Here is a 72,089-nt window from a genome sequence, read left to right as displayed (position 1 = left end):
TCCACACTCTCTGTAGCATATCAGGCATAACAGTTTGGATAGCTGCTGTTATTTCTCGTTTCAAATCATCAATGGTGGCTGGGAGAGGTGGCCGAAACACCATATCCTTAACATGCCCCCATAAGAAAAAATCGCAGGGGGTAAGATCAGGGCTTCTTGGAGGCCTGTGATCAAGTGCTCTGTCACGGGCTGCCTGGCGGCCGATCCATCGCCTCGGGTAGTAGACGTTCAGGTAGTTACGGACAGATAAGTGCCAATGTGGTGGCGCTCCATCCTGCTGAAATATGAATTGTTGTGCTTCTTGTTCGAGCTGAGGGAACAGCCAATTCTCTAACATCTCCAGATACTGTAGTCCAGTTACAGTAGCACCATCGAAGAAAAAGGGACCAAAAACTTTATGGGCTGAAATGGCACAGAAAACGTTCACCTTAGGCGAGTCACGTTCATACTGAGTTGTTTCCCGCGGATTCTCAGTGCCCCATATAAAGACATTTTGACGGTTGACTTTCCCGTTAGTGTGGAAAGTTGCTTCATCACTGAACACAATCTTTGAAACGAAAGATTCATCTGTTTCCATTTGAGCAAGGATAAAATCACAGAAATCGATTCTTTTAATCTTATCAGCTGCAGACAGTGCTTGAACCAATTTCAGACGATAAGGTCTCATAACTAACCTTTTTCGTAGGACTCTCCATACAGTTGATTGTGGAATTTGCAGCTCTCTGCTAGCTCTGCAAGTCGATTTTCCTGGGCTGCGAACAAATGCTTGCAGGATGCGTGCTACACTTTCATCACTCGTTCTCGGCCGTCCAGAACTTTTCCCTTTGCACAAACACCCATTCTCTGTAAACTATTTATACCAACGTTTAATACACCACCTATCAGGAGGTTTAACACCATACTTCGATCGAAATGCACGCTGAACGACTGTCGTCGATTCACTTCTGCCGTACTCAATAACACAAAAAGCTTTCTGTTGAGCGGTCGCCATCTTAGCATCAACTGACGCTGACGCCTAGTCAACAGCGCCTCAAGCGAACAAATGTACAATTAAATGAAATTTTATAGCTCCCTTAATTCGCCGACAGATAGTGCTTAGCTCTGCCTTTTGTCGTTGCAGAGTTTTAAATTCCTAAAGTTGTGGTATTCTTTTTGAATCACTCTGTTTTTCCTGTAAGTATTCCCTCATCAAATAAAGACAATTACGTCCTGCATTACAGGACCAGAAAATAAATTCATTGTCGGCTCATGACGGAGTCTAAGATCCACCTCTGTCACTGGAAACCTCCTCACTTACGAACTCTCTTAAAATAACCAAATGATTCGCCACATACGAAGCTTTTACGGTAACAGCACACAGAAGCTGTAAATATTGGGTTTATGCTACGTATCGCTTTATAAATCCGGTGATACATCTGATTTTATTACGATGGTAATCTGTCCCTGTGCAGGTGGGAAATTGAAATTGCGTTAAAAGTTATACGCCCGATTACTGCTTTGACTCTGGAATAAATCCATGTTGTCCTATCCCTCGCTACCACTCACCAGGCGGCATGTGACTGATATCCAGTTGATAGACTATTACTTACATTTATCAAGAGAGTCACTTTGAATGGCGAGTACTTTTCTTTTTTTCAGCCGTCCGATTAGACTCATCAGATAGCTCAAATGGGAAACTCTGGAGAGAAGACAATATTCTTTATGAGGAATACTATGTAGAACAGACATTAGGACCGTAAAGACAAAATAATGGAATTAGCGCTCATAAGAAAGCACAGAGGCTGACTTTTCCAGTCGCTCTACTTGCGAGCCGAATAGGCGAGGTAATGACTAATAGTGGTACAGGGTACTTCCAGCGACACACCATTTGATGGATCGCGAAATAAGCATATACACTCCTGGAAATTGAAATAAGAACACCGTGAATTCATTGTCCCAGGAAGGGTAAACTTTATTGACACATTCCTGGGGTCAGATAAATCACATGATCACACTGACAGAACCACAGGCACATAGACACAGGCAACAGAGCATGCACAATGTCGGCACTAGTACAGTGTATATCCACCTTTCGCAGCAATGCAGGCTGCTATTCTCCCATGGAGACGATCGTAGAGATGCTGGATGTAGTCCTGTGGAACGGCTTGCCATGCCATTTCCACGTGGCGCCTCAGTTGGACCAGCGTTCGTGCTGGACGTGCAGACCGCGTGAGACGACGCATCATCCAGTCCCAAACATGCTCAATGGGGGACAGATCCGGAGATCTTGCTCGCCAGGGTAGTTGACTTACACCTTCTAGAGCACGTTGGGTGGCACGGGATACATGCGGACGTGCATTGTCCTGTTGGAACAGCAAGTTCCCTTGCCGGTCTAGGAATGGTAGAACGATGGGTTCGATGACGGTTTGGATGTACCGTGCACTATTCAGTGTCCCCTCGACGATCACCAGTGGTGTACGGCCAGTGTAGGAGATCGCTCCCCACACCATGATGCCGGGTGTTGGCCCTGTGTGCCTCGGTCGTATGCAGTCCTGATTGTGGCGCTCACCTGCACGACGCCAAACACGCATACGACCATCATTGGCACCAAGGCAGAAACGACTCTCATCGCTGAAGACGACACGTCTCCATTCGTCCCTCCATTCACGCCTGTCGCGACACCACTGGAGGCGGGCTGCACAATGTTGGGGCGTGAGCGGAAGACGGCCTAACGGTGTGCGGGACCGTAGTCCAGCTTCATGGAGACGGTTGCGAATGGTCCTCGCCGATACCCCAGGAGCAACAGTGTCCCTAATTTGCTGGGAAGTGGCGGTGCGGTCCCCTACGGCACTGCGTAGGATCCTACGGTCTTGGCGTGCATCCGTGCGTCGCTGCGGTCCGGTCCCAGGTCGACGGGCACGTGCACCATCCGCCGACCACTGGCGACAACATCGATGTACTGTGGAGACCTCACGCCCCTCGTGTTGAGCAATTCGGCGGTACGTCCACCCGGCCTCCCGCATGCCCACTATACGCCCTCGCTCAAAGTCCGTCAACTGCACATACGGTTCACGTCCACGCTGTCGCGGCATGCTACCAGTGTTAAAGACTGCGATGGAGCTCCGTATGCCACGGCAAACTGGCTGACACTGACGGCGGCGGTGCACAAATGCTGCGCAGCTAGCGCCATTCGACGGCCAACACCGCGGTTCCTGGTGTGTCCGCTGTGCCGTGCGTGTGATCATTGCTTGTACAGCCCTCTCGCAGTCTCCGGAGCAAGTATGGTGGGTCTGACACACCGGTGTCAATGTGTTCTTTTTTCCATTTCCAGGAGTGTAGATGTAAATGGAAATTTAGTCTACCTATTAAGACGCCACGTCATTCATTATAGGCACACAAAACTCGCAGAAGAATGTTGTCTTTTATTTGCCGAGAAAAAAAAATGGAACTCACAATGCTTGACTGTCTCTGGGTAAAAATGTTCATAATAGCCCCTAATTTTCTCATTACAATCATTGCACGAGAAGAATGTGAGAGGTCGTAATACGAGGTGTAACAATAAAGTAATGAGAATGAGGTGAAAAAAATGTTGCTTACCGTTTCAGTCAAGTTTAGTGTTGTCTCCTTCAAAGTAGTTTCCTTCTGATTGCACACACATCTTCCAGCGCTTCTGCGATTGATCGTAACATTTCTGGAACTCATTTTCTGTAATATCCTCCAAGACCCTCAATACAGCATTTTGGACATCTTGTGTTGTTTGAAAATGGTGTCCCTTGGACGCCGTTTTGACTCTTGGAAATAGAAAAATGTCGCACAGCGCGCGATATTTGGTGAATAATGTGGCTGTGGTAGCACTGAAATTTGTTTTGAGGTTAAAAATTGCTGTACTGACAGAGCAGTAGGGGCACGACGAACTCTTTTGCGAAGTCTTTCTAAAATTTCTTTGTAGTAATATTGGTTAACTGTTTGTCCAGGAGGCACCCACACTTCATGAACAATCAAAGAAGCATACAAGCATGCACTTCACTTTTGACTTTGACATGTGAGCTTTTTTTGGTCTGGGTGATCCCTTTGAGTACCCTTGCGAACTTTGGCGTTTCGTCTCTGGATCGTACTGAAAAAACCAACTTTCATCACAAGTGATAAGACGGCTCAACAATTCTCGATTTATTTCCGTTTGCTCTAACAGATAGGTTGCCACATTCTTCTGTGTCTCTCGCTGTTTTTGTGTGAGATTTTTGGGTACCATTTTTGCATAAATCTTCCTCACACCAAGATCTTCAGTTATTATTAGACGAACCTTTTCTCGATTGATGTTCAGTTCTTCTGCAATTATTTTCACGCATAATCGTCTATCAGATCGTACGAGTTTACGCACCATGTGGTCAAGTTGACATACGCCCGTGAAGTTGATGGTCGTCCATTGCGGTCTTCATCTTCAACATTCGTTCTGCATTCACTCAACATTTAATGGCAATGAAAAACTTGAGCTCTTGACATAGTCTCCTCTCGAAAAGCCTTCTGAAGCTTGCCGTAAGTTGTAGTCGCGTTTTCACCCAATTTAACGCAAAAAGAAATAGCATACCATTGCGCAATATGATGCTGTTCCATTTGCGTGACGAGAGACACAAACACTTATTACAGCACAACTCATGACTGAGCAGTTGCATCGATGTGCCGCTTGGACTAGAAGCAGCTTATAGACAAAGCTCAAAGACATTGTGCCAACGCAAGCCTGCAAGGTTGCCACACCTTGCAAATAAAATCAGTCTCATTACTTTATTGTCGCAACTCGTATGTTTACCCACAACACGTAAAAGAAGCAGTATAGAATTTACCTCTCAACTCCCCTTACCTAAGAGTATTGCTTGCCTACCATATTCTCACAAATCTTCCAGTCATCGACGTATAACATTTAAATCTACATGATTTCCTCGAGTAAGAAACGTATTCACCAAGACCCCTGCTAATTCTCTTGAATTCCCAATATGCTCCAACACTACTGCCAGATTAGATGGAAAGATATCTAGCTTTCCACCCATCACTGACAAGGTACAGCGCTATCACAACGAGAAAAATAGCTAACGGAGGAAATTCACAACCATGCAGGGTATACACAGATTGCAAAAAGAAATTCAGAGGCATAACATGTATAAATCATTGATGTCAAAATGATGTCTATAGATCTCACTCTTTACATATACTGATCTCCTTTATCATGTTCCTATCATTACTACATTAAAAATACAAATAGACTTCTTTGACACAACAGTGTCTCTCACTTTCCTCATTATATTTGTAACCACCAATGGTGTAAATGTATGAAATGTAATAACAGTGTCTCTCTCCTCCGATATATCTTGAAACAAATATTCTCTGTGTGTTGACATTGCCAGTCCATATCGACTATCAGCCACAAGGAGAGGATTCCTGTGTTGTTGTTTCACATGCAGTTCGATAAATTGTTTTTTGCTGTAACACACCCAAGCGGTATGTGACTACAGCGGTTTACACAGCCACACATTTTGCGTTTCCATCATGACTTAGAAGTCTGTGTCAGGTGCCCAAGCTACATTATCACCTTTTGATACAGTTTCTCTCACAGAAAGCTGGACATTACATAGTGCAAACGATCCTGCTCCAACAAATCACGGAATGGTTATACTAAAAGACAGTTTATTATTGACAAAACTGTGGAACATACCACAACATATGGAAACTGTAGCTGTTTGCAGCATTGTGCAGTGTTTCTGAACAGGTGTACACAAGAGAGGATTTCTACACTTCATCTTATCTTCCAAAGTAACGGGTTAGTAGGTGTCTGATTTCGAAGATGGCAAGAGGATTGATTTCTCATATTGCAGCCATATACGCGATCTTTGTTTCAGTGATGTGCATCCCCAGAAGGTGTTGCTCCCTTCAAGACTCTCACCATCTCAAACACGTGGTTACAGTCAATCATTATGTGTTAGTGGACTGATGGGATGCAAAAGACAACCTCGATATGGGGTGATGTATAATAAACACCGCAGTTGAGGGTGTGATCAATCTTAGAAGTCTTACCAGTTTCTCTGTAGTTTCTACTCCAACCAGTTATATGGCAGTATGCTTCCCAATTTCTGTATCATTGCTGCACCACATCTCCACTACTTTGCTGTATCATATACTAGATTTCGAAGGGCCACACGTTTCTGTGCTTAATAACTACGCATTACGTTTATTCAGGGTTAATTCTCGGACATACATACCAAAGTATACCAGACATCTTCGTATATTGATGCCGGTAGGTTATCTACATATTTCTAGCACTTCGATCATAACAGAGATTTTACAGTTAGAGTTCCCCGTCTTTCCCCATGTAGATGAGATTCACATAGCATAATTAGGATAAACCTGGAGGATGAAAGAGCTCATCGTATAGTTTTCGGTCAACCCTCCCTACAACACTGTCAACGATTTAATTTTCAACTGTGCAGAAGTAGGAGGGAACGATATCTGCCGCATTCCATGTCTTGTGAAGGAACAGGGCGAACTGAATCAATAACTGCTATTCAGCGAAAGCTTGTTCCACACTAACCTTAATCACAGTACCTGTCGTAGTGTACTCAGTATCTCCGGATACCTGCATGTTGAGGAGATTAGCACACGTTATTGTTGTACAGTTGATATGAGAGTGTTGTGGTGATAACAGATGCTTAAGGAAAATGTGTGGTTTTAGCGCGTTAGAGCTCCAGATGGAACGTGTTCGAAGCATTTTATGTAAATCAACTGTGCCACCAAAAGTGAAGAATGTTGTAGTGTCTGGAATGAGGAACAACAAGGTAAAGCTAGAGAGAAATGATTGTAGAATGTAAAACATACAGTGCTGACGCTACACAGCTCTGCCCTTAAACATGCTCTAATTTAAAGCCATGAGCTTCCGGAAATATATGTCATGTGGAGTACAACGATCTTAATGACGATGTGTGATTTGTGGGGCGCTAAACTGCTCTTGTTATCAGCGCCCGTACAAATTACCAGCATTTGCTCAGGCTAATCTCACCACTTTCATGAATGATGATGAAATGATGAGGACAACATGAACGCCAAGTCATCTCGAGGCAGATGAAAATCCCTGACCTCGCCGGGAATCGAATCCAGGACCCCGTGCTCGGGAGGCAACAACGCGACCGCGAGACCACGAGCTGCCGACACCACACTCTTACTACTCCAATGCGGGACATATACTGTATTTCTGACATGTGATATACGTTTACTCTGCAAGATTCCTGTCTCACTCACTACGGTGTCAATGTCAAAGACAATAAAACTAGTTCTCTTTAGGCCAAATAAAAACCTAGACTTATTGCGATGCATGTAAAATATAGCTTTCTGAGGTGTATAGCACTCAGATCATAAACCCGATTACAGTTCAGAAATTATGATAGGCTCGCAGCAGCTCTATAGAATGATCGCCAGCAATGGAAAATACATTTAATGAGGAAACTGACAAATAAATGGCAGCGATGTTTGACGTGTGAAATTACACACCTGTCAAACGTAAAAAGGACAGTGGTCAACAAAGCAGTGTTTGCAGCACCTCGAAAACGTCTGTCAGTGACATTGGAGGGGAATTTGAAATATTTTATGTAAATCATTTGCGCTAACAATTCTGATATAATGTTGTAGTGTTTGGCGTCCATAACACGTTGTTGTTGTTGTGGTCTTCAGTCCTGAGACTGGTTTTATGCAGCTCTCCATGCTACTCTATCCTGTGCAAGCTTCTTCATCTCCCAGTACCTACTGCAACCTACATCCTTCTGAATCTGCTTAATGTATTCATCTCTTGGTCTCCCCCTACGATTTTTACCCTCCACGCTGCCCTCCAATACTAAATTGGTGATCCCTTGATGCCTCAGAACATGTCCTACCAATCGATCCCTTCTTCTGGTCAAGTTGTGCCACAAACTCCTCTTCTCCCCAATCCTATTCAGTACCTCCTCATTAGATTTGCGATGTACCCATCTAATCTTCAGCATTCTTCTGTAGCACCCCATTTCGAAAGCTTCTATTCTCTTCTTGTCCAAACTATTTATCGTCCATGTTTCTCTTCCATACATGGCTACACTCCATACAAATACTTTCAGAAATGACTTCCTGACACTTAAATCTATACTCGATGTTAACAAATTTCTCTTCTTCAGAAACGCTTTCCTTGCCATTGCCAGTCTACATTTTATATCCTCTCTACTTCGACCATCATCAGTTATTTTGCTCCCCAAATAGCAAAACTCCTTTACTACTTTAAATGTCTCATTTCCTAATCTAATACCCTCAACATCACCCGACTTAATTCGACTACATTCCATTATCCTCGTTTTGCTTTTGTTGATGTTCATCTTATATCCTCCCTTCAAGACACCATCCATTCCGTTCAACGGCTCTTCCAAGTCCTTTGCTGTCTCTGAGAGAATTACAATGTCATCGGCGAACCTCAAAGTTTTTATTTCTTCTCCATGGATTTTAATACCTACTCCGAATTTTTCTTTTGTTTCCTTTACTGCTTGCTCAATATACAGATTGAATAACATCGGGGAGAGGCTACAATCCTGTCTTACTCCCTTCCCAACCACTGCTTCCCTTTCATGTCCCTCGACTCTTATAACTGCCATCTGGTTTCTATACAAATTGTAAATAGCCATTCGCTCCCTGTATTTTACCCCTGCCACCTTTATAATTTGAAAGAGAGTATTCCAGTCAACATTGTCAAAAGCTTTCTCTAAGTCTACAAATGCTAGAAACGTAGGTTTGCCTTTCCTTAATCTTTCTTCTAAGATAAGTCGTAAGGTCAGTATTGCCTCACGTGTTCCAGTATTTCTACGGAATCCAAACTGATCTTCCCCGAGGTCGGCTTCTACTAGATTTTCCATTCGTCTGTAAAGAATTCGTGTTAGTATTTTGCAGCTGTGGCTTATTAAGCTGATTGTTCGGTAATCTCACATCTGTCAACACCTACTTTCTTTGGGATTGGAATTATTATATTCTTCTTGAAGTCTGAGGGTATTTCGCCTGTTTCATACATCTTGCTCACCAGATGGTAGAGTTTTGTCAGGACTGGCTCTCCCAAGGCCGCCAATGGAATGTTGTCTACTCCGGGGGCCTTGTTTCGACTCAGGTCTTTCAGTGCTCTGTCAAACTCTTCACGCAGTATCGTATCTCCCATTTCATCTTCATCTACATCCTCTTCCATTTCCATAATATTGTCCTCAAGAACATCGCCCTTGTATAGACCCTCTATATACTCCTTCCACCTTTCTGCTTTCCCTTCTTTGCTTAGAACTGGGTTTCCATCTGAGCTCTTGATGTTCATACAAGTGGTTCTCTTATCTCCAAAGGTCTCTTTAATTTTCCTGTAGGCAGTATCGATCTTACCCCTAGTGAGATAAGCCTCTACATCCTTACATTTGTCCTCTATCCATTCCTGCTTAGCCATTTTGCACTTCCTGTCGATCTCATTTTTGAGACGTTTGTATTCCTTTTTGCCTGCTTCATTTACTGCATTTTTATATTTTCTCCTTTCATCAATTAAATTCAATATTTCTTCTGTTACCCAAGGATTTCTACTAGCCCTCGTCTTTTTACCTACTTGATCCTCTGCTGCCTTCACTACTTCATCCCTCAAAGCTACCCACTCTTCTTCTACTGTATTTCTTTCCCCCATTCCTGTCAATTGTTCCCTTATGCTCTCCCTGAAACTCTGTACAACCTCTGGTTCTTTCAGTTTATCCAGGTCCCATCTCCTTAAATTCCCACCTTTTTGAAGTTTCTTCAGTTTTAATCTACAGGTCATAACCAATAGATTGTGGTCAGAGTCCACATCTGACCCTGGAAATGTCTTACAATTTAAAACCTGGTTCCTAAATCTCTGTCTTACCATTATATAATCTATCTGATACCTTTTAGTATCTCCAAGGTTCTTCCCTGTATACAACCTTCTATCATGATTCTTAAACCAAGTGTTAGCTATGATTAAGTTGTGCTCTGTGCAAAATTCTACCAGGCGGCTTCCTCTTTCATTTCTTAGTCCCAATCCATATTCACCTACTACGTTTCCTTCTTTCCCTTTTCCTACACTCGAATTCCAGTCACCCATGACTATCAAATTTTCGTCTCCCTTCACTATCTGAATAATTTCTTTTATTTCATCATGCATTTCTTCAATTTCTTCGTCATCTGCAGAGCTAGTTGGCATATAAACTTGTACTACTGTAGTAGGTGTGGGCTTCGTATCTATCTTGGCCACAATAATGCGTTCACTATGCAGTTTATAGTAGCTTACCCGCGTTCCTATTTTCCTATTCATTATTAAACTTATTCCTGCAATACCCCTATTTGACTTTGTGTTTATAACCCTGTAGTCACCTGACCAGAAGTCTTGTTCCTCCTGCCACCGAACTTCACTAATTCCCACTATATCTAACTTTAACCTATCAATTTCCCTTTTCAAATTTTCTAACCTACCTGCCCGATTAAGGGATCTGACATTCCACGCTCCGATCAGTAGAACGCCAGTTTTCTTTCTCCTGATAATGACATCCTCTTGAGTAGTCCCCGCCCGGAGATCCGAATGGGGGACTATTTTACCTCCGGAATATTTTACCCAAGAGGACGCCATCATCATTTAATCATACAGTAAAGCTGCATGCCCTCGGGAAAAATTACGGCCGTAGTTTCCCCTTGCTTTCAGCCGTTCGCAGTACCAGCACAGCAAGGCCGTTTTGGTTATTGTTACAAGGCCAGATCAATCAATCATCCAGACTGTTGCCCTTGCAACTACTGAAAAGGCTGCTGCCCCTCTTCAGGAACCACACGTTTGTCTGGCCTCTCAACAGATACCCCTCCGTTGTGGTTGTACCTACGGTACAGCTATCTGTATCGCTGAGGCACGCAAGCCTCCCCACCAACGGCAAGGTCCATGGTTCATGGGGGAGGGGGGGGTCCATACCACGAAGGTATCGGAAAGAGAAAGAAATAACCGTGGAACATAAACAGATACAAAGGATTACACAGTTTTGTAATTACAACTCGTTGTAACGCTAGAGGTGAGCTTTTCTCGACCTATTAGCCGTGTCGAATGTAACCGTGTTAATATTCCGATGTAAGAAATATTTTTGCAGTGCATGACATACATCCTCCCTGCAAATTTCTCTCTCATAGACTATGGTGACAAACTGTAAGGTTATAGTACAACTACCTTACACACCAAAGAAAACTTCGACTCTCTGAAACATCAAACACTACATAGCTTTGTTAAGCTGTATGACGCATGGTATTTACGAAGTTCAAATCCAGTAATAGTTCGCAAATTGTGATATGTTCACAACATACCTATAAATTGTTCATCAGCTGGAAATGCATACAAAGAAACAGCTACCTCGCGTGAAGAAATAAACACCACGACCAGTAGCCTGAAGAGATGTAACAGTCTTATCCGAGTTTGCCACAGCTGCTGGTAAGCTTCCTCTTGCACACTGAAGTCATGGTCCAATGTTAGTACGACTGTTTCTCTTTGCTATCACCTCTCCAGAATGCCTTCTTTTTCCACCACTAAAGTGTGTATAGGTACCATCAGTCCACTCTCCTCCAGAACAAGCAGTTTTATTGAATTTAGTCAGAGCTCATTACTTGGTGTTTTTTCTCTAATTTTATGTACTCTCAGTCAGTTCTGGTAATTTTGCTAGATTTTAGCGAATTTAGATATTTCATCGTATTTCCCCCAATTTTATGTACTTCACATCATTTGTCGTTATTATACAATGTTTCCCTTACATTTTACTGGCTATATGCCGTGTTTTATATTTTCCGACAGTTTTCCATGTGTCTATGATCATATTGATGACTTACTCATGTGTTGTTTGATTTCATACGAGAATCTATACAACAACCTACTTATAACTCCTAAGACTTCCGCTCTTCCAGATGATCCACATGCATGAAATCTGAACGGGACATCCTCTGGAAAGCACAGTAACACTCGCTTTGCACCCATACAAGGCTTAACGACTGGTGCACATGATGGGTGTATTTGAATCTCCAAGTCTGGAAACAATTCCGTGTACTGCTCTGACCCATCAGAAAATATGTCTGCGGAGTCATGTAGTACTGCACTTGTTGGAAACTCAAAGTGTGGAAATTGTTCTAGACGTTCATTTAACTTCCAATCCATTGTATAGGGATCTGCAACAGGGAGCTGCATGGGTACAGAGTTGGTCTCTGTTTCTGCTGAGATTGGTTTTCCATATGTATTGTTTACGAGATGTGCTTCATTATTTCTGTTTATACCTTCCAACTTTGATAAACGCCCACAAACCCCGTCACTACATCTACGAACTGCAGCTTTTGGGTATTTACTTTCATTACCCCAGTAATGAGTTACTCTTAGTTTATAGTGTATCAACTGCAGGTCTCATGTTGGGCCATAAGAGTTTCCCTTCTCTCTCTCTCTGACTAGAGAGTGTGTATCCCTCGCAGCGTCAGTTATAGGGAAATATTCTAGCATTAAATCAAACATATGAGTAAGTCAAAAATATGGCCATATACACATACAAATCTGTCAAAAATATAAAAAGAAACTAAAACTCTCCCTCTCTGCCCATAGGGTGGGGTTTAAGAGAGTGGAATAAGGGTAAACAAATGTTAACCAAAATACTAATCTTTAGCGCAGATTTGGATAAGTTTTGTTTGTTTCGTGGGTCAACATTTGTGAAATTAAGTTTTGTTAAATGAAAAAAAAAAACAAACAAACAAACACTGGAGCCGTTGTGCCGTCTGAAGGCTGTCTGAATCGTTGCTCTCAACGCAGACGAAGCCGTTGACGGTTATCTGTACAGAACTTGTGAGATGAATCTGACAAAGTTCCACAGGCTTTCCTTGAATAGGCCTCCTTTAATGATTACAACCGTACTGTAAATACGAGTGGTGTCCCTTATCAATGACGACTGTGACCACTGCTGCTAAAGCATGACAACCCTCACAAATCACGTACGCACGCTCCTATGTACTCGCGAGACTCAACATTCTCTGGACTGTACTCCTCAGGCACTACGGGATGAATTATCTTAGAATAGACAGACTGTGTCCACGGATTGTTCTCATTGGTGCTTGAAATTACGATACTACCAACATCTGCAATACTAGGGTTAAGCATCAAATCTGAATTAGCTCCACTAGAAGAAAACGAAACTGGTTCTGGTTTTGGTCTATCGCTACACATTAGCATTTATGTAAGGGACATTCTACTGAAAAATAGAGATTTTTTAATACGTAATACAAATTTGGTTCTTAGGAAGCCATTTCTAATATTATTTCTGTGGAGTATGATTTTAAGTGGAAGGGAAAAGTGGATCGTGAACAGTACGGTCAAAAAAATCTGTTTCTGAAATGTGGAACTGCAGAAAATCGCCGAAGGTTAGAGGGCCTGATCGAGTAACTCGTGAACAGGTTATTAATCTACTTCATCATCATCATCATCATCATTTAAGACTGATTATGCCTTTCAGCGTTCAGTCTGGAGCATAGCCCCCCTTATACAGTTCCTCCATGATCCCCTATTCAGTGCTAACATTGGTGCCTCTTCTGATGTTAAACCTATTACTTCAAAATCATTCTTAACTGAATCCAGGTACCTTCTCCTCGGTCTGCCCCGATTCCTCCTACCCTCTACTGCTGAATCCATGAGTCTCTTGGGTAACCTTGCTTCTCCCATGCGTGTAACATGACCCCACCATCTAAGCCTGTTCGCCCTGACTGCTACATCTATAGAGTTCATTCCCAGTTTTTCTTTGATTTCCTCATTGTGGACACCCTCCTGCCATTGTTCCCATTTACTAGTACCTGCAATCATCCTAGCTACTTTCATATCCGTAACCTCAACCTTGTTGATAAGGTAACCTGAATCCACCCAGCTTTCGCTCCCATACAACAAAGTTGGTCGAAAGATTGAACGGTGCACAGATAACTTAGTCTTGGTACTGACTTCCTTCTTGCAGAACAGAGTAGATCGTAGCTGAGCGCTCACTGCATTAGCTTTGCTACACCTCGCTTCCAGTTCTTTCGCTATGTTGGCATCCTTTGAGAATATGCATCCTAAGTACTTGAAACCGTCCACCTGTTCTAACTTTGTTCCTCCTATTTGGCACTCAATCCGTTTATATTTCTTTCCCACTGACATTACTTTCGTTTTGGAGATGCTAATCTTCATACCATAGTCCTTACATTTCTGATCTAGCTCTGAAATATTACTTTGCAAACTTTCAATCGAATCTGCCATCACAACTAAGCCATCCGCATATGCAAGACTGCTTATTTTGTGTTCACATATGTTAATCTCACCCAGACAGTCTATTGTTTTCAACATATGATCCATAAATAATATGAACAACAGTGGAGACAGGTTGCAGCCTTGTCTTACCCCTGAAACTACTCTGAACCATGAACTCAATTTACTGTCAACTCTAACTGCTGCCTGACTATCCATGTAAAGACCTTTAATTGCTTGCAAAAGTTTGCCTCCTATTCCATAATCTTGTAGAACAGGCAATAACATCCTCCTAGGAACCCGGTCATATGCCTTTTCTGGATCTATAAAGCATAGATACAATTCCCTGTTCCACTCATAGCACTTCTCCATCATTTGCCGTAAGCTAAAGATCTGGTCTTGACATCCTCTCAGAGGCCTACACCCACACTGATTTTCATCCAATTGGTCCTCAACTAATACTCGCACTTTCCTTTAAACAATACCTGAGAAGATTTTACCCACAACGCTGATTAAAGAGATACCTCTGTAGTTGTTACAATCTTTTCTGTTTCCATGTTTAAATATTGGTGTGATTTCTGCTTTTGTAAAGTCTGATGGAACCTGTCCCGACTCCCAGGCCATTTCAATTACCCTTTGTAGCCATTTAAGACCTGACATTCCACTGTATTTGATGAGTTCCGACTTAATTTCATCCACCCCAGCCGCTTTATTGCACTGCAATCTATTGACCATTTTTTTCCACTTCCTCAAATGTGATCCTATTTCCATCATCATTCCTATCCCATTCTACCTCGAAATCTGAAACATTACTGATAGCATTTTCACCTGCATTGAGCCACTCTTCAAAATATTCCCTCCATCTGCCCAATGCATCCACAGGATTCACCAGCAGTTTTCCTGATCTGTTCAAAATACTTGTCATTTCCTTCTTACCTCCCTTTCGAAGACTGCTAATTACACTCCAGAATGGTTTTTCCAGCAGCTTGACCCATAGTCTCCAACCTGTTTCCAAAGTCTTCCCACGATTTCTTCTTGGATGCTGCAACTATCTGTTTGGCTTTGTTTCTTTCTTCAACATAACTTTCTCTGTCTGCCTGGGTTCTGGTATGTAGCCATTTTTGATACGCCTTCTTTTTCCTTTTACAGGCTGCCTTGACTGTATCATTCCACCAAGCTGTTTGCTTCATCCTACTTTTACACACTACTGTTCCAAGACATTCTTTAGCCACTTGTAGCACTGTGTCCCTGTACCTTGTCCATTCCTTTTCCAATGACTGTAATTGACTACCTTCAACTAACTGGTACCTTTCTGAGATCACTGTTATGTACTTGTGCCTGATTTCCTTATCCTGAAGTTTCTCCACTCTTATCCTCCTACATATGGACCTGACCTCCTGCACTTTCGGCCTCACAATCCCAATTTCACTGCAGATTAAATAATGATCAGTGTCATCAAAGAATCCCCTGAATACACGTGTGTCCCTCATAGCTTTCCTGAATTCCTGATCTGTTATTATATAGTCAATGACAGATCTGGTTCCCCTGCCTTCTCAAGCATACCAGTGAATGATCTTATGTTTAAAAAAGGAGTTTGTGATTACTAAGCCCATACTGGCACAAAAATCCAAGAGTTGTTTCCCGTTCCTGTTGGTCTCCATATCCTCTCCAAACTTACCCATAACCTTTTCATACCCTTCTGTTCGATTTCCAATCCTGGCGTTAAAATCACCCATGAGCAGAACACTGTCCTTGTCCTTTACTCTAACAACTACATCACTGAGTGCCTCATAAAAACTATGCATCTTATCTTGATCTGTCCCTTCACAATGTGAATATACTGACACAATCGTAATTTTCTTGCTAGAGACTGTCAAATCTATCCACATCAGTCGTTTGTTTACATACCTTATTGCAACTACGCTGGGTTCCATTTCTTTCCTGATGTAAAGCCCTACACCCCATTGTGCTATTCCTGCTTTGACTCCTGACAGGTAGACCTTGTACTCTCCCACTTCCTCTTCTTTCTCACCCCTTACCCGAATGTCACTAACAGCTAAAACGTCCAGCTCCATCTTACCTGCAGCCTCTGCCAGCTCTACCTTCTTCCTAGAGTAGCCCCCATTGACATTAATAGCTCTCCATCTCATTACCATTTGTTTGCCAAGTCGTATCTTAGGAGTCCCTGGTTTGTCAGTTAGAGGTGGGACTCCGTCACCTCCAAAGGTCCGAGGCATTTTGCTCTGATTGTTGCCAGCATCATATTTAAAGTACCAGGGAAGCAGGTTGCTAGCCTTACTTGCCCCGAGTCCCATTGGGTTTTACCTCTAACGGCTGACGGACTAACCGGTGGATTTGGTAGTCTTTTCCGTATGAGCACAAAGGTGACCACGACTCAGAATATGTCCGAGATGCCCAGCCTTATTCCAAAGTAACTGGTATCCCGACTGTCAGGACCACTTACTTGGCCACTCTTACGTTGCCCGTGGTTCATGAACTAGGACATGACTGCAGGAACCCACACCATGAACCACCATTAAACTATTTCGGGAGAAAATTGTTTTATGGCACAATTTGAATAAAAAGTAGTAGTTTGAGGGGAAATATCTAAATTCATCAAGGAAATATCCTCATAAATCAAGCAATAGCCAATTTTGTAACAGAGGCATGTATGTAGGAGGAGCTGTAGTAAAAACTGTAAATGCAGATCATAGATTCACTACAGTAAGCAGGTTCATTTGGTTATTCCATGCTGTACTCATACAAAGGTGAAAACCTCATGTGGAAAGCTGCACTGAAGCTGCCTTCGTGCTAAATATCGCAACAACGACAACTCATATAGTGCGAAACACATATTCTAAAAAGTTATTTTTATTTTATGTTAATGACACAGCTACATCATAATTACAAAACATACAAGTATTGAGAAGCGATGATAAGGATTAATAACTGCGATCCAATTTACTTTCTCATAATAGCTGTTCTAATATTTTAACGCTAACCACCCCAAATACCGGGGTACAACCATGTTCGTTGGGTGGTTGACTTGGGAGAGGGGACCAAACAGCGAGGTCATCAGTCCCAAGTGATTAGGAAGGAAATCGGCCGTCCCTTTTCAAAGGAACCATCCAAGTATTTTCCTGAAGCGATTAAGGGAAATTATCGAAACCCTTTGTCAGGATGACCGGTCGCGGCTTTGAACCGTCGTCCTCCCGAATGCGAGTCCAATGTACTAACCAATGCTCGCTAACCTCCCTCGGTGGTACTACCAACCCGGAATTACTGTGTGGTTATTACGTACAGTCTAGTTTGAAAGCCCGCTTAGCAGCTCGAATTCAAGCAACCTCTACAGATTCGTATTTGGGAAGGCAAGAAGCGAAGTATATGTGGGAGCATTGTAGTTGGACTGAGCATACGAAGTGCAAAAGTTGACCTGCCGAATTTTAACTGCACGGTTGGAGAAACAATTTCAAACCGCATCTCAGTCCGTTTGTAAGAGATTCGCCTGTAATCAGTATTAGTTCTTGCAACCATTTATTAATACTTATGTGAATGGCAAATGTGTCCATCTATACATCAAGTTGAAACACTCGATTTGTCGAACAACCTTTATACGAGCGAGTACAGAGATCAGTTGTCACGTAAACTTTTAAGGAGATTGCGTAGTTAATAATATTCCTATTTCCTTTAATTACATGATTTATGAAATTCATCCTTAAAAAAATCCTCCGGTAATCCTCGATTAACATTCGGAATGACTTCTTTGCAAAATCAAATTATCCTGAATATAACTGCCACGTAGAATATCTCCATGTTTCTGAAGTGTACATGACTGTTGGAACTTAAATCCTGTATCTGCGGAAAGGTGCAACTGATCTGATGGCATGAATTAGACGCCACTGATTAGCGGAATTCAGATGGCTTACCTTTTGACTGCTGTGGCTGCTCCACGCTGTTACTGCATTTCATGGTTTTCGTAATTAGATTATCCAGCCTGGGGCGCATATATAGATGTTGCACGCCAGCCGCCTCATATCAGACTGTTGCTACGCAACGGCCTAGCCTCCAGCAGAGGCCCCTCTATTGTTGACACTAACGTCACGTCGCCTAACACGGAGAGATCTCCAGCTGTGCAATCAACTTTTTGAAACTATCTGCACGGTAATGTATGCTAAGATCCGAGGTATCCATCACTGCAGCGATTCTCCGCAGTGACAATCGTTTGCCAGTAATTGACGAAAAAAAGTCGGAATTTTTTGTGACTCTTAATACCATTACAAAATGTTTCTTTGTTTAGTCTGGTTGCGTTGTCTAATGGATAGGATGACAACTTCAATTGCAAGAGGTTACGGGTTAGAATCTCGTCAAGTGGAGTGAGTTTGGTTTATTTTTAAGTCATTAACGAAGTGACTTTGATCATTATTTTTATTGAATCAATTCCTTTAAATGAAATTCATTTATTCCATTCTGCCTTCACCTCGTTTTAACAAACCACATAAACTTACTTCATTTGTTTCATTTTTCCTTCATATCATTTTTCCCAATCGGAAATTTTGTGAATATATATTTAATTTCATGTATCTATCATAATACTCAGGTATATGAATATTCCTATCCATCAGTTAAAAAACACAAGCCGTTATTCAATCCATTGCATCATAGAGCCAAACAACATACTGGACCTTTTGTATCGCTCTTGAGTATCACACAAAATTCCGTATTTCATTTTTCGTCCGTTACTCTGAAACTAGAGCCCACAAGGGTGATTGGTTGCAGTGTGTGATACCTGGGATCTTAACGTACATCAGCGTATGGATCAAAATAAACCTCTTAAGCGATCACTTCCGTGGATTGAACGTTGCTGCCAGAGATCATCCTTACTTGCACGGATCTCGCTCCATCTCTGCACCAGAAGCTATAATACGTATAACACGGTACATTTGCATTATTGTATCTTGTATTTTAGACGTTCTTTAGCCTTATTTTCATCCGTGTATACTGAATATGTACTATTACTGTGCGTGCAGCGGGGAAAAGCTTAAAGATGGTTGGAGGAAAGGGGCGAAACCGGTAGCTAAGGAATAAAAATCTGACAACATGATCGAGACTGGTTTTATTCGACTTTTAGAATTTAATAGGATGATGGACAGTTAGAAGGCAACACAGCTGGTAGCTTCCGAGGAGAGCAGCCGGCGGGGAGTAACGAAGCAGGAAGCTTGGAGCAAACCAACGTGGTAGCATGACGGTGGACAGTTAAGGCTGGTGGTGGTTTGTTGTCCACAGGTGCAGCGTTCTGGTCTGGAACAGTAGATGTTGGTTCGCTTCGTGGATACAGGGAAGGCAGAACGGCTACGAGACCTTTGGCTATGGTGTTTTTTCGGCTGTGGCAGTTAAAGGAAAATCACTGCATACGTATAGAGCAGACCATTGCGTCTGAGTTGCCCAAATTAAGTACCAAAAAATAATTTCCAAGTATGATGAGGCAGCTTTAGTGGCCCATTGTGCATAAGTTGGCAACTGCACTGTCGTTGATTTTTGTGAAATTTTCATTTCTTACTGTTGCTGGTTTATTTTGTTAGTCTCATTCACTGTGACCAGCAGAAAGAGTCTTGGGCTGCTGTATTCGACTGTTCATTTTTGCTCTCCTGTTGACTACATCTGTAGTGTTAGTTAGAGTGCTAGCTTCTTGTTGGCCACGTTTTAGGCTTTTGTCTTCTAGGAAGGAAGGAAGGAGGATTGGATTTGGCGTCCCATCAACATCGAGGTCATTAGGAACGGAGCACAAGGTCGGATTGTGTCAAGGATGGGGCAGGAAATCGGCCGTGCCCATTCAAAGGAACCATCACGGCATCTGCTGCTAGTGGTTTAGGGAAACCATGGAAAACCTACATCTGTTTATCCGGACACGGTTTCGAATCGTAGTAGGCGCGCGAAGTAGCCGCGCGGTTTGAGGCGCCATGTCATGGATTGCGTGGACCCTCCCACCGGAGGTTCGAGTCCTCCCTCGAGCACGGGTGTGTGTGTGTGTGTGTTGTTCTTAGCATAAGTTACTTTAAGTGGCCCATTGTGCATAAGCTGGCAACTGTACTGTTGTTGATTTTTGTGAAATCGAGGTCATTAGGAACGGAGCACAAGCTCGGATTGTGTCAAGGATTGGGCAGGAAATCGGCCGTGCCCTTTTAAAGGAACAATCACGGCATCTGCTGCTAGTGGTTTAGGGAAACCATGGAAAACCTACATCTGTTTATCCAGATGCGGATTTCGAATCGTAGTAGCCGCGTGAAGTAGCCGCACGGTTTGAGACGCCATGTCATGGATTGCGTGGCCCCTCCCACCAGAGGTTCGAGTCCTCCCTCGAGCACGGGTGTGTGTGTGTGTGTGTGTTGTTCTTAGCATAAGATACTTTAAGTGGCCCATTGTGCATAAATGGGCAACTGTACTGTCCTTGATTTTTGTGAAATCGAGGTCATTAGGAACGGAGCACAAGCTCGGATTGTGCCAAGGATGGGGCAGGAAATCGGCCGTGCCCTTTCAAAGGAACCATCACGGCATCTGCTGCTAGTGGTTTAGGGAAACCATGGAAAACATAAATCTGTATATCCAGACGCGGATTTCGAATCGTAGTAGGGACGCGAAGTAGCCGCACGGTTTGAGGCGCCATGTCATGGATTGCGTAGCCCCTCCGACCGGAGGTTCGAGTCCTCCCTTGGGCATAGGTGTGTGTGTGTGTGTGTTGTTCTTAGCATAAGTTACTTTATGTGGCCCATTGTGCATAAGTTGGCAACTGTACTGTCGTTGATTTTTGTGAAATCGAGGTCATTAGGAACGGAGCACAAACTCGGATTGTGTCAAGGATGGGGCAGGAAATCGGCCGTGCCCTTTCAAAGGAACCATCACGGCATCTGCTGCTAGTGGTTTAGGGAATTCATGGAAAACCTAAATCTGTTTATCCGGACGCGGATATCGAATCGTAGTAGGCGCGCGAAGTAGCCACGCGGTTTGAGGCGCAATGTCATGGATTGCGTGGCCCTCCCGCCGGAGGTTCGAGTATTCCCTCGGGCATGGGTGTGTGTGTGTGGGTGTGTTGTTCTTAGCATAAGTTACTTTAAGTGGCCCATTGTGCATAAGTTGGCAACTGTACTGTCGTTGATTTTTGTGAAATCGAGGTCATTAGGAACGGAGCACAAGCTCAGATTGTGTCAAGAATGGGGCAGGAAATCGGCCGTGCCCTTTCAAAGGAACCATCACGGCATCTGCTGCTAGTGGTTTAGGGAAACCATGGAAAACCTAAATCTGTTTATCCGGACGCGGATTTCGGATTGTAGTAGCCGCGTGAAGTAGCCGCGCAGTTTGAGGCACCATATCATGGATCGCGTGGCCCCTCCCACCGGAGGTTCGAGTCCTCCCTCGGGCATGGGTGTGTGTGTGTGTGTGTTGTTCTTAGCATAAGTTACTTTAAGTGGCCCATTGTGCATAAGTTGGCAACTGTACTGTCGTTGATTTTTGTGAAATCGGGGTCATTGGGAATGGAGCACAAACTAGCATTGTGTCAAGGATGGGGCAGGAAATCGGCCGTGCCCTTTCAACGGAACCATCACGGCATCTGCTTCTAGTGGTTTAGGGAATTCATGGATAACCTAAATCTGTTTATCCGGACGCGGATTTCGAATCGTAGTAGCCGCGCGATGCAGCCGCGCGGTTTGAGGCGCCATGCCATGGATTGCGTGGCCCCTCCCACCGGAGGTTCGAGTCCTCCCTCGGGCATGGGTGTGTGTGTGTTTGAGTGTTGTTCTTAGCATAAGTTACTTTAAGTGGCCCAATGTGCATAAGTTGGCAACTGTACTGTCGTTAATTTTTGTGAAATCGAGGTCCTTAGGGACGGAGCACAAGCTCGGATTGTGTCAAGGATGGGGCAGGAAATCGGCCGTGCCCTTTCAAAGGAACCATCACGGTATCTGCTGCTAGTGGATTAGGGAATTCATGGAAAACCTAAATCTGTTTATCCGGACGCGGATTTCGAATCCTGGCAGGCGCACGAAGTAGCCGCGCAGTTTGAGGCGCCATGTCATGGATTGCGTGGCCCCTCCCGCCGGAGGTTCGAGTCCTCCCTCGGGCATGGGAGTGTGTGTGTGTTATTCTTAGCATAAGTTACTCTAAGTAGTGTGTTTGTGTAGAGTCCGATGTCCTTAACAGTTTGGTCTCTTAGGAAATCACACACATTTGAACAGTTGTGAATCGTCGTCCTCCTGAATATCTGGTGGCCAGAAAAAATATGTAATGAGGAGCTCTGGCGAATAACAAACTAGATACCTATAGAAGACCAGATACGAGAGAGAAAGTGGTGATGATTGGGGCACACCTTGAGAAAACCAGATTGAGCCATCGAGAAAAAAGCATTGGAATCCCCAGGGCACAAGGAAGAGAGGAAGACCAAGAGGCACATGGAAGAGGACAGTGGAAGGGGAAGCAAAAAGAGTTGGTAAGACCTGGGCAGAATTGAGGCAAATGGTCAAAGACAGAGACGGATGGCGAGTTCTCCTGGATGCCCTATGCCCTCATAGGGGCCAAAGGAATTAAGTCAAGTCAGTCCTCCTGAATGCGAGTCCAGCGCCACCTCGTTCGGTGCATTCTGGGCTAACATTTGCTACATCTGTGTTGTCTTAATTTCCTTTAACAGTAGTATTACTTCCTTTCCTTTACACTTTCTTAGTCTATTTATTGTGAATTACATGAAATTCTAAGGGGAAGATTATTCTGGGAGAAGGAAAAACTCCTCTATAAAAATGAACATGGATTCCGCAAACAGAGGTCCTGCGAAACTTAGCTCTCTCTGTTCCTCCATGGGACCCACAGTGCCGTAGACAATTGCGCACAGGTTGATGCTGTGTTGCTTGACTTCAGGAAGACATTTGACGCCGTCCCGTATTGCCGATTGTTAAAAAAAATGAGCTTATCGACTATCGGAGCAGATTTGCGACTGGATTCAAGACTTCCTTGCAGGCAAAACTCAACACGTCAGCCTGAACGGAACAAAATCGACAGATCTAAAGGTAATTTCCGGTGTACCCCAACGAAGTGTAAGGGACCGTTATTGTTTACAACATATATAAATGATCTAGTAGAGAGAGTGGCATGATCTCTAAAGGCTGTTCGGAGGAAATACAATTGTCTATAACAAAGTAGCAACACCAGAAGATAGTAACGATTTGCAGAATGACCTCAAGAGAATTGATGAATGATGCAGGCTCTGGCAGTTGAATCTGGGCGTAAATAAATGTAACACATTGCGCATACATAGGAAAAAACACACACTAGTGTATAGCTACACTACTGGAGGCAAACCGCTCTAAACAGTATCAGCAGAAAAATATCTGGGAGTAGCTATCCGGAGCCACCGTAAGTGAAATGATCACATAAAACAAATAGTGAGAAAAGCAAATGAAAGGAATAATCTTAAAGAATTGTAACTCATCTTCGAAGGATGTGGCTTATAAGGTGCCTGTTCGACCCATTCTTGAGTAATGTACATATAGGACTGCCAAAAGAGTTAGAGATCCCACGAAGAGAGACACGTTTCGTCAAGGGATCGTTTAGTCGGAACGAGAGCGTTACGGATATGCTCAACAATCTCCATTGGCAGACGTTACAAGAGGGGCGTTGTGCATCACGGAGAGATTTACTATTGAAAGTTAGAGAGAGTACTTTCCGGGAAGAGGTGGACAACATTTTACGTCCCCATACCTACGTGTCGCATTATGACTACGGGGAGCAAATTCCAGAAATTGGAGCCAGTAGAAAGACGTATGGACAATCATTCTTCCCACGCGCTATTCGCGAGTGGAATAGGTTTAGAGGGCTCAGTTAGTTATACCTGTTATCATGTATTTCCACCATTTCCGTTTTCTGACGCTATTTGAGTCCTATGAAAAACAGCTGTATAACTGCTGCGTGCAAGTAAAACACCCCAAACAGAAATAACCTCTGTGGTAGAGGTTCCCCTTCGTGCCACATTCATACATTTGACACGAAGTGCATTTGGCGAATAACACAACTTATTCTCTAGTTTTGTCTACATATTATGTGGTAGTTCGTTCACTATGGTTGCATGTCCATTACCCCTTTGTGTATTTGACGCCATCTCAGCCTGTTACCAGAGAAAAATTATGATTAAGTTTGTTTGTTATTGTTCTCCACAAAATAGGTCAAATGTACTTGGCAGTTTAATTTGTCTCTTCTTTGGTGTTACAGCCTTCACAAATAGGTAAAAGGAACGTAGCGCCATTTTGAAAACGTACGTTGCTGTCTATGCGTCTACTTGCTGCACTGTTGTACAGCGTGCGAAGACTCTCCCTACATCTGCAACCACTGCCCTAGTTCCCACGTTCAGCTCAGGCTGCTGATTTTACTCTAGTTGCTCTTGTAGCCATTTCCATGGCGGCAACAAAATTTACGTCACGGTTGCGACGTGTATCATGAATTAAATTACGTTCATTTAAATTTAAGTTATGTTCACAGCCAGTTAACAGATAACTCAGTCCGTCGAAATGACGCTAAGACTCCCTCAAAAATTTGCCAGCTCTGCTCACACGCAAATCGTGTTTACAAGATATTGTTTTTATCGGACTGAAATGGGGTAGACGAGCTAAAAAATACAAAAAACCTGAACTCACTAGAACAATGACAAACAATGAAGCACCGTGGCAGAGAAACAGACCGCACTTTAATGTCAAATCCAGCCTCCCCACAGGAGTGTGTTTGAGGGTTCGCACATGTGGCAGACGATATATAAACCCAATTATAAGGATTATTTCGTATCATAAGACACGTGGTTCGTGAGACAGAACATCAGATAGTGGATTGAATGATATATTATTTCGTTTCACTCGCTTGGCTATCAGTGAGTACATCTGTGTGTGACAAGGAGAAAACTTAAATATATCCCTGTTAAATATGAACGCTATCTCCGCATTACAAACCGAAAAACATATAAAATACGTAACATGTAGAGGATCTATACAAGGGAGATGTACTTGAGGACAATACTTCGAAATTGGAAGATGATGTAGATTAAGATGAAATGGGAGGCATGATACAGCGTGAAGAGTTTGATAGAGCACTGAAAAAACTAAGACGAAACAAGGCCCCAGGAGTAGGCAACATTCCACTAGAACTGGTGACAGCCTTGGGAGGGCCAGCCCTGACAAACCTCTACCATCTGGTGAGCAAGATGAACGAGACAGGTGAAATACCCTCAGACTTCAAGAAGAATATAATAGTTCTAATTCCAAAGTAAGCAGGTGTTGACAGATGTGAAAATTACCGAACTATCAGTTGAAAAGTCGCGGCTGCAAAATACCAACGCGAATTCTTTACAGGCGAATGGAAAAACTGGTAGAAGCCGACCTCGGGGAAGATCAGTTTGGATTCCGTAGAAATCTTGGAACACGTGAGGCAATATTGACCCTACCACTACTGATCTTAGAAAATAGATTAAGGAAACGTTTCTAGCATTTGTAGACTTAGAGAAAGCTTTTGACAATGTGGACTGGAATACTCTCTTTCACATTCTGAAGGTGCAGGGGTAAAATACAGAAACAATTTACAATTGGTGCAGAAACCAGATGGGAGTTATATGAGTTGAGGGGCATGAAAGATAAGCAGTGGTAGGGAAGGGAGTGAGCCAGAGATGTCGCCTATCCCCGATGTTATTCATTCTGTATATTGAACAAGAAGTAAATGAAACAAAAGAAAAATTCTTTGTAGGAACAAAAATCCATGGAGAAGAAATAAGAACTTTGAGGTTTGGCGATGACATTGTAATTCTATCAAAGACAGCAAACGCCATGGAAGAGCAGTTGAAAGGAATGGACAGTGTCTTGAAAGGAGGACATAAGATGAACATCAACAAAAGCAAAACGAGGATAATGGACTGTAGTTCAATAAGTCGGGTTATGCCGAGGGAATTAGATTAGGAAATGAGACAATTAAAGTAGTAGATGAATTTTGCTATTTGGGGAGAAGAATAACATGATGGTCGAAGTAGAGAGGGTATAAAACATTGACTGGCAATGGAGAGGAAAGTGTTTCTGAAGAAGAGAAATTTGTTAATATCGAGCATAGATTTAAGTGTCAGGAAGTGGTTTCTGAAAGTATTTTTACGCAGTGTAGCCATCTATGGAAGTGAAACATGGACGATAAATAGTTTGGACAAGAAGAGAATGGAAGCTTTCGTAATGTGGTGCTACAGAAGAATGCTGAAGATTAGATGGGTAGATCACTTAACTAATGAGCAGGTATTGAATAGAATTGGGGAGAAGAGAAATTTGTGGCGTTACTTGACTATAAGGAGGGACCTGTTGGTAGGACATGTTCTGAGGCATCAAGGGATCACCAGTTTAGTACTGGAGGGCAGCGTGGAGGGTAAAAATCTTAGAGGGAGACCAAGAGATGAATACAAGCAGATTCAGAAGGATATAGGTTGCAGTAGTTACCTGGAGATGAAGAAGCATGCACAGGACTGAGCCGTATGGAGAGCTACATCAAACCAGTCTCTGGACTGAAGACCACAACAACAAGAACGTATACCGAATGCTTTTTCTTAGGCATGAGTCTTCTAGCTGGCTCAATATCGCCCACCACGGAATCCTCTGCTGTCTTCAATTACTTGCTGGTTTTATTTCAGTCTGTCTTCTCCACAGTGTCTGCACTCTAACGCCCGCTTTAGTACCACTGAAACTATTCCACGATGTAATAATACAAGGCCTATCAATCCATCCTTCCTTTTTGGCAGTGTGTTCCATTCATTAATTTCTTCGCTCACCCTGCGAATACCATTCTCACCCCATATCATACCAGTCCCACTGATTTCCAACATTCCTCTGTAGCACCACATTTCAAATGCCTCTGTTCTCCTCTTTACAGTTTTCTCACATCTACACTCCTGGAAATGGAAAAAAGAACACATTGAGACCGGTGTGTCAGACCCACCATACTTGCTCCGGACACTGCGAGAGGGCGGTACAAGCAATGATCACACGCACGGCACAGTGGACACACCAGGAACCGCGGTGTTGGCCGTCGAATGGCGCTAGCTGCGCAGCATTTGTGCACCGCCGCCGTCAGTGTCAGCCAGTTTGCCGTGGCATACGGAGCTCCATCGCAGTCTTTAACACTGGTAGCATGCCGCGACAGCGCGGACGTGAACCGTATGTGCAGTTGACGGACTTTGAGCGAGGGCGTATAGTGGGCATGCGGGAGGCCGGGTGGACGTACCGCCGAATTGCTCAACACGTGGGGCGTGCGGTCTCCACAGTACATCGATGTTGTCGCCAGTGGTCGGCGGAAGGTGCACGTGCCCGTCGACCTGGGACCGGACCGCAGCGACGCACGGATGCACGCCAAGACCGTAGGATCCTACGCAGTGCCGTAGGGGACCGCACCGCCACTTCCCAGCAAATTAGGGACACTGTTGCTCCTGGGGTATCGGCGAGGACCATTCGCAACCGTCTCCATGAAGCTGGGCTACGGTCCCGCACACCATTAGGCCGTCTTCCGTTCACGCCCCAACATCGTGCAGCCCGCCTCCAGTGGTGTCGCGACAGGCGTGAATGGAGGGACGAATGGAGACGTGTCGTCTTCAGCGATGAGAGTCGCTTCTGCCTTGGTGCCAATGATGGTCGTATGCGTGTTTGGCGCCGTGCAGGTGAGCGCCACAATCAGGACTGCATACGACCGAGGCACACAGGGCCAACACCCGGCATCATGGTGTGGGGAGCGATCTTCTACACTGGCCGTACACCACTGGTGATCGTCGAGGGGCACTGAATAGTGCACGGTACATCCAAACCGTCATCGAACCCATCGTTCTACCATTCCTAGACCGGCAAGGGAACTTGCTGTTCCAACAGGACAATGCACGTCCGCATGTATCCCGTGCCACGCAACGTGCTCTAGAAGGTGTAAGTCAACTACCCTGGCCAGCAAGATCTCCGGATCTGTCCCCCATTGAGCATGTTTGGGACTGGATGAAGCATCGTCTCACGCGGTCTGCACGTCCAGCACGAACGCTGGTCCAACTGAGGCGCCAGGTGGAAATGGCATGGCAAGCCGTTCCACAGGACTACATCCAGCATCTCTACGATCGTCTCCATGGGAGAATAGCAGCCTGCATTGCTGCGAAAGGTGGATATACACTGTACTAGTGCCGACATTGTGCATGCTCTGTTGCCTGTGTCTATGTGCCTGTGGTTCTGTCAGTGTGATCATGTGATGTATCTCACCCCAGGAATGTGTCAATAAAGTTTCCCCTTCCTGCGACAATGAATTCACGGTGTTCTTATTTCAATTTCCAGTAGTGTATATTCACTGCCATACAATGCTGTGCTTTAGAGGTACATTTTCAGAAATTTCTTCCGCAAACAAAGACGTATGGGTTTGTTCCTAATAGACTTCTGTTGGGCGCGATAGCCCTCTTTTCCTGTTTTAGTCTACTTTTTATGTCCTCCTTGCTTTGTCTGTTATGTGATACTTTGTCTCCAAGGAAGAAGTATTCATTTACTTTGTTTACTATCTAGCATAATTTTTGATGTTAAGTTTGTTCTCACTTCTGCTACTTCTCATTACTTTAATCTATCCTCAATTTACTCTCAGTCCATAGCGTGTGCTCATTACACTGTTCATTTTATTCAAAACGTCCTGTTATTCTTCTTCTCTTTACTGAGGATAGCAATGTCATCAGCGAATTTTCTGATTGATTCTCTTTCATCCTAAATTTTTACCCCACACTTGAACTTTTGTATCGTTCCTGTCATTCCTTCTTCGAAGTACAGATGGAACACTGGGGGCGGAAGACTGCGACCCTATCTTACATTCTCTTTAATCGAAGCAATTCGTCCTTGGTCTTCTGATCTGATTGTTCACTCTTGGACCTGGTTCATATGGTATATTAGCTGCCTTTTCCTCTAACTCACTCCTGTCTGTCTCACAAATTGCACCGTTGCTCATCGTCCGTCGCAGTTTTTAGGTCGACATATGAAAGTGTTTTGTTTTTCTTCAAGTTTTGCTTCCATTACGAAGTCCAAAAACCAACGAAATAACATGGAATTAAAAAATGACTGGTTGCAGTGATTCTAAGATAAATGTTACACTATATGGAACAATGGCCAAACGTCTGTAATAATTACTTGACTAGGCTAATCAAGCACACTAAGCTGTACACAGTAGGAACGAACCGAATATACAGATAAGATTCAAAATAATAACTGAACAAATTACTATGTTTCGGGAAACATAATTATTCACCGTTTTTTACCTCTAATGATGATATCGATGCTTTACTCATATTCCTTAGGTGTGTAGTCCTATGAAGATAACGAATTACAGCTACCAGTTGAAAAGCAATTGCTGTTTGGCTGATTTTCACACTTCGTGTACAACTAGTATTACAGTGTGAAGAGCGGATATTCCTAACGAGGACGTTAAGTGTCGTAGTGCATGAGCTAACCATCTGAGGGGAAATAAGTATTATTACACTTATTACTACAGTTTTATTTTCTAATGGTCTACAGTAGTGCCAACTGTAAATTAATTACAGATTCTGATATTTCGGATAATTTCAGCTGGGGCCATCAAATTAAAAGCAAAAAGAAGCGTGTTTCTATTTTTCCAGTTTTGTGTCACCCAGATGGTATCAAAACAGATTTCGGTTTCATAGGGGAACAAGAAGATGCTAGTAAGTCAGCCCACATTCAGGAAATGATCGTTGGACATAGGAGGCACTGCCATTCTGGGCTAAGTCTTGTCTTCCTCCCACTTCTCAAAAATCAAATCGCTCTAAGCACTATGGGACTTAATATCTGGCGTCGTCAGTCCCCTAGACTTAGAACTACTTAATCCTAACTATCCTAAGGACATCACACACGTCCATGCCTGGGGCACGATTTGAACCTTTGACCGTAGCAGCCGCGTGGTTCCGGACAAAAGCGCCTAGAACCACTCGGTCACCGCGGCCGGCCATCCTACTTCTCGTGCGGGGTTAGACGGGCATCTGTGTCGTGTGGATGAGGAAGACGAGCTCTTGTAGAGGGCAGTGTTGTGTTTCTGTTCCCGTGCACTCCTCCTGAATAGCACCAAGGAGGCATGAGGGCTCAACTCTCCACCAGATAAGCGGATCGCAATTAACTGGGCCACACGCGTGCACGCCACATGGGACACTGCAGTGGCTTTTTCTGGAATTTAATCCAGGACATCAAGACACCAACTCCTCTCCTCCCCTTGTTGATCAAATGCTAATGACGAAAATTTCTGCTATCACCAGGATTGAAAGTGCCTGCCTCCAAGTCCGGGATCACTGTACAGACGTCACTACACGACGTCGGCTACGGAGGCTTGTTAGTGAAGTATCAGCAAACCAAATTAGAAACGCTGACGAGCTACACGCACTTCAAAACGTCACACGACATCACGTCACAGCGCTGCATATAGGCATCGCAGTATAAACTGACCACCGTTCAAAAGGCAATGTTTAAGTGGGTTACAGTATAAACCTCGTATTTCGTTCATCGAAAATATGGAATTTAAAGTATTCACAATAAGAAATGTATTTTAAAATGTTCACTCCTCAAAATAGAAAGCGGTAGATATTACAGTCCTGTTCGTGAAAAATGCAGTACTCAGAAGAAATACTATCTAAGAATCAGTCCAAAACTGGAGGACGCATAGAAAAGTGGAACCAAAATTACTGGTTAAGATTGCGGAGAGATGGTATGCGTGTAGATCCAGCAGTGCGCCGTTTTCCTGTTTTCTGCGACCAGGTTGGCCAGTGTTACACCACGCTCATTCGGTTTAGATGCCTCAAACTAAGTGGGTGTTGCTCGATGACTTCAAGGGGCGCAATATCATCATGTGGCTCAGTTCGAATGGAGTGATTGCTCTCCGATAAATGGATTTATCGTATGGCGACTTGGCGGCTCCTGCCATGACAAAGATGTGTGTATCGAATCGGTGGATAGAAGACGCTCGTTCACAGCGATGAACAGACCACACAATGCGACCACAGAGGAGGATGGGCACCATCTTCTCCGCACGGACAGAACATTCTTGGTTCGATGTTTGACCACTGCGTTGGGTATGGACATGTCTGCATCGACAGTCTGATAAAATGTGCCGAGGGCTGCACAAGTGCTGCGCATGCCATTTCGTCGGTTTTCGTTGGCCAGAAACCGCGAATGGCTTCAGGCTGCAGTAGACGTGTGAACAGTCAGTGATATTGCGCTTGAACTTGTCATACACTGATGATCACTTACATACTGCATACTACAATTGTGAAAGCAGTAGTTTAGCGACATAGGTGTCAGACACGAATTGCGAGGGTTTGCGTTGCTATTGACTATAACACGCGATCTCGCCTCCTATGTATTGTCTAAACACTAACCGAAACATCTTGGATATTTCAGAGACCGAGGCACAGATCTCTGCAGGATGCTCTACATAACATATTTCAGAAGAACCGTGCCCAGACACGTGCGCTGAGAAATGTGCAAGCATTCGTTGGTGGAATTATGGGTAACACTGCTTCTTCACCTGCACATACACCAGACATGTTGCCCAAAGAAAATGTCTCAGAAATGGTCGGTAGGCAGCTGGTTCATTCTAGTCCTCCTGCACCTATGGTCAATGCCTTGGGAGTAAGCTTCGCTCAGGAGGTTTTGGAATAGGCCAAATGGGAGAATTTTCATAATTTGATAATTATAATTCCACAAGCACAATTTCAAATTCATGCGAAATTGTAAGAACTTTGCCCCATATCTCAGCTTGCAATCGGAATTATAAAATTTCCTCTTGAGACAACGTTTATTAGGTTTAGAAAAATATGTGTACAAAATTTCATAATTCTAGCATTCATAGAATCTAAGTAAAAGGTAGATAAACCTTAAAAAACAAACTTTTCATGAAACGCAATTTAAAGTCCATCCTAACTTTTTTCCATATTTCACTTCTTCAGAAGGCACCACATTTGTACTCTGGGTCGCCTTTCCCTCCAAGGCTTCTCTTCTGGTTTCTTGTTGCCTGTCTTCTTTCCTTTACCCTAACTGACTCTTCAGCTGCAGAGACTCGCTGTAAATCTATTTTTCTCAGGATGTCTTGAGTAAAATCTATCTTGAAGCCCATTGTTTCTAATATCTTCATCCTCCCGAGGTTCCCATGATTAAATACAATAACAGCATCATAGTTGCAATTCTGACAACTGTAGCAGATGCAAATGTGTTTTTAGGGCATCGTTTCCACATGAGTGAATTTAGTGACTCATTTGGATTTTTCCACATGAGTGAATTTAGTGACTCATTTGGATTTTGGGTTTTGCCATGAAAATGCTCTTTGGGAAGTGCAAGATCGACCAAAGATGATCTATAAATCCAGAGAGTATGTATCACGGCCTTCTTTGGAACTTATTGTTCATGAGTTGTACTAAGAAATAACAAATCAATCGAAAATTGACATATTTGGTCAATTTCATCTACATCCCCCCTTAACTGTTATTCTATGTAAGGTAATACTATTGCATCAACTCAAAGATTAAGAAAGTTACCTGCTCATAACAAATCAGTAAGAGACAAGGAGCCTTTGAATGGCCAGCGATAATGTCAAGTATTGTGTATTTAAAATGCAGCAAGATACTGTTATATGCGTCCTAAGGGCGAAAATAAAATCTTAAATGACATACAATGGCACTGAAGATTTGTTTTCTGCACAGGTTATGAGTGTTATAATGAATGTAGATGTGAATTTGTGTAAACTGTACCATATATGTACTCGACGTGTCAGCAACATGTAGGTACAGATTTACGTATTTTTAGGCTAAATCAAATGATGTTGAACTGTAATGTTTATTTTGTGTACGTTACGTGAAACTAGAAATGTACTGATACAACAGACGTCGCGAGGAACCATTTAAAGCGAAACCTTTTATGGAATTTACTGAAATTTGGTGAGATGGCGACGTAATGCTGAATGTACGTGCTGGCCTTTGAAATATGTGACGCACGACGTGGGTCCAGTACCACTAGTCGAAAATGACGGGCATTTCCGTTGTAGCATCGGAAATGTAATCGCCTCTGCACGATATCGTAGGGAGAAACTCTATGGACATTTTGACGACATGAAATCCGTCGTTATCTGAAAACTGTGAAGACAAACTGTACGCACAGCCATGTTGCAGGCGCAACAAACATTGCTTAACGTGTGTGAGCGTAGTCCTTTCAAGAGGCGTGAAGCGGTTACTCTGCAATAATGGAGCCGCGGACTCTATCTTCGAAGATGCCCTAAATCGCGGCATGGGCCTGGAAAAGTGGAGTTTCAGAATAAGTAAATAAAACATGTACGATATACGGGGTGAGTATAACTAACTCTAAACTTTCAAACCGCTGTACAATTAACACCACTGGTCAGAATAACGTCAAATTGCAAAGGAATATTATCGGAGAATGGGGAGGACGTACGTCAGAAGAAAAATAAATAATTAGAAAATGTAGCAGTAGGTGGCGCTGTAAACATCATAATTTAATACTGTTGGAGCACAAATGACAAATGAATCATACGACAACGCCTAAGGTGTATGTTTGACGTAAACAAAGTCTACTACTCAGCGTGCATGGGTATACAGATGTGACACTGTTAGTGTCTACCACGGCAAGGTCATACGCATCTAATGGGAAAAATCGGTTTTTAACTGTCCTGAGGCCAAAACCGCATAAAAAGCATCAATCTCATCAGTTTTTAATTGTCCTAAGGCCAAAAGATACATAAAAAGCATCAATCAAAATCCAACCGGATTATTAATTTCCGTCTTACTGGCGCAAAACATGTTCAATGTGCTGTCAACCGTTTTCTGCAACAAGTTGAAGTCGAGAAACAGCATGTCCCAGAACTGACTGAAGTGTTTTCGGGGTCACGTTCAGAATGTGTTGCGCAATGCGTGCCTTCAACGCAGCTATGTTTGCAATCGGAACACTGAACTCAACAACATTCAGATAGCCCCGTAGCCAGAAGTCACACGGATTAAGATCAGATGGTAGCGACGGGCAGGCTGTAAGGCGATGGCGGCTGATAATTCTATCATTTCCGGAATGACGCTTCAGCAACTGCTTAATTGGATTTGCAATGTGCGGAGGTGCACCATTTTGCATAAAAATGATCCCATCCACTCATCTACGCTGTTGGAGAGCTGGAATGACGTGGTTGAACAAAAGACACTCATACTGATTACCAGTGACGATGCAAGTAACATGACCGGAAGCAGCGATCTCTTCGAAAAAATATGGCTCTATGATAAATGATGCCATAAATCCGCAGCAAACAGTGACATTCACAGGATGAAGAGGTACTGGTTGATTTGCGTGTCGATTTTCCGTTGCCCATATTCGACAGTTCTGTGTATTGACGTGTCCTGTCAGGTGGAAGTGGTCTTCGTCTGTCCACAAAATCTTCCACGGCCAATCATTGTCCACTTCCAAGCGAGCCAGAAATTCTAAAGCAAGGGTTTCTCTTCCTAGTAGGTCAACAGGAAGCAACTCATGCACATGGATAATTTTGAATGGATAGAAAGAAGGATGTTTCGTAGGATATTACGCACCGTATGTCCAAAGTTGGGGCAATTCTCTGTGCGCTACACGTTTGCACACCACCACTCGTCTGCTCCTGCATTGCTGTGGCCACTGCTTCCGCTGACGTCAGATCCATTCTTTTCCTCCCCCTACCGGGTTGCATACCAAAAGAACCTTTCTTTTCGAATTTGGGAGTCATTTTCTCCAGACCCACGGCAGTCTTCGGACCGCCTCCTTTTTTCTAAACCCTTCAGTGTCCGGAACTGCTGTAGAGCGACGTGTGCACAGTCATTATTCTAGCAATAGAGATTAAGAACAGAGCGCGATCCTGCATTGAGACAGTCATGGCGAAGTCGCAGACGCGAAAGGAGGAAAATCCGCGTACCCAGCGTGTTTGTATCAACTTCAATGGGTCGTGACCACTACGGGACTTAACTTCTAAGGTCATCAGTCCCCTAGAACGTAGAACGACTTAAACGTAACCAACCCAAGGACATCACACACATCCACGCCCGAGGCAGGATTCGAACCTGCGACCGTAGCGGTCGCGCGGTTCCAGACTGTAGCGCCTAGAGCCGCTCGGCCACTCCCGCCAGCCCGGTCGTGAGCATGACAGGTGTTCTCATTAACGTATTCTGACACATACAGCGCCACCTATTGATCAATTTTCACTTTATTCTTTTTCTTCTGCGATACGTTTTCCTTCTTCTCCGATGACATTCAGTTGCCGTTTGATGTCATTCTGACCGGTGGTGTTATTTCTACAGATATTGGAAGTTTAACGTTAATTACAATCACCCTGTACATTAGAATAAGATTGGCCATCAATAAAGTATTTTAAACGCCGATCATGTCAAAGATAGATTGTAACTTCTAACTGAAAAGAAATTTTAATATGTTATGATTGTACGTAGAAAAGGGCATCCCTGTTGTACACTATAGTCCAGTAATCGTTGACCACGGCAGTATGCGGTAGGGCGGCAGTTGTGTTGGAAATTATGTAGGGTGATAAAGAACTATGTTAAATTTTCTCCTGTCAATTTTCGTTCATTCATTCTCCTAAGCAGTTTACGGCAAAAATTAATATGCAGTATGCCCACAACGATCAAGCCTGTGAAACTATCGAAAGAAGATGAAAAACATTAATTTTCTTAAGTTTGTAAGCACTACATTGATTGATATCCTGCTGCCTCTCTTTTCCCGTGCATAATACAGATGGGACGCAGATTTCTGTTCAGTTATCTAAGAATGTGAAATACGTTGTTTCTTATGGTACGAAGTCAATTTCACTTAGGAATTTCTTATTGCAGCTAACCTGTCCAACTTCATTGCCAGTACCTGTAATACTTCGGAAAAGCTATAAAATTATGCAGAGCAAGTTGGACGTCGTAACGTTGTCTTCAAAGGCAAAGAGGAGGTAAATAACATCAAGGCTCAAAGAACTGTCACATAATTATCCAGTACTATACGTTATAGATTTTTCGTGTATACGAAAAATCATAAGCATGACTGTCTGGAGCGTGCGTCGCTGTGCGTAAATTAGCTGAGACACACGCTCAAGAGGGCGAACTTGCTATTGTTGCACATCTTGTGTGGCTTCGGCCAATTTCCATTGCACAAAGTGCGTCCAATAAGTTTTGCACAGTCGTCTGTAATTTTTTACATTTTTTGCAGGAGGAGAATGAAATTTTTTGTGGACATACTTGGTACATTTAGCTATACATTGAGCGTACTCAATGTAGCCTCCATCAGCTGTGACGCATCTAGCCCAAAGTTCTTTCCATGACGTAAATGTACTTTGGTAAAATTCTGGGTATTGACTTTTGCACCATCGCTTGACACAGGTGTTTTACTGCGCAGGTGGGCCTTCAGACGACCAAAGATTTAAAAATCAGACGCAGCAAGGTCTGGACTGTAGGGAGGATAAACAATTTTCCAACCCATTTTACTGATTTTCACCAGGTTCATAAGGGCTGTATTGGGTTTGGCATTGTCATGGTGCAGCCTGATGAGCTGCCCTGAAGCTGTGGTCTGTGGTTCGTGACGGCACGTTGCAGCATGTCTAGTGACAAACAGTAACGGTCCCGGTTAATTGGGGTGCCAGGTTCCAGAAAGTGAATGAAAATGACACTATACTGATTCCAGAAGAAGGAGGCCATCACTTTTCGGCTTGCTGTTCGTGAAAGTTTTGATTTCTTCTTCCGAGGGGAACTTGGATGACGCCACTCCATGGACTGGGTTTTGCTCTCAGGTTCACTGTTTCCACTCTTCAGTACTGGTCCCCATGAGACCCTAGAACAGATTCTTCCCCATCGTTTTCATTTCTCTTGTCGATAATCTAGGCACCAAACCTGCATGGATTTTTCTGTACCCTAGTAACTGTACCAGTGATACCATACCACCTAATGACAAACGAGTCATTTCAGCAAGCTTTGGTGTGCATTTTGGATGATTTGATGAATGATATCCTTATTCACATCAGTCACTGCCGTCGATGATCTACCGCGTAACCTGTGTAACCACCGGTGGATACCGCTGCGATCCACTGTGTCCTCCCCGGAAGCAGGGAGCAACTACCTGTGAATCAATGTGGCAGAGTCATCGCCGGTCTTGAAGAGGAGCTCCATCACCGACCGTTGTCGCAACCTGACCTCTGCTTCTCGGTCCATTATGGTTGACCTGTAAATAAAAGGAAGCTAAATATTTCAAATATGTTCACAAAAAAATGTCATTTTCCTCCTGCAAAAAAATAAAAAATATTAGAGACGACTGTGCAAAAGTTTGTAATTCCATTTGTAATTTTTATTCTTAAAATTACTAGTTAATCAGTAGCACATATACCAAAAATGAAATTCCAATGAAGTCCGTATCTTTAGCTGCATACATGCGTTGATAAATACCAACAGGAACAGTTAAAAATGTGTGCCCCGACCGGGACTGGAACCCGGGATCTCCTGTTTGCAAGGCAGACTTTTTTTTCGATATTGTTCGTTGCGTTTTGGTCTGGGCTGACGTTGCAAGACATCCGTTCAAGTTGATCGTTGATTCCTTTACTCAGATTTTTAATACAGAAAGCAAGCAGCCCTCTGACCAAACACACTGAGCTACCCTGCCGGCAATGATGATGAAGGACACACGACACCCAGTCCCCTGCCAGGAATGTAACCCGGATACTGAAGAAGGTCATTGGCCGTTACGGCTTATCTGTATGAAGATGATATCTGTTCTTTAGAACACGTCCGAAAGAACACATGCCATTGGTAATCTTGTAGCTCTCAGCTGTCAGCTGCAAGATTATCTGTTCTTTCGGACATGTCCGAAAGAACAGATAACATCTTCATGTATTCATATACAAAAAATAGTTGTAGTACGTGTTAGAACATTTCACATTGTTATCACTAACAAGAACAATTGCAGCAGAAGAAAAGCAAAGTAGTTCTCGAAAGAGTTAATACAACAACACAAGGAAAAAAAGACTTCAAGTGTGTAAGGACTCAAACGCTATAAAGCTACGGTGACCCTTCATTAAACAAGATTTCAACAAGTCATGGTAGTTGTGTTCACCAATTTGAACAAGAGTACAAAAGGGCATTGGAGGTTAAAGAATTTGTGGGAAAGTAGCTTAAACAACAAGAACAAGAATTCTTTGGCTCAGGTGCAAAAAATAGTTCTTCATTGGTACTAATATTGTTGGTGATTATATTGGTGATTATGTTACAGGTATTTCTTCTACATCAATTTGTGTCGACTTGTCTGTCGTATTAACAAATATGTTGTAGTGTCTCTTACAATCAGATTCACTTTATGTTGTTTTTATGTACAGTATCTTGATTATCTTTTGTATGACCTATATGTACATAGTACAGGCTTCTTCCAATTGACAAATCACATTTGTACATTTAACTGTGCATAACCTGTTCTGCAGTACACTGCACATGTTCTTGCTCACTAGGTTAGACTGAGTGATCATCAGAGACATACAGGATGATGGTAGAATAGGAGTGTGGATGGAGGGAGGATGGTTGTGGGGCACTGTCTGTGTGTGTGTGTGTGTGTGTGTGTGTGTGTGTGTGTGTGTGTGTGTGTGTGTGTGCGTGTGTGAGCGTATTCCCTTCTTCATGCAATGTTCTTGCCATAGAGTCGTTATGGCATAAGATACCCATGTTTGTTTTGATCCCAGTTTGGTGCTGATTTTCTTTTATTAGATGTTCTTCACATGTGTGATGCATGCATTCACCCTTTAGCGCTTTTGTATGTTCTTTGTACTTGACATTAAAATTTCTTTCAGCTATCCCAATATATTTAGAGCTGTAGTTATTGCAGGTTAATTCATATATTCCTTAAGTGTTGCATATATCTTTTCATTTTGAAACGGTTTATAATTTTTTTAAATTTTGATATTTCTCTTGTAGAACATATTATATTCAGAAGAATTTAAGAAAAATTAATATGAGGATTTATTAATTTAATTTTTGTGTGGGTTGCTTGTGGCATGTTACACAATGCTTTTTTGTGTTTGTATTGAGGGATAAATTTTCTCACATGAGTGAGTATTCTGTGCTGTTGGATCGTTTTTAATTTTGCAATCTTCTGTCTCTATTTTGCTTTTAATAGTGTGTAGTTTATGTACTGTCTTCCTGATGTACCCACTGTTTTCAACCACAGTTATTATGAAGTTTAGTTCTACATGTTAGTTCTTTTTGCTTAGAGCTGTTCTGCACAGTCAGTATATCTTCCATCTGATAGCTATTGAACTGTATGTTGTGGTGCGTGTTATTTACCTGCATGTGTAAACTGTTTACATGTTATTTAGATTTGTCTGTGAGGCATATGATATCGACAACATATCTGTACCATTGGAATACATTACTTTTCGATACTTCTTTCTTTTCGAAAAAGTTTTGTTTTCAGTCTGATTCACAAGTGTATCTCCTAGTGTGGATGACATTCATATTCCAATTCGGAGGCATTCTTTTTATAAATAGAATAAACCGTTAAACTGCAAGTAGTATTTTACAGTGATTACGTTTAGGATTTATATCATTTGTTCTGTGGTGATGTTTGGAATTTGTGGCTTCCTATCACAAAATGTATTAGCAGACACAACTTCTACATTTTCAGAAAGAAATCAAAGCACCACGTTCTCAAAAATGGCAGCCATCAGAAATATAGTGCAGAACACCCCTAAGCTAGAGACACTGTCATGACGAACTAAACATGATAAGACATATGGCACAAAACAATGAATACAACCAGAAATGAACCACCCATCAGCAAAAGGAAATATAAAAAGAAAGCAGTATATTAAAAACGATCCATACATAGCAACACATATTAGTAACACACAATGCACACTCACACCGGAAAACTCAACTGTCAACAGAAACACAAAATGATACAGTAACATCTGCAGCCCTGCAGCACTCTTGGTGTCAGTTCTCTCCAGCACTATTTTATACATTAGTCGAGTCCTTGCCACGTCGTGCTGCTGCACTTCTGCGTGCTCGCAGAGCCCACATACGATACTAGGCAGGTGTACCAGTTTCTTTGGCTTTTCAGTGTGTAAATCTATTGGAATGATTGTAAGAAATATAAATGTCACATACAAATTATATCTAAAGGCACTTAAGAGTGAACGTACCCACTCAACATAGGCAGACCATCTAATAAAAGAAAATAGCCACCACACGTGGATAAAAAGGAACACTGAAATTTTATGACTTAGTAACATAAGAAGGAGAATCGTCACTCTACAGAAGGAATATTTCGTACTGAAAGCCATAAAAAAATTGAAGGACAGTAACAGAAGAACAACAGCCAAAGCAGTCCACATAAATAAATAGAATTAAATAGATATATATCTCACACACACCCACACACAAAAAACACACGCCGTGCAACATCGTCAATACTCCCTCTATCCCCATCTTAATACCGTGCTCCGATCTTACCCTCTGCAATTCTAATCAGACTTAAAGCAAATGGGCAAGGACACTTGCAGCATGCTACAGTATAAGTTATGTCCAGCGAAATGCTGAAATGTGTTCAATTAATTGGAAGATGCTTGTAAGACGTCCGTATATTATGTACAAGTTTAAAATACACAATCGTAAACTGTAAATACTCTCATGTTGAAAGAAAACAGAACACCTTTGAACGATTAGAAATAGGACGTTCATATTCACATGACATGTACACTAGGATGTTCTGCGAAAAGATTAATATTTGATCTTTGTCGGCCCACATGTTGGAGAGAAAAGGTAAAACATGGCTGGCAAACACAAATGAAACATTCAGATGCAAAAGACAGAATTGCTTTTTAAATACATGATGAAACTTAAATGAAGTAAGAAGTGAGTAGAAATGAGTGCAAATATTAACAATAATTTCTTAATTTGAGTTTCACGTTTAGGCTCTGCAGTTCTTAATAAATTGTTATGCAATATAACGATGTCTTAGCTTCGTAATCGATATTCGCATCTACTTGTCTTAATAGGTAATGTTCGTTATTCACGTAGTGTTGGTCGTCCAATGCGTATATCATGGACGTGATATATACAAACTTATTCTGTGGGGGATGCACTTACTTCTGATGAATGATTACATCTAGATAAATCGGTTCATTGTAGACAGAATACCCAGCCATAAACAGGTGGGATTCCACGTTACTAAAAAACGTTTGTCATGGAAGTCAGATTGAGATAAAGTGTTCTTCAATGACGAGAAGAAATTTAAATTAGAAGGGCCAGATGGACTCCAATATAATTACCATGATCTGAAAACAGAGTTGCAGGTAAGAATGAGCAGAAATTTTGCTGGTGAAGAGCTATGATTTGTACAAACTTCTATGATAAAAGTAAATCACACGTTGCTTGGTTGAACACTAGAATGAAATCTAACATGTACACTGAGATGTTAGAGACAGAATTGATTAAAGTGAATGAGGTCCTAGGGAAAGAAAGTCACATGTTTCAACAAGATAAGATATTCTTGCTTTTTCCTGCTACAATGAAATGTGGTTTGTAGATAAAGATATCGATGTCCGGCCTTATCTATTGGCAGACTAGATGTGAGTCCCGTGGAAAACCTCTGAGAAATATCTGCACGGCGGTTTACCGCAATGGAAGGCCATTTGAGGCAGTATGAGACCTGAAACGTGCGATACGTAGAGACAGGACGACAGTTCCACTGCAAGAACAACAAACCCCAACAAAATCAACGCTGACACGAATTTTTGAGGTAATTAGGAAGTACTGAGGTTCGAAAAAGTAATAAGAATGCAATAACACAACAGGACAGCGAGTTCATTTATACGAACGTCTTGTTTTGCTACTGGTGTTATGGAAGAAAATATGTAATTCTGTCATGATTGATTATGTATTATATGTATCTACTGCTTTCATAAAAGTTTGATACAGTATGTTACAGACTTTGTACTACTTCACTCGAATGAATCTTGCCTTTAGACTGAATTTGAGTCTCATTAGCAGCATTCAAACATCTTCAAGACGTAGACGTACACGTCCTGCCATTCACTGTTGCCTGCAGGTGACGTCACGTACAACGGATTCTGGGAAGCGCACGTAGAATGATCGCCATTCCAGACACGTCCAGCAGTCTCCCAGAGGGCGTGACGCAGGCAGCCGCCGCTGTTGTGCCTCCAGGGAAACCTGTGCTGGAGAGCCGCCAGTTAGACGTAGAGGCCCGGAGCATCAGCCTCACGTGCATTTTTTTTCTGAGAAATAGCTGGAGAGCCGTAAACAAGACGGCACCACACTGATGGAAGGAAAACTCACTGTTCACGTCAAGTATTACATCCACTTAACTTCCATGTGATCGCCGCCAAGGCAAATCATTACAGGAATGCAAAAAGTCTTTCCCTGCTAACAACATTCTGTATATTATCTTGAGCAGGCCCTGAATTCTAAGTGCAACCAAAAATTAGGTTAAATTACACTGTATGATTTTACAATCAACACGCAAATGAATTAATTTGCTAAAATAGGTGATACTGTTTTCATCCGCCTCAATATTACACTTAAATTTCTCACCGAAAGTGACCCGCATTGCACTAATTTATGATTCGTCTTCGTTTACTGCATCGCCTGTGTGCTCATTATAACATTAGAACATTAAAGAAGCTTCTCGCTGCTTATGTTAGAATCTGATCTTACAGACATGTTAAAATCAACAATTACCATGTAAAATCGAGGAAGTATGTCTCTATTTCATCGAGTACTTATTGAGCGTCCATCGCATTACATTGTATCAGATAACAAGAACCTATCACCTCTTTATAACACGAGGCACCATATATCTAATAGCTGTGTTTCTCTATTAAATAAAAACTTAAATTCCTTCACTGCAGCTTCTACCATCTCTCTAACAAACCACCTTTCTCTCTGCGCAGAGTTCGATTCCGCTCTGTTGCATTTCAGGAAAAGGTAAATTTCTTTCTTCTGTTAACATCGTAACATTTCCTCGACGCTCCACTTTCTTTTCCTTTGTCTTCTGCATTTGCGTTTTATCAAATTGTCCTTTACCTCCAGCTACTTCAGATCCTCAAGTGTCCACTGCAAATGTACGCATCGAGTCAACTGCCTGATATGGAAACTATGGTTTGAATTCACTATGGAACGTTGATTTCAGCTAAAATAGCTCATAACTCTTTATTGGGAGACAAAGTAAAAATAATTATTAATTATCAGAGATTACTACATGGTAGATCCCCCTTTTTGTTTACGTTACATCTCTGTTTTTTACACGACCTAGTGTTTAGATTACGAGTAAAGATCTCATAACTCTTACTCAGGTCAGGTAAAATTATATCACAACCAACGGACAAACCCGGAATTGCCCTGGCATTCATTTCACCAGTTTTCTATTTCATACTAAAACTAAAAATGAAATGTTTTTTCAGTGTAATATCCTGCACAGTCCCTGTACGGTCGGCGCAGTTGCTTCTCGTGTATACAACGAGACGCAATTTTGTAAAAGTCTCCATGGCAACGTCTCTTGATACTTCTATAGAAGGCGATTGTTTTCTCCTACTGCCATTTGTGTTTTGCAGTTGGAAGCAGTGAAAAACTTTGCTAGTTGTCAGGGATTTCCTTAAGTTGAGTCGATTGTAGGAGTGTCCTAGTAGAAACGAATAAATGTATTAGAATTTCCTTCAGGATGCGACATCTCACTGCTTATGATGGCATACCTCATGTGTCGTGCTGTGATTTATTTCGTTAGGTACATTTAGTGGCAGATGTGGGTACTGTTTGGGAAATATATTGCGAATAGAAGTGTTAGCAAAGAAGTAACAAATTTAAACGTAATACATGATGTTGTGATTTTTCACGCATTTTACGTTTGCGACGTTATATCTCCTGAATTACGAGTGGTACCATGAAATAATCTAGCAGGCGTAATTAGCGCCGTATGTAGATACTGTGTGCGAAGTTTATTTGGAGTAGAGTAAGTAGCACAGATATAATAAGTTGAAATGTCATGCACGACATATCAGATTCCCACGTATATAATTGTTTATGAGTCATATTCTAGCACTATGACAGGTACGGGGTTCTTATCCCGACAGTGATTGTAGTCAGACAGGAAGGGACGTATGTATTAAGTTTGTTTCAGATCGATCCAGTGGTTTAAGAGTAGATGTTGAACACACACACGTACACCCAGTTTATAGTATCTATCGATACTACCTAATCTAATTTATCAGACAAATCCCAGCCGTGAATGAGGAGATGAGTAACATCGGTATTATTTACTCTTGTGTGCAGTGAATGACTCAAGGAAATCCTTTTGTTGATGTATGGTGTGTGGAGATTCACCATGGATCACGTTTCAGTTCCTGATTGCTCCAACAGATAGATAATACTAGTAATATTACTCATTTATTTTCATATATTTCTGATAGGAAACTTCAGTTTTTATATATTAGAAAACACACAAATGACGATGGGTTAAGAAAATAGTGAATTTGGTACATGTTCATATAGAAATACGTTCATCCCGTCTTTGTCGCCATTACTTCATGTCCCTTTTACTTAAAAACTTTCTAGCGCTCTCTAGCAGTATTTTCCTGTTGCGACACAATGCATATCTTCGTTTCGCACATCTACATACAGTGTTATTACCAACCACGCAACCTTTAATATGCATGGGGAAACGGACTGTGCAAGCGTCCACTGTGTATAATTAAACGCAAAGCACGTCTGCTGTTCAAGCTTATCGCACTGAAATTTCTGCCCTCCTCTGATTATTTCCTGCCGTTGTCCTCTCTCAATTTTTCGTTCTTTGTTCTCCGTTCGTGATATTACTTTGTTTGGCACTGACAGACCGGCACACAAACTCTGCCGATGATATTTCTACTATTTGTGCTTCAAACGTTCGTGTTTCTTTCAGAATACTGCTGAATAGAGCAACCGGGCAAGAGACATGGCGATTCAGCTCTGGAAATAGTGACACATTTCGCGGGTAAGGCCCTGCGAGCTGCTTTCACTACGAAGTTATGGTAGCTGGCTGCAAACAATACAGTGCGACTCTTGTGACCTCCACTGACTTTGTCTTTTCCACGTTCTCATGCATCTCCGCAGGCACAGTCTCATTTGGCAGCACGATAGTGCTAATGCGGTAGCAGCCATTTCGAATTTTGGTACTGCGCGAAAGATTCATCACCAGTACTTGGTAAGCAGGTTTGCAGCAGTTAGTGTAGCGTTTACCGATCAAAGGACCGTGACGTATTTACAGATCTTAGAGATACATTCCGCATACACTCTACTCCCGAAATTACGCTGCAGAATTTCGTTGCCCATTCCACAATCAGCACCATTGGTGAATATCTGTAGACTGCCCTCTACCCAACTTCAGACTTACGTGGAGCGCTTCACATTCCCGCTCCTGATGTTTAACCAGATTGGGTAGGGAGGAGAGAGGAAAAGTAGTTCTGTAGCAGTGGAACTTAAGAATGGCGGTATAATCAAAACGGCAGTGCAGTACTCTATCCACAAAAGTTTTCTGTGTAAATGTTCTGAGAAATGCATTTCACAGACGGAAAAAAAATTCTTTGTCCACTGGCTGAAGTAGATATCTTCGTACCATATGGAAATATCTCTACATATTTGTCAGTGTTGGTTCGATATGCTGCTGACAATTATATATTACTTAAATGTATAACACTAGAATCGAACAAGAGAAGGGATGGAAAAAAGGTGACGCATGAAAACTGTAAGGTTCTCTTTCCCCATCTCTCTATATTTTAATGTGTCTGCCACTAGACTTACCGTGCGGAACGTTACTCTTTTCAGGAGCAGTGCAAATTTTCTGACCTATCCTTGAAGGAAGATAAGACAGTTAGCAGTAATCCATCCAGTCCGGTCATTGGCATTATTGTGTGTGAATGTATACGTGCACACATGTACTCCGTAGGCATCTTTGTATATTTTTCACGTTTGAATGAAAGTATATTTTTACCCTGCATTTCATTTTTAAACTTAGGCTGATTTGCAAGAATCCTGGAATTGTAACAACCACCTTAGTTCGTCCAATACCCTAGAGCTTTATCCTTGGCTAAGACAGTCGTTTTATTACCCGTGTTTTGTTTAGGAGGTGATGGATGCATAAATTTGGTAACCTCACTCAAAAATTCCATATCTCTACATTATTTAAAGTTCAACCACCATCTCGGACACAGCATAATCTGCACCCCCTCTCTGATGATGGTCTCATTTGAAATTCGTAGTATATGTCGTTTATCGCCCCAGCAAATACAAAAACATTCGAACGTTTTCCATTACCTACGTGTGGAGTGTAGCCATGTATGGAAGTGAAACATGGACGATAAATAGTTTGGACAAGAAGACAATAGAAGCTTTCGAAATGTGGTGCTACAGAAGAATGCTGAAGATTAGATGGGTAGATCACATAACTAATGAGGAGGTATTGAATAGAATTGGGGAGAAGAGGAGTTTGTGGCACAACTTGACAAAAAGAAGGGACCGGTTAGTGGGACATGTTCTGAGGCATCAAGGGATCACAAATTTAGCATTGGAGGGCAGCGTGGAGGGTAAAAGTCGTAGAGGGAGACCAAGAGATGAAAACACTAAGCAGATTCAGAAGGATGTGGGTTGCAATAAGTACTGGGAGATGAAGCAGCTTGCACAGGATAGGGTAGCATGAAGAGCTGCATCAAACCAGTCTCAGGACTGAAGACCACAACAACAACAACAACAACAACACGGCGAGACTGATCATGCATCACATCTTTAGGAGTTTAAAGTATGGTTATAAGGATATGATTCCAAATACTTACCAAAAATGAATGTAAATTTTGTAAGGATCCTGCTAGATTACCTCTGAAAGTAAGTCCGGATGTACCCTGAATTAAAGAAGATGCCCTCTCATATACAATATTTAGACGCATAAATAAAAGTAGTAATATGATTCGACTGCAAAAATTTGTACATTGTTACCTATATAGGGGACGCTTAGCTTATGGAACGACTTACGATGACCGTAATAAAAGGAAACTGAATTTACGTGATCCTGAGTAATCGTAACAAACATCTCACCTTGCACGAAATTAATTTTATAGACCCCAGTAATATAATGGGAATGCGGACAATGTCTGTTACGACAGCTAACAAATTACAGTCTTCAAATATTCGATCATAATTCAGTCGGCATCCATAGGTCAGTGGCCAGCGTGTCTGTCTTTTACGCTGAAGACTTGCGTTAGGTTCCGTATATTGCCTGTATTTTTCCCTTGATAGTAGAAAAGGAACAGGGTGCACTCAGTTTAGTGATATCCGCTGAGCAGCTTGAGTGAATAGTAGCGGCTTCAAGGTCTAAAAGTAGGCGACGGCCAGAACATCGGAGCACTGTACCCACGTCCCTCCATAGCGCATCCAAATGACGCCATTGTGGGAGTGGCGAGGGGGGTGGGGGGGGGGCACGGTGGTCTGCCAGTCTCTATAGCGACATCAGCCAGAACGTGGAGCTCTGCACGAATAAAAATCCAAAGGTAGTTAAACCACTATAGAACTTGCAACATTAACGCTTAAAGAAAACGAGGTACACAGAATTCCAACTGCAGTGAAAAACAAAAATGGCAAAAGTTATAAAAATTGCAATATATTGACAAAGATTCGTCGCGAGGGATTGTGAAGAATTTAAATGTTATTCCGTCCATATAGATTAGTAAGAAACAGATTCTATAAGGAGTATCGAAACGAAATATGCTTGTGAAGTCAGGAAGACAAGATACCCACATACAAGACTCGTATCCAAGTCTTCAAAGTTTTCGTGAAACCAACTACCTTAATCTTCACAATGCTAATCAAGAATGTAACAGTGCATAAACTACATACTTGCTGGGAATGAATAAGAAAATCGTTTCGCAAATGTAATGGTTCTGCACACATTCGTGCCGCAAACAGCTAACCGCGCCCTTAGACTACAAGCAAAACCTTTTTCTAAGCTAGCCAAAACATGAGTGTCTCCTCAAACACGTGACCCAGTATTCGCTACGATGCGGGCTGTGACCTAACGGGACAGTTCATCCGGAACTCTTCCTGTATACCTCACAGATTGTCCCAAAAATCAACTACGTTGTTCACAATCAATCACTAGGTACAAAACTATGTCTTTGTAGTAAACCTGCATTAACTAATGCGTGAAATACTTAAGGTTGAAGATTAAGTAATCAAAGTTGTAGAAGTAACAGCCAACTTTCGGTTTACCAGAAAGTACTGCTAAGAGAACGAATAAAGCATGGCTGGATATATCTGACAACCATCAGTAATTCGATGCTTTAAGCTGTTAAGGACTACATTATACAAATGAATAAAGTTAAAAATTCAATCAACGAACATCAGAGACTTCGGAGAAAGAGAGGTACAACGGAAACAATTCTGACCTGGAACTTGTGTCTTAATGATGAAAAAAGAAAACAAAATCAAGAAACTTACACAGCGTTCGTGGAATCTCTGTTCCCCACGTCAAATCGGTACCTCCCTTACGACTGGATAACCAGAATAACTTTAACCCCAGCACGTACTTTATAAGTCTACTGATAACAGCTAATCTGTTAAACATCCCCTAGTAAGTATAATAATGCGCCAATAACTAAAAATAACTATAAAAATAATAGTAAGCGAAAATCCGCGATTGATCGACATGCTCCATTTGTTTTTCTTGCGAGTGGTACCAGTGTGTCTTAGGAAGAGAGACACAGTCACCCTGCATAAAAAGCGGCTCTACAGCATCGCTTTATAGATTATTTATAAATCGCAGTTTGGTATTGCTTCCCAATGTAGTGGTCTTCCACACAAGCAGTGAGACGTTGAGTATAGAGGGTGATCACTAGGGCGTATATTAACAGACTGAAAGTGTGGGTGCACGTCGCCGGTATTGTAAGAGCGTATTAAAATCACCTTCCCATCCGAATTCAGAATGTGATTCGGCTAGGGAAAGTGTTATTAAGCCGACATTTGAAAATTCTCCTTGCTGCTGCTAGATATTTACTACAGTAAAAAACATTATTTGTAATGCATTCCATATCGATACCATGTACACATTGTAGAAGAGATTCTGCAATATGTCGACTCGGTCATGTACGAAGGAGGATGATGGTTAACTGAGAATGATCACATACAGCAGATGGTGTGCTATGTGTCGAATGACTTAAAGAACGCAATGCTACATTGAAGTCAAAAGAAATGTACAAAACACCATGACCAATACACTGGCTTTTCAGATCTATAGTGTTACGCTTTGTAGTAGAAATGCTGTCTGCGATTTCATATCAAATCTCTTCATTGAACCACATACTTGCCTTTGGTCCTATGAATATGTCTTTTAATGATTACAGACACTGCTGAATGATATTCGTGGCACACTCATATTTAGAAACGAGACACCTTTCTCGAGGCTATTAGCTAAGTACCTCACACAGCAAAACCCCAGTATGGTTTTTGTCTGACCCTCTGCCTCTTGTAGCTGTTTCTCAGTCTTTGCCACAGCCCACCCATCATTATCACGAGAGTATTTGTGACCAGAAGGATTAAACTAACGATACATGACCCCTGGTCTTGGGCACTGTGTGTGGCCATTGGGATATTAGTACGTGGGATGTATGAGTGTTCCTGTGATCCCTGACTTCAAACCATGACAGCTACTTCTACTGAATGAAATGTGGCTTAATGTGTGGTGTCTACTGGATCTAAATAGAGCCCAGTGGACTCTCCCTTGCAATGATATTAGTTGTTGTTGCTACCAAGTCATGAGGAGGACACTTCCTCCTTCTCCTCCTGGTCTTCCTCCTCCTCCTTATCCTCCTTCTCATTCTTCCTCCAGGTCTATAGTGGCGAGAACCAACTTAGGGATTATACAATGCTTTAAAAACCCAATCACAACATCAAATTCCTCATTGATCAATTTATTGTTTCGAATTGCAGGATTTGGAGCATACTGCAGTCAAACCCCTGCCTTCTACGAACTGCTTAAGGACAACTGAGCTGAAATTTCTAATTTTTAGCTACCTCCATCATAGTGGCCCTTCTGCTAAATGACCTAACGGTGTCAGAATCCAGCAATTGGAGACAAACGAAACAAAATTGGGAAGGAGGATGAGCAGGGTTGGGAAACTAGGCAGTTTGGGAGATCGAATCTTGCTTAATATACCAGTCCTTGTATCCACCAATAGGATGCTAGGAAAACTGCCTGAACACAAAGGATATCGATTTAGTTAATTAGGCAATCAATCTGATAAAGTGAGGTAATATTTCCAAGACATTCACAGGTTGGGATTTACCAGGTAACCACTACTTCGTTCAGGACAAGGGCTGGGTTAGTGTGGCACATGACAGATACTCGCTGAGCAGAAAGTAGCCATTTAGAGAGAGAGAGAGACAGAGACAGAGAGAGAGAGAGAGAGAGAGAGCATATGTTTCAACCTGAATTTATCAGGTACCAATGTCAAAGAGCAGCTGCCAGTTGTATCAAAGAGTTGCTGACACTGATACTTCGTCAGTCCAACTGAAGGTATTGGCAGGAGGGAATTGGAGGGAGAATGGTGTGTGGGCTGCTGCTCCTAGTGTCCTCTGCCAGTGGCATTGTGACGAACTCAGTCAGGAAGTAGCCATTTGGATGTGCTAATACCGTGATGCAGCTGGAGTGTGGCAGCCAGCAGCAGTTGTGGGCCCAAGGGAATGTAGTGCGAGCTCTAAGAAAACAGCGCGTGTTTCAGCCCAGCGAAGAGGCCAGTGCAGAATGACAATGACCCAGAGGGCATGTCCGCCCTGCTGCCGGTATGAAGACACGATCGAAAGATTTTAACAATTTAATTAGTTGTGATAAGTCATGTTGATGTCGATTTCGTTACGAAATTTCATGTGCGATCAGGAAACTATTTAATTACTTCTCTTCGATTTGTTTCACAAAAGTTGTATCCCCTAAAACCACAGGCAATGTTGACCTATTCTCAGAAAATAAATGAGAGATCCAACCCCTGTGATCTGGATTTCATAAGTAAACAGTATATTCTTTGCTATGTAACTGACAATGTTTTGAACTTCCTGTCAAAAGATCCTTCCTCTCCAGCACAGACTGAGTCCTTTTCCCACTAATTTCCAGATGGTGGAGGGCACAGGGACTAGTGGGAGTAGGTAGAGAGGACTGGGGATTGACCAGAGGGGGAGGGGTTAATTAATTTATCGATTTAATTAAGTTGTCAATTAATTTGAAATCAAAAATGTTCTAAAATTGACCGGGGTTTCCCAGAGGGATGGGGCAGTAGGGGGGCAGGAGGAGGGGTAGGGTAAGAAGTGAGATAGTTCTGAGAAGGACAGATTATCCCCAGCGTGTCATAAATCAATTAACAGAACATGAGGTAAATAGGAGGGATCATAAATTAATCAAATTTACCGCTGCATGTATGCTTGCGCCTGAATACATGCAACCAATGCTAACAAAATACGCCAGCACCTGTGTAAGCAGACTACGCATAGATATATCAAACAAGCTTTATCAAACTGTAATATGAAACATAAAATTGAGTAATAGAAAAGAAAAAAATCTGTTTCATGCGTAAGACTCTGCCTGGTGCCCTCTATAGGGTCCTGTCTGTAACAACTGTGAGGCAATGATGCTCAGCAGGGAGACCATCAGTAACCACAGTAATGTTCTGAGGATTGAATTATTACGACTACATACGAAAGATAGTTCAGCATTGCCTTACAATCCTTGGCTGGCCAGCAATCAATGCATCATCATCATCATCTAGTCGATTTGTTACTACTACCGACCAGAGAATGAAACAGTTCTTATAGCTTGAAATTATTTCTGTCACAATTACATTAAAAAATAACATGGTCTTTAACCACTAAAGGGAATTACAAACAAGCAGTATTAAGATTTAAGACATTAGTGGTCTTCTATAGGAACAAGTGCATAGTATGCGTCAGGTATAAATGGTAAGAAGAAAATATGACCTATAATAACGGTGTGGCGGGGCGTGTTAAAATATATGTCTCGAACATTCGTCGTACTCTTTATGTTAAATATCCACCTACCTCAGTACACCTTCCGCTAAACGTCCCTTCGCTCTGCAACCGTAGCTACATAGTAGAAGGTGAAACAGCAGCGTTGAAGAAAATGTCGCCTAATACCTACCCTGCAGAGACCGCGTAACTCTAGTGGTGGAAACAGTTCCTGAAAGTTCCTATTTATCAAGATTTCTGGTGGTAAAATGTTGTATTTTTGTCTGAAATAAGCGTTCTAAAATATCAAGACCAGTAACTTTTATTGCTTAATAACACGCATTTATGGCTATCAAGTCCACATTTAGTGAGGTACTATTCAATCATTTTCAGTTCCCAGTCAAACAACAAATATCACACGAAAAGTGGCCAGAAATCTACACAAATCCGACCCGTTCATGTTTGCGATCTTATCGTCTCTGATTCATCACTATTTGTGAGTTCTACATTTGGTGTCAGTCAGTGGTCTTACATAAAAGACGTGCTCGCCAAATGCTCCATAAATGAATACAGAACATGCCACGCCAAATTTTCACTACGGCCGAAATTCTGGCTGCGTTCTTACGAAAGCAATCACACCTTGACATACGTCATTAGCAATGTAGGTACAATACAGTTTTCCCACGATCTGGTTGTATAATGTTTTACAGAAAGTGATATAAAAGATTACGTATGTTCCACATACACACGCTCATTCATTCCCATTTATTCCCACAACAACGCACTAGTATAGTTCCAACAAAACAATCCAGAAACTTCAACCTTTCACCAAAGTGTTCGAAACTGCGACAGCTTTAGTCACGACTCGTACTAAACGCGAGAACTCAATATTTCTTCATTTTGTACATAATGAGCACCGTGTAATTTACCTTCCGCGTCCGATAGCTGGCTATCGACTCTCTCGATACCACCCCACTCTCTTCATATCTACAATACTGGCCATTAAAATTGCTACACCAGGAAGAAATGCAGATGATAAACACGTATTCATTGGACAAATATATTATCCAATAACTGACTTGTGATTACATTTTCACGCAATTTGGGTGCATAGACCATGAGAATTCAGTACCCAGAACAACCACCTCTGGCCGTAAAAACGGCCTTGATACGCCTGGGCATTGAGTCAAACACAGCTTGGATGAAGTGTACAGGTACAGCTGCCTTTGCAGCTTCAACACGATACCACAGTTCATCAAGAGTAGTGACAGAAGTATTGTGACGAGCCAGTTGCTCGGCCACCATTGCCCAGGCGTTTTCAATTGGTGAGAGATCTGGAAAATGTGCTGGCCAGGGCAGCGGTCGAACATTTTCTGTATCCAGAATGGCCGTACATGACCTGTAGCATGCGGTCGTGCATTATCATGATGAAATATAGGGTTTCGCGGGGATCGAAAGACGGGTAGAGCCACGGGTCGTAACACATCTGAAATGTAACGTCCACTGTTCAAAGTGCCGTCAACAAGAGTTGACCGAGACCTGTAACCAGTGACACACCATTATGCCGGGTGATACGTCAGTATGGCGATGACGAATACGCGCTTCCAATGTGCGTTCACCATGTTGTCGACAAACACGAATGCAACCATCATGATGCTGTAAACAGAACCTGGATACAAGAGGCATCACAACAACGTTTCACCAGGCAATGCAGATCAACCGCTGTTTGTGTATGAGAAATCGGTTGGAAACTTTCCTCATGTCAGCACGTTATAGGAGGTGTCGCCACCGGCGCCAACTTGGTGTGAACGCTCTGAAAAGCTAATCATCTGCATATCACAGAATCCTCTTCCTGTCGGCTAAGGTTCGCGTCTGTAACACGTCATCTTCGTGGTGTAGCAATTTTAAAGGCCAGTAGTGTATGTTTCTGCGCGCTGGAACAGCTTAACCTTGATTGGCTGATTAGTACGACTGACCTATCAGAATGATCCTTCGAGATCATTCTCATGCTAAAACTTGCCTAAGCGTCATTCTAAAATGCAAATATTAAAATAATGTTTAATAAAAAGACCGAAAAGAAAAATAATCTAGAAATTAATTTAGAAACTGATTATGCTTTAAACTGAAATTCTGGCTGCGTTCTTACGAAAGCAATCACACCTTGACATACGTCATCAGCAATGTAGGTACAATACAGTTTTCCCACGATCTGGTTGTATAATGTTTTACAGAAAGTGATACAAAAGTTTACGTATGTTCCACATACACACGCTCATTCATTCCCATTTATCCCCACAACAACATAATAAAGAAAAGTTAGTTTTTCATGAAATTCATATTACATGCCAAATAATTAAAGGTTTTGAAAATAAAAATCCCAATTAAATGATTCTACACATTGAGAACTTTGGTTATGAATTCCATTGATAACAAAAGATAAACGGTTATTGTTCCTAACTGAACCTTATATCCTAAGTGTCAGCTTTATGGTTTTTAGGTCATTTTCTTAATCTCCAAAACTGTAATAGAAATCTGTAATTTTTATGAGATCTTCTAGTGAATAACAAAATAAGTATAAAAAGTTTGAAAACAATTGGTTAATATTTACTATGATTTACTTAGAATCGTAGGGGGTATGAATATACAGTCGTCCTAGGTGACACGGTAGCCCGTTTGCACCGCCACATAGCGTCAACTGCGCGGTGATTCATAGCTGAGATGTCTTCCTGCAGTTTCCTCACAGCCACCGGCTCCACATCTACGTATCTTACTGCAATAAATGTTATCCCGTAATAACTTGCGACGTCACAACGATAAACGAATGAAGATCGATATATTACTATTCCTAATATTACGGACAGCATTAGATATGAGGCATTAATCATCCCTAGAGTTTACAATAATTTAAAAAAAAACTTCATTCTAATAATACAAAACTATATTCAAATAAGGCTTTTGAGATTAGCATCAAATGTCCACATGGGAACTTAAACGTATGTAAGGCAACGATGATTAGGAAAATGCGTCTCCGATACTCTGTTGACAACAAAATATCGATGTATCCTCATTATACAGTAAAGGCTGACCTGTTATTACTTTCTGGTTTAAGCAAATTTAACCATGTTTTGTAAACCCAAGATAAATTGTGTTACGTCAACTCTTCAGTCCTGTCGACTGAAAATGCCAACCTCCATCATATCTCTTCATAAGTGGTGTACAGAAAGTGGCCTTAAAACATCTGATAGCATGTCTCCTCTATTGATCTTCACTCATCACAGGATTCGATTTGCCCAAACAATGGATCTGGGGCAATACAACTTTCCAGTTGGGAAAACAACACAATGATTTGGGGTGATTATCGATGATAAGCTGAAATGGGATTGTCACATTGGAGTTAGCAGTGAAAAGCATACAACCTCATCCCACCTACGACTATAGTATGGTGGGGCTCTGATCGGCGGACAGCGATGACTTTACACCGTTCTCCACACTTTGGTTACACCTGTGCTTTGGGTCAACATCAGACAGCACACTGCAATGACTCGGCCAATACAGTAGAAAGCCTTACATGTAGATACTGGGGCGTTCTTGTCAATTGCAACTGATCACAACGGATAAACCACCGTTAAAGCTGCGACGAATATTCCTCTGCGACAAACTCCCGCTGTGACGAATATGGGTTGTTGGACGGAAAGATCCAGGAATTAATACTCGGCTGTGTGTGTGGAAGATCTTGGGTAACTAAGCGATTTCGCGCTTCATGGCTGAATGTAGGAGGGAAAATTCATAAATATTACATACTATCTTTTTTACATACATGTTTACTTTTTTCAATATCTCTTTACAGTCGTTTAGTATAGCTTCCATTTTTCTCTATGACTGAATCCCAACATTTCGGAAGCTCTATTATTCCAGCCAGTGCACCAATTCTGTTCATCTGTCGAGTGGATCTGGTAACGGTGGTAGAAAGATCCTCAAGAAACAGATAACCACGTCCACGCTTAGCTTTTTTCACCGTTGCGAACAAGTCGAAGTCTGGCGGACTGATATCCAGGCTGTAGGGAGGATCCGACAACACTTCTCATCCGTATTCACGCAGGTTTTGGGTTACAATATTGCCCGTATGCAGGCGAGCATTGTCGTGGAGAATAGGTGGCCCAGTCTCGAGTAAATGAGGTCGGATTTTGTTCACTTTTCTACGCAGGTTTTGCATGAAGTTGTGATAATGCACTCCTGTGACATTTGTTCCACCTAGAATTCTGTCATAATGATTCCTTGGTGATCATAAGCAAAAATCTTCATTTGCTCGAGCTTTGATTGTTCGTGTCGAAATATTTTGGACTTTGAGAATGTGAAGCTCCCTACTCATTGGATTGCGATTTCAACTCTAGTTCAAAGTCTCTAACCCACGTTTCATCAATAGCGACAATTTGACAGAAGAATCCTTAACCTTCACTGTCGAATTGTTTTCTGAGCAAGGTTGCATTGTCCAGGCGTTTCCGATTCTTTTTAGCCGTCGAACATTGTGGGACTCACCACGTAGACAGTTTTCTCTTCTTCAAATCATTTGTCAGAATACGGAATAAGATACTGAGGAAATTCAGAGTGTTCCTCACCAGTCGTACTGCGATCTTCTTCGAGAGCATCTGCCACAAGTTTCACTCTTCTACATCTGCATCTACATCTTCGTTCATCTGCTGACGTTTTTGTATTATCAACTATGCTCAAACGACCACCACGAAAACAATTAACGTAATGTGAAACTGTAGTACGGTCCACTGTAAACTTACCACAAACTTCATTTAACACAACTGTAAGATTCCCGGCAGGTTTTAGCCGCATCAGCTTTCGATCTTGTTGTACGACCTCTGGTCTTCAACAGTAACAGCACCTGAGACTCGTACAGGGTCCATTTCTGCTTCTCGGCAGTTTTATGTTAAGAGCAGACAGAAAAAGAAGAAAAATACGTGCTTCCTCTTCAAACTCCCAACTACAGCTGATGTAATTATCATTGTTGTTAAATCAAACAATCTACAGTAACAGCTACCAGTGCATTATTTACGAAATCTCCCATGTATGAAGATGCAGTCATTAAGGAACAATGTGTACATACCGCATTGCAACAGGGCTTATGAAACGTCGATTCTGGAGATTATTGCAAGAACCAGTTTAACGTTTCAAAACCTGGGCCCGACTAACACAACGGTAATGGAATTCCTGTCTCATTATCACGAAGCGGGTGTGGTGTACACAGATGTGTCCAAGTCCTGTGCAGGCGTTGGTGTTCCTTATTGTGTACCCCGAAGCAAATGACAAAGCCTATTCAAGCTGGATCCACACTCCAGTGTTACGACAACCGAGCTGACTGAGATTTCGCGCAACTGACCACAGTGGATATAAAACTCATCATCTCTGATCGTATGTCTGCCCTACAACGGAATAGAAACCATTATTGAAGCTGTACCATCCCGATAGTTGCAGCAATTATTGACGTTGTGTTTCGGGAACAGCGCAACTATCGCAACATCCTGATGGTGTAGATGTAAGGCCAATCTAAGGTATCTGGAAATGAACTGGTAGATGTCCTAACAAATGAAACATCTCTACATTGAGCTATTAATTATGATAAACACCCACTCAGTGATGTGCTATCCATGCTCAGAAAGCTGTTGTCATCGGACTGGCAAAAGGAATGATCGAGGACATCTAAAAGGAAAGGCAGCCACTGCACACTAATTCATCCCACGATATCACAGTAAAATAAGAAACAAACGAGCTTCACAAAAGTTGCATCACAGCTGATATTTAATCACTGGAGGATCAATAATTTCTCTGTCGGCTCAGTTAAGCAACAATCCTCTGTTGAGTTTTCAGAGAAGAAGAAGATCCAAACCACATACTTTTACAAGGTCCTCGAAACACATATCACATAAACGTCCTTGCAAGTAATCTTCGGATGCTTGGTGATCAGTTACTCCATACGTCACGACACAGCAACGTGTAAGACAGTCTAAGAGTTCATTAATGCTGCCAACATCGAGATATATCTCCGTGCGCTACTAGTCTAATGCTGTTCATAATTAGAATGTCAGGCGAAAACAAAAGCTTAATAAGCTATTACAGGGTGAGTCATAAATGAGGAAAAATATGTCGAGGAACGCATGCTGCTATGTGTAACACGTGACGCACCGTTGTTAGTTTCGTTCTCCTCGGCGTACTATGTACGTAAAACAAGAACAGCTGATAACTATTGAACGAGATACAGACGAGTCTCGCGATCACGACATGTCATTCACCTACAGAAACAACACATGACACACCAGTAAGCTGATGTGTATCTGCCAGCGTTTGAAAGATAAGAGAAAGATCAAATCCCACCGTAATGTGTGTGAAATTGTATCAGAACTTGTGAATCAAACGTTGCCGGCGGTAACGGAGTGTACAGTCCCATGTTAGGGAATGTGTGTCCTGTAAACGGAAAGAGTGGTCAACGGCGGAAGTAAAGCCGCGGCTTGTTTGACATGTTTACAAAACCTCTGGGCTGCTCACTCTGCCAGATTCTCATCGTGTCGACAGTTGCCAACGGCCGCGTCGCAGTGTTACTACTGTACCATGGCAAGTTTCACAAACGAGGAATACTCCGACGTCCAATTCACCTACGGGCTTGCAGATGGAAGAGCTGACGTTGCAAGGCAACTGTATCACTAGAGGTTTCCTATCCGGCGCCTTCCTTCCGCTAAACTGTTTTACTCTGAGGACAGGCGCTTGAGGGAGTATGGTGCATGTGTAGCCCCTCCATGATTTCGTTGACGTAAAGTGCGGATGACGAAGAAAAAAGTGTTACAAACTGTTGCGGAGGACCGAACAATAAGAACCAGGACACTTGTCACTGCGGTCGGAATGTCACAATCTACTGTTATGTGAGTACTCCATGTAAACCATTACCATCCCTTTTGCACGCAGAGGGTAAAATCATTATTGCCGGAAGACTACCAGAGGAGGCTGGACTTCTGCAACTTTATCCTAAGGCGTCAGACCCACGACCAGTATTTTTCACGAACAATACTGTTCACCGACGAAGCCTATTTGACGAAGCAGGGTATAGTGAATTCACATACTTGGCACGAGTGAGCTGAAGAATACCCCCACACCGCAGTGATACGAGGGTACCACCAACAATGCGGTGTCAATATCTGGTGTGATATTATTGATCACCATCTCATAGGACTGCATGTGCTTCACAAAGGGTTACAGGAGAGTGGTATCTGCGTTTCCTGGATGCTACATTACCGTAATTGTTGGAAGACGTTAGTCTGGCCTCTCGTATGAACCTGTGGTACATGCATGATGGTGTCCCCGCTCTCTTCAGCGGCACAGCGCGACGCCACCTGGACAATGCCTTCCCTTCGAAATGGATCGGTCGTGGAGGCCCTGTAGCGTGGCCAGCGAGATCGCCAGACCTGAATCCACTGGATTTCTTTTTTGTGGGGCCATTTCAAATATGTGATTTACGACGGAGAGGTTGTTGCTGTCAACACCCTTCAACGCAGAATACAACATGCATATGATATTACGAAAAGAGATACAGCCATGTTGGATCGTGTTCAGCAATCCTTCCTGAGAAGAGTTCAACTTTGCCCCACACATCGTGGCCATCATTTCGAGCAGTACTGATAAACCACCACTGCACTTTCTGGTCATGAGTTTCTCTTTTAGTTTCGATTTGTACAGCTGTATTGTATTGGTTTGTATAAACTGCCACATACCTGTGCAGTTGTATTTTGTATTCACCATCTACAGGGTGTTTCAAAAATGACCGGTATATTTGAAACGGCAATACAAACTAAACGAGCAGCGATAGAAATACACCGTTTGTTGCAATATGCTTGGGACAACAGTACATTTCCAGGCAGACAAACTTTCGAAATTACAGTAGTTACAATTGTCAACAACAGATAGCGCTGCGGTCTGGGAAACTCTATAGTACGATAGTTTCCACATATCCACCATGCGTAGCAATAATATGGCGTAGTCTCTGAATGAAATTACCCGAAACCTTTGAAAACGTGTCTGGCGGAATGGTTTCACATGCAGATGAGATGTACTGCTTCAGCTCTTCAATTGTTTCTGGATTCTGGCGGTACATCTGGTCTTTCAAGTGTCCCCACAGAAAGAAGTCACAGGGGTTCATGTCCGGCGAATAGGGAGGCCAATCCACGCCGTCTCCTGTATGTTTCGGATAGCCCAAAGCAACCACACGATCATCGAAATATTGATTCAGGAAATTAAAGACGTCGGCCGTGCGATGTGGCCGGGCACCATCTTGCATAAACCAGGAGGTGTTCGCAGTGTCGTCTAAGGCAGTTTGTACCGCCACAAATTCACGAAGAATGTCCAGATAGCGTGATGCGGTAATCGTTTCGGATCTGAAAAATGGGCCAATGATTCCTTTGGAAGAAATGGCGGCCCAGACCAGTACTTTTTGAGGATGCAGGGACGATGGGACTGCAACATGGGGCTTTTTGGTTCCCCATATGCGCCAGTTCTGTTTATTGACGAAGCCGTCCAGGTAAAAATAAGCTTCGTCAGTAAACCAAATGCTGCCAACATGCATATCGCCGTCATCAATCCTGTGCACTATATCGTTAGCGAATGTCTCTCGTGCAGCAATGGTAGCGGCGCTGAGGGGTTGCCGCGTTTGAAGTTTGTATGGATAGAGGTGTAAACTCTGGCGCATGAGACGATACGTGGACGTTGGCGTCATTTGGACCGCAGCTGCAACACGGCGAACGAAAACCCGAGGCCGCTGTCGGATCACCTGCTGCACTAGCTGCGCGTTGCCCTCTGTGGTTGCCGTACGCGGTCGCCCTACCTTTCCAGCATGTTCATCCGTCACGTTCCCAGTCCGTTGAAATTTTTCAAAAAGATCCTTTATTGTATCGCTTTTCGGTCCTTTGGTTACATTAAACCTCCGTTGAAAACTTCGTCTTGTTGCAACAACACTGTGTTCTAGGCGGTGGAATTCCAACACCAGAAAAATCCTCTGTTCTAAGGAATAAACCATGTTGTCTACAGCACACTTGCACGTTGTGCACAGCACACGCTTACAGCAGAAAGACGACGTACAGAATGGCGCACCCACAGACTGCGTTGTCTTCTATATCTTTCACATCACTTGCAGCGCCATCTGTTGGTGAAAATTGTAATTACTGTAATTTCGAAAGTTTGTCCGCCTGAAAATGTACTGTTGTCCCAAGCATATTGCAACAAACGGTGTATTTCTATCGCTGATCGTTTAGTTTTTATTGCCGTTTCAAATATACCGGTCATTTTTGAAACACCCTGTATGTACTCGTTTCTTAAAACTATGTCTGGGACACAAAAACCAAATTATAAAACATGCATGTACAGTAGTGCAGCCCCTCCTCGTGTTCTTTTCTCTGTGCCAACTAGCTACGATACATAATACCGGCCAGGGTAACCAGTACGAGATAGGTGTGGGCGCTGCCACTGCTCGCAGTGTCACGCAGACTGTCGCTAGACTTCGCATGCCTCGCCCACTCGTGAGCGGCTAGATTACCTGCGACACTGGTGTGTTGTGCTATGTTGCCGATCCGCCCCTTGGCCAACGTCTGCTTACACTTAACAACCAAACGTCCACGTCATATTTCCAGATTTTTACCATTCAATTGCATTGACATAGGAACATGGAGAAAACGAATTTATGTTTGTAGCTCAGTGTGTGAGAATTTGCACGACATATTTTTCCTCATTTATGACTCACCCTGTATATTCCCACCTGTTACTCAGCAGAATGTGGACGCTAAGCCTCTCAGTGTATGTCTGAACGTTTCTCTGATCTGTAAGTATGAATCCTGGTGTATCTATTCGTAGAACTGTAACACCAAAATCTGGTTATTATAAAGGGTGAAGTGCAATTCACGCACTCGGGCTTCGCAACGCGACTCCTTACATGCCAGCGATGAAAAACTGTCTGTCACAAAATTTCGTCCAACGTGTGAATCCGGCAGAAAAAGGACGTTAAAGAGTTGCAATCTGGCAACACTGTACCCTCATGTATGGTAACTACCTCTGTCAGCACCCATTAAACGTGCTGCACAGTCGCTGCAGTGAATAGTGTTTTGGAGTAGCATGTAGGAGGGCGGGGGTTCGATCCTGTGTTGGGGAAGTTTTTCTTATTTTCTAATTTCATTCTGACATTCAATTCTGTAATATACACCGTTTCTTAGGTCACATGTATCCTAAATTTACAACATTTTGTAGCCCAGAACATAACAAATACGTGGTTAGATAAATAAGAATAAGACGGTTGAAACAAATGACCTGTCAAAGGACAGAATAACTACAAAAACAATAGAACAATATCAATTTCGAGATGCTGAAGATGATAGCACAGAACAATAACACAGCATCTACTTCTCGCTTATACTACATGTAATATGAGCACTCAGATGTCACACATTAACAATCAGTGACGATAATAATGTCCACATTAATGACTGCATGACCTTCACAACAGAATACATTGTCTTCAGAACAACAGATGCTCAAAGCCACCTTCCTGCATGGGGAAACACTGTGCAACGCTCCGGATCAAAGCTGCATCCACAGTAACAGGAGCACCATGAACAAGCGCAACCAGTTCCTCCACATATTTTGGTGGAGTAGAGTACACATGCTACATAAAGTGTCCCAACAGGAAGAAATCCAGGAGATTTAGGTCAGGTGAAAGTGTTTTACCATAAAACTGGATTTCCACGTCCGAGCCATTTCCCTGATAAGGTTCTGCCCAAACACTCTCAGACATTTACTCCAATGCGAGGGGTGCACCATCATATTGGAACCATATCCTCTGCCAAACATGGAACATCTTCCTGTGCATCAGGCACATAATTTGAGAGGAATGCATGATACCTTCGTGCAGTCAACTGGTCAGGCAAAGTGTAGGGGCCCAAACACATTTCGCCCAATATTCCCTCACAGACGTTGATACTGTAAGAAGGCTGTTTAGGTTTTTATGTTGGTAACGCCACCTAGCGCTCTTATGTAAGTAGGCTGTCTAGGTTTTAATGGTGGTAACGTCACGTAGAGATCTGTATGAAAATCACATCTCATATATATATATATATATATATATATATATGAGATGGTATTTTGAATATTATTAACGTAAATACATTGTTTGTTCTGTATCAAAATCTTTCATTTGCTAACTATGCCTATCAGTAGTTAGTGCCTTCAGCAGTTAGAATCATTTATTTAGCTGGCAGTATTGGCGCTCTCTGTGTTGCAGTAGTTCCATTAACGAAGATGTTTGTGAGGTAAGTGATTCATGAAAGGTATAGGTTATTGTTGGTCAAGGCCATTCTTTTGTAGGGATTATTGAATGTCAGATTGCGTTGCGCTAAAAATATTGTGTGTCAGTTTAGTGTTGATCAGAACAAGTAAAGAGAGAAATGTGAGTACGTTCAGTTCTGCTCAGCTGTTTGAAAATCAAAAACGTAAGAGGTTTATCAGCAAAGTCATTCATTAATTTTTATATGGGGATGTTTCAATACCAAAGCGAACTTGATGTCCATGGTCACGGGTAACATGTGGGTTAACCTCCCACCAATGTTGGGCATTGTGCATATTGAAGACATCCTCATTGAGTGCTTCATCCGACTATATTACGGTGTCACGAAATCATCGTTGCCTTCCTGCTGTTGTTGGAAACATTCACAGAACTGAATCCACTGACAGCCATCGTCAGGATGCAGGTGTTGCGTGAAAGCATAATGATAGGGCTGCAGCCCTTGCTCGTGCAGCACAATATCGATTGAGTGTTGTGAGACGCGCAGCTGCAGCGTTATGCTACGTGTACTTAACTGAGGTTCTTGGTGTGTGACCTCCAGAATAGCTTCCTCAGTAGCTGGAGTATGGCAAGTCCGTAAACGACATCTGTCGTGCGGTGGTGGAAGGAGAGAACCTGGTTGCCGACTCCAGATGATGATACACATTTTTATCTGGTTGGCGTCGGTGAGGATATCTATCAGCATATTCATGAGCAACAACATCAGCTTGGTTATCAGGTGCACCAAGGACCAGAAGCATATCCACATATTCATCATTTGTGTATGTTATACGACAGCCACACTGGTTTAGAGGTTTACAATGAGAAAATTCGATACGTGTATGCATGTACATTGGAGTCTGTCATGAGCACATTACTCCGCTCACCACTAGTCCCTGTCAGCTGGACAGCGCGTACAGTATAAACACGCTGTCAGTCCTGCGTGCAGTTCCACCTAATGCGCATTATCCCTCGACAGAAATTGTTCTGCATAATTCATCCTGACACCGGTAGTTGGTATTAAATGTTCGGTTTCAAATTACACTGTTTCCATAACAGTGATAGATATTATGTTTCCACAATCCCATTGATATAATAATAATATTAATAACAATAATAATTCATTGAGATACATACTAAACAGCATGTTGTTACCAGTGTTGAAAGGCATAATTAGTGCGATTACGATGATAACACAAACAAATAGTAAACGAGTTTGGAAATTAGTCACAATGTATGTTGCTAGTACTATTGGTAATGTAAGGCCCTAATGAAACATAATGAACCTGACGGAGGAAAGGATAATAGTTGGTACTATTCTATGAGAACACTGGAGGAGGGTATAAAGAAAACAGGTTTTGCATCTAGTAGATGAAGTGGTGTGAATAAATTGACGCCCACGACATAGAAAAGGCTTCTTTCAAAGCTAACCAATCTTCCATTTCTGCGATTCTAATATGTAAATGCAGATGTTTTCTAGCGGACCCGCTGCATTCGTTGTTGATGGTTAAGATGCCAGATACCGTACCACCTGGACCACATTTACCTAGTAAAAAACATAGACCCCAACCCAAGATCGAACCATGGACCTCCTGCATGCTAATGCAGAACTCCAGCCACTGCACCAACCGTACAGCACGAGCAATCAATGCTGACAGAGATAGTTATAATACATGTGGTTACAGTGTTGCCAGACTGCCACTCTTTGATGTCATTTCTGCTGGATGTACTCAAGGACGAAATTTTGTGAAGGACATTTTTTTATCGTTGGCATGTGACTAGTCTCGCTGCGAAGCCTGAGTGCGCGAATTTCGCTTCACCCTGTACACTGTTGACATGATCTGTCTAGATGGTACTTAGAGACCTCCACAAATATTAAATAAACTATTCACTGCATTTGAAAAAATTCTTTCCAGACATAGAAAATAACATTTTGCTCTTAATGCTTTGTCATTAATATGGCTTGAATTGTGAATATTCCAAATGTGTTCCAACGCCATTTTATCATTTCTTATTGTGTTACCAGCTCGATTTCTATAGCAGTCCGTCCGCGTATTATGCGTTAAATTATTGTGTTGTTTATTAGTGCCAGTATACCGTGGACGTAAAGTTTATGTTATGTCTGAATCTGTCCTTTGTTGAGCCTGTGTAACTTCCTATCCAAGGTACCATTTAAACTAATGTACACTCTGCACAGTGAAACCAAACCACCGAATCATATTTACAGTGTTGAGATGGCTATATGGGTACGTATCGAATGCCAATAAATCTGAAAAAAATTGCGAGCTTAAGAAAGTTTCATCTGATAGCAACGTAAACACAGGAAATTTGACGGAACTGTAACTGCAGGCTATGAAACATTGTGCGCACGTTTCGTATTGCGGCCGCAGCAGTAACAATAAGCGCTACTTTCTTTGTTTTCGCGTCGTGGCTGCTGTCCATAACTGTCATGAACGGCCAGAGGCAGTAAATTTTATCACTGACGTGTTTATTTCGGGCAAACGGTAACACACAGCCGATTGCACTGAAAACTAAGCGACGCATTTATGGTGGAGTATCCATCAAATCGATTGCGTCTCATACAGTCTTGTGTTGCTAAAACAGTGTAAACATTGATTCCACATGTAATTTCCATTAATAATGAATGAAATGCGTTTTGCAGCTATGTAGCCACAGGGCGAGCTACTTGCGTGCACGCATCTCTCTCTCTCTCTCTCTCTCTCTCTCTCTCTCTCTCCCTCTCTCCATCTCTCTCTCTCTCTGTCTCTCTCTCTCTCTCTCTCTCTCTCTCTCTCTCTCTCTCCCTCTCTCCATCTCTCTCTCTCTCTGTCTCTCTCTCTCTCTCTCTCTCTCTCTCTCTCTCTCTCTCTCTCTCTGAGTGTTTGTGTTTGTGTGTGTGTGTGTGTGTCAGTGTGTGTGTGTGTGTGTGTGTGTGTGTGTGTGTGTGTGTGCGCCCGAATGCGTATGTCTGTCAGAGAACGAGCGAAAAAAGAGAGGTTCGAACAAATTGCTCAATATCAGAGTATAGGAACGAGTGTTTCGAGCATTACTTTTTTGCAGTGGCAGCTACGTTTGATAGCGTTGAGAGTCTATTAGCTGACATTATTCCATTAGGTTAACGTATACACTATACGGTCAAAAGTTCTCAGACGTCCCTATGTAACGTGGAACTGAGCACCAGATGTCAGCAGACGTGTGTTTTGTGTCGACGACGTTTTCTCTCTCCAGCACTCCAAGGCAGGAAAGCAGAGGCAAAATGAGTGAGACAGACGCAAATGGAAGCGTTTAGGTTGCAGCAGGTACACTTTAACGTAAGAAACTTGCGAACTGAAACGCGCAGGCCAGGCTCAGAGAATCACCTGGTAACTCCACACATCACCTGTAGCCAAGGATCCGGTTCGTCAGACGTGCCCTTGCACGAATGGCAATAGCGCTCAGCCTAGCTGGCAAACTACCCCATTTAAATTCTTCCTGCATGATATTATAATGTCGTTTCATGGCGAATGTGCAGTATCCTTTCTTCTAAACAGCCGCTGAAACTGTGAACGTCGTACATACCACGAACAGAGGAGAGTAAATAGCGCTGAGAACATGATTCTCCCGAACTGAAGAAAGTTGTGTCGACCGAAGATGACACAACGTAGTACGCAACGAAACGTTGCGCTCTTCCGGTACTTCCGAAAATAACCGAGCGAGGCCGAAACAGGCAGCGCCTTGGCTCACCCGCGGCCCGCACGTCCTTCACAAGTGAAGCCTGGCGCGCAGTGTCTGGCCCGGGTCTAAAAGCTGTTCTAATGTGCCATACTGGACGGTATTCAAAAACAAGCACGCCTTAGCATATGCAGCAAGCTTGATGATTGCTCCTGAGAACAGCACCGTCAGTGAATTCACAGAAGTTACAATTACACTCCTGGAAATTGAAATAAGAACACCGTGAATTCATTGTCCCAGGAAGGGGAAACTTTATTGACACATTCCTGGGGTCAGATACATCACATGATCACACTGACAGAACCACAGGCACATAGACGCAGGCAACAGAGCATGCACAATGTCGGCACTAGTACAGTGTATATCCACCTTTCGCAGCAATGCGGGCTGCTATTCTCCCACGGAGACGATCGTAGAGATGCTGGATGTAGTCCTGTGGAACGGCTTGCCATGCCATTTCCACCTGGCGCCTCAGTTGGACCAGCGTTCGTGCTGGACGTGCAGACCGCGTGAGACGACGCTTCATCCAGTCCCAAACATGCTCAATGGGGGACAGATCCGGAGATCTTGCTGGCCAGGGTAGTTGACTTACACCTTCTAGAGCACGTTGGGTGGCACGGGATACATGCGGACGTGCATTGTCCTGTTGGAACAGCAAGTTCCCTTGCCGGCCTAGGAATGGTAGAACGATGGATTCGATGACGGTTTGGATGTACCGTGCACTATTCAGTGTCCCCTCGACGATCAGCAGTGGTGTACGGCCAGTGTAGGAGATTGCTCCCCACACCATGATGCCGGGTGTTGGCCCTGTGTGCCTCGGTCGTATGCAGTCCTGATTGTGGCGCTCACCTGCACGGTGCCAAACACGGATACGACCATCATTGGCCCCAAGGCAGAAGCGACTCTCATCGCTGAAGACGACACGTCTCCATTCGTCCCTCCATTCACGCCTGTCGCGACACCACTGAAGGCGGGCTGCACGATGTTGGGGCGTGAGCGGAAGACGGCCTAACGGTGTGCGGGACCGTAGCCCAGCTTCATGGAGACGGTTTCGAATGGTCCTCGCCGATACCCCAGGAGCAACAGTGTCCCTAATTTGCTGGGAAGTGGCGGTGCGGTCCCCTACGGCACTGCGTAGGATCCTACGGTCTTGGCGTGCATCCGTGCGTCGCTGCGGTCCGGTCCCAGGTCGACGGGCACGTGCACCTTCCGCCGACCACTGGCGACAATATCGATGTACTGTGGAGACCTCACGCCCCACGTGTTGAGCAATTCGGCGGTACGTCCACCCGGCCTCCCGCATGCCCACTATACGCCCTCGCTCAAAGTCCGTCAACTGCACATACGGTTCACGTCCACGCTGTCGCGGCATGCTACCAGTGTTAAAGACTGCGATGGAGCTCCGTATGCCACGGCAAACTGGCTGACACTGACGGCGGCGGTGCACAAATGCTGCGCAGCTAGCTCCATTCGACGGCCAACACCGCGGTTCCTGGTGTGTCCGCTGTGCCGTGCGTGTGATCATTGCTTGTACAGCCCTCTCGCAGTGTCCGGAGCAAGTATGGTGGGTCTGATACACCGGTGTCAATGTGTTCTTTTTTCCATTTCCAGGAGTGTATTTGGACTGTTGAGCCGACTGCAGATAGTGAAAAAACAGTGTCCCTCCACAATCCTTTGAAACCCCGGACTTTCGGATTCAAGGAAGTTCTCAGTCAAAACGTTTGGACGCCATGTTGCTCGATGCCTGCCTCGGGTAAGCACCGATTTACGTCACTTTTCTCACATGGAGGGTTACTCAAATGTGTGTACTTTAAGATGCTGCAAGTGATTCCTACCTGTTAGTTTTCACTCCTCGTTCTCGGACACAGACTTCCGTTTTGCCTGCAGTCGAATCCTTTGCTTTTTCAAATGATTAGAAAAAGCCTATAGCGCAGCAGTTTATGCTGAATGCAGCTAACAAGCGTTACTTCGACCCTTGAGTTCCTTCAGTCTCCTACAAGCATTCTTATTAAGACCCAAAATCCGTACCTCTTGTAGGTGCCCCGTGTCTGTGATTGATAGTCATTAAAGTAATCACCGCCGTCAGTGGACATTTGTCTTTCTGCATATGCCCGTAACCGCTCTGAAATTGCTCGCTGACCTCAACCCCAATTTAAATTCTGTTATGCTTCCTTTATGCTTTGCCAGGACGCGATATAACAATTCCTGGTGATAGCAGTGGTGTAGGCTTTATGAACTCTGAGACAGATAGGTATTTAATACACTACTGGCCATTAAAATTCCTACGCCACGAAGTTGACGTGTACAGACGCGAAATTTAACCGACAGGAAGAAGATGCTGTGATATCCAAATGATTATCTTTTCAGAGCATTCACACGTGGTTGGCGCCGGTGGCGACACCTATAACGTGCCGACATGAGGAAAGTTTCCAAACGATTTCTCATACACAAGCAGCAGTCGACCGGCGTTGCCTGGTGAAACGTTGTTGTGATGCCTCGTGTAAGGAGGAGAAATGCGTACCATCACATTTCCGACTTTGATAAAGGTCGGATTGTAGCCTATCACGATTGCGGTTTATCGTATCGCGAGATTGCTGGTCGCGTTGGTCGAGATCCAATGACTGTCAACAGAATATGGAATCGGTGGGTTCAGGAGGGTAATACGAAACGCCGTGCTGGATTCCAACGGCCTCGTATCACTAGCTGTCGAGATGACAGGCATCTTATCCGCATGGCTGTAACGGATTGTGCAGCCACGTCTCGATCCCTGAGTCAACAGATAGGGACGTTTGCAAGACAACAACCATCTGCACGAACAGTTCGACGTCATTTGCAGCAGCATGTACTGTCAGCTCGGAGACCATGGCTGAGGTTACCCTTGACACTGTATCACAGGTACGAGCGCCTGTGATGGTTTACTCAACAACGAACCTGGGTGCACGAAAGGCAAAACGTCATTTTTTCTGAAGAATCCAGGTTCTGTTTACAGCATCATGATGGTCGCATCCGTGTTTGGCGACATTGCGGTGAACGCACATTGGAAGCGTGTATTCGTCATCGCCATACTGGCGTATCACCCGGCGTGATGGTATGGCGTGCCATTGGGTAGACGTCTCGCTCATCTCTTGTTCGCATTGACAGCACTTTGAACAGTGGACGTTACATTTCAGATTTGTTACGTCCCGTAGCTCTACCCTTCATTCGATCCCTGCGAAACCCTACATTTCAGCAGGATAATGCACTACCGCGTGTTGCAGGTCCTGTACGGGCCTTTCTGGGTACAGAAAATGTTAGACTGGTGCCCTGGCTAGCACATTCCCCACATCTCGCACCAACTGAAAACGTCTGGTCAATGGTGGCCGAACGATTGGCTTTTCATAGTACGCCAGTCACTACTCTTGATGAACAGTGGTATCGTGTTTAAGCAGCATAGGCAGCTGTACCTGCTCACGCTATCCAAGCTGTGTTTGACTGAATGCCCTGGCGTGTCAAGGCCGTTATTACTGCCAGGGGTGGTTGTTCTGGGTACTGATTTCTCAGGATCTATGCACCCAAATTGCGTGAAAATGTATTCACATGTCAGTTCTTGTATAATATATTTGTCCAATGAACACCCGTTTATCATTGCATTTCTTCTTGGTGTGGCGATTTTAATGGCCAGTAGTGTACATATTCAGCCCGACGGCATGACTAGACTGATGGCTTTCAGGCTCAGTAGAAGGAGCACTGGCGCTCTAGTGAAAACAGACGGAGCGATAAGAGCAGCGGAATAAATGAAAGGTCCCGTCAGGGCAGCCTCTTCACGACTGCACTACGACGCGGTGATTCTTGAAATCGCCGATCGACAAGGAACTTCCGTCTTTCGTCTGGCACCTCATTGCCCGTATTGGAATTATCTTCATTGATAAGGGCCACATCGCTTTGAACCCCGACGATCGGCGATGACGTGTCTCGAGAGTCCACATACAGCTGTGTGATACCAACCTATCCCATACGGCTTGACAACCAAGAATAATTGACTGAGATGCCATTTGTTTTCACAGGAGGACAGCTTTGGTACGACCACCTTATAGTACAGAGGAACGTCGACGATATTTTACACACTGTTTTGTTGCCTTCATAGCAGACAATCGTAGGCTTATATGTCAGGAAGAAAACGCACGCCCGCACATGGCGGGAGTGGCCACTTTTTGCCTTAGTGCTTGCCCAACTATACGTTGTCCAGCGGCGTCCCTAGATTTCTCCCCAGTGAGAACCTTTGGAACATTATGGGTAGGACCGTCCAACCATCTCGGAATTTTGACCACCTAACTCTGTAATTAGACACTGTTTCTAACGATTTCCCTGAGATGGACATCAAACAACTCTATCAATCAATGCCAAACCAAATAACTGCATGTGGAATAGCAAGAGGTGGACCAGAGTGTTACTGACTTGCTCAATTTCTGAAGTATTTTCTGTTGAATATATCATCCATTTTTTTTCTGAAACTGTGATCATTTCCTCGTCTGTGCATTTCCATCTCACCTACTGCTTTCCTCCCCATTTGAATGTTTCCTTCATTACGCATCTTTTTTTTTCTTTATTGTCTTGCAGTGAATTTCAAAATTGTGAGTGCTTTCAGTCAACTGCTATTGACCTCCGTGTGTCGTAAATACGGTTTCTAC

Source organism: Schistocerca cancellata, chromosome 1 (assembly GCF_023864275.1).
Source record: "Schistocerca cancellata isolate TAMUIC-IGC-003103 chromosome 1, iqSchCanc2.1, whole genome shotgun sequence".
NCBI classification, from domain to species: Eukaryota; Metazoa; Arthropoda; class Insecta; order Orthoptera; family Acrididae; genus Schistocerca; species Schistocerca cancellata.
Note: the sequence above shows the minus strand (reverse complement) of the source record.